This window comes from Gossypium arboreum, chromosome 13 (assembly GCF_025698485.1).
Source record: "Gossypium arboreum isolate Shixiya-1 chromosome 13, ASM2569848v2, whole genome shotgun sequence".
Taxonomy (NCBI): Eukaryota; Viridiplantae; Streptophyta; class Magnoliopsida; order Malvales; family Malvaceae; genus Gossypium; species Gossypium arboreum.
This window is the reverse complement of record NC_069082.1, coordinates 120,593,381-120,665,469: the sequence shown is the minus strand read 5'-3', so window position 1 is coordinate 120,665,469 and position 72,089 is coordinate 120,593,381. Positions and strand designations below refer to the sequence as shown.

General features: G+C 34.8%; 2 protein-coding genes across 2 annotated transcripts; both read left to right on the top strand.

Moving 5' to 3' along the window:
- The first annotated feature begins 31,924 nt into the window (after nt 1-31,924).
- On the top strand, nt 31,925-32,302 carry LOC108462593 (uncharacterized). The gene is made up of 2 exons (XM_017762526.1): nt 31,925-32,120; nt 32,184-32,302. The coding sequence occupies exons 1-2, from the start codon at nt 31,925-31,927 to the stop codon at nt 32,300-32,302; spliced, it is 315 nt and encodes a 104-aa protein (XP_017618015.1).
- A 12,164-nt stretch (nt 32,303-44,466) lies between these two features.
- LOC108463982 (probable UDP-N-acetylglucosamine--peptide N-acetylglucosaminyltransferase SEC) lies at nt 44,467-54,323 on the top strand. The gene is made up of 27 exons (XM_017764025.2): nt 44,467-45,298; nt 45,737-45,882; nt 45,966-46,064; nt 46,178-46,228; nt 46,338-46,454; nt 46,658-46,714; nt 47,216-47,335; nt 47,567-47,629; nt 47,732-47,810; nt 48,043-48,152; nt 48,258-48,311; nt 48,406-48,473; nt 48,570-48,672; nt 48,782-48,984; nt 51,011-51,107; nt 51,417-51,488; nt 51,622-51,698; nt 51,785-51,986; nt 52,067-52,234; nt 52,482-52,592; nt 52,669-52,755; nt 52,877-53,004; nt 53,088-53,170; nt 53,263-53,368; nt 53,455-53,601; nt 53,741-53,861; nt 53,955-54,323. The coding sequence occupies exons 1-27, from the start codon at nt 45,109-45,111 to the stop codon at nt 54,066-54,068; spliced, it is 2,973 nt and encodes a 990-aa protein (XP_017619514.1). The 5' UTR covers nt 44,467-45,108; the 3' UTR covers nt 54,069-54,323.
- The last annotated feature ends 17,766 nt before the right edge of the window (nt 54,324-72,089 follow it).

Sequence of the window (72,089 nt, the reverse complement as noted above, 5' to 3'; positions counted from 1 at the left end):
AATTCATTCAGACCCTGTTTCACAAGAATTCAAATATCACACAATATGGAATTCTTTTTCTTCCCCTGTTTCTTTCATGTGAAAATAGACTCATTAAGATTTAATCCCATATTTTATTCTGCCTCTAACTCATTTTCCACTATTTTTAGTGTATTTTTAAAGTTACACTACTGCAGTAGCTCAAATCAGTCAAGGCTAAATTACTCATTCATGATCATTGTTCACAAAATTAATACAACATCGTTTGTATAATCATCACCGAGACATTCATATCACATTTTCATTTACCATCTTACCATATTGTTGTTATGTCGAGTTTTCAACCCGAGGGTTAAGTACATACCTGTTCAAAGTATCCATTTCACAACATTTACCAATACGTCCCTTTCAACTCGAGTATTCCTCCATTTGAGTAGAATTTTACCCGTTGAACACATCGGAATATAATTCGGATACATGGAAAGTTTGCACATAAGTGCCACATATGTAGCCAAGCTACCATGTAACCCGCCGATAAGTGAACTCGGACTCAACTCAATGAGCTCGGGCGTTCGCATCCATAAGTGAACTTGGACTCAACTCAACGAGCTCGGATGCCTAGTTACATCTCACGAACTCGGACTCAACTCAACGAGTTTGAACATTCGCATCCATAAGTGAACTCGGACTCAACTCAACGAGTTCGGATGCTCAACATCCTAGTGACATGTCACTTGTATCCTAATCTATTCCTAAGTTTCAAACGGGATTTTCCTCGAACACATATCCTTGCCATCTTCCGTAAAATACCGAAACCAATACTCGATAGCACTTTATATTTAACAGATAATACACATAACTTGCATTTTATTCAAAATAACCACAAAGCATATATTTCATGATAAAATCAGCATATCATATATTTAACATCAATAACTTAAAATAACAATTATGCTACATTATTTACACATGAACTTACCTCGATACCACAAAGGTGAAAAAAAAAGACGTAATTATCCCTTAATCGATTTCTTTCCGTTCTAGGTCCAAATCTTGATTTTCATCATCTAAAATATCACATTCAACTTATTAAAACAATGTGCTGATCAAATTAGTCCATTGACACACTTGGGTAATTTTTACAATTTTGCCCCTATATTTTGCCAAAATTACCAAATTACCCCTAGGCTCGTAAAATAATTTTTATCACATTTCTTTACTCCTTGAGTCTAGATGAACCATTTTCATAACTATAGCAACTCATAATTTCAACTATTTCACACATTTACAACTCATTTTACAACTTAGCAATCTAGCCCTTTTTAAGGTGTTTTCATGCAATTTCTTTCACAAAAGTTGTTTATTAGACAACTAGGACTCATAATCTTCCATAAAAACACAGCAAACAACACATTTACTCTCATGGAAAAACCCTAGACTCTTCATCATTTTGCAAAATAGACCTCTCATATGAAAGCTCATGCTTGAGGGGTTCTAAAAATGTAAAAATCATCAAGAAAAAGAATTAAAATCACTTACTATAAAAGGAGTTTCTTTGCTGAAAGTTTCCAGCTTCTAAACCCTTTCTTTGCTGCCATTTTTTTCGGTGGAGAGAAGATGAAGAAAAGATGATATTTTCTTTTCTTTATTTTATTACTTATTTGTCAAATAAGTCACCCAACACTTACCTAACATGTTTGACCATTTCATTCCTTGTCTCATGGCCGGCCATCACTCTTTAAATGGCCTAATTTCACTTTAAAGACCCCCAATTTAAAATACAAGACAATTTAACACCTTTAGGTATTAAAACTCAACTTTTACCTTTTACGCAATTTAGTCCTTTTTCAAAATTGGACTAGAAATCGCTAAAATTAACTTACCAAAATTTACATGCACTTATAAAATTATATTATAACACAAAATAATACTAAAATAATTTTCTCTGGCCTCAGAATAGTGTTCCTAAAACTACTGTTCCGACTAGGCCCAAAATCGGGCTGTTACAAAAAACAAGACCTCTTTGGCTTAGGATTTAAGCCAGATGCGAAGAAAAAGAAGAAAGAGCTGGAGAAAAAGAAAGAGAGAAGAAGAGCATGTCTGCGCGGTGAAGTGGTCAAGTGGGAACCAATGACCTTTCCTTATTTATCTAGAACATTTGTGTCGGGAGGAACTATTTACTCCTAACAGAAGATGACAAGAAATAAAATAGTTGAAGAAATGTTGGGGAGTTGGAGCATTAACGCCATATCTGAAGAAAAAGCAGAAGAAGGGAATTTATCGGGAATTCGCCCTTGTATCCCTGGAAGTCTTTTGAGCAATTGAACCGTGGAGGAGATACCTATAACTTTTAGGATTAACTCAGAGTAATGTTAAAAACAAGCTTATTGCTCTTTGCCTAGGGGCAATAAGAATCCTTTTATGAAATAGGCATATGTCCAAATATCATTATTTCAATAAAAAATGCATTTTTACGTATCATCTTGAGCAAATATTCTTTAATTCTTTCTACTTCATTCATAATCATACCACACAAATAAAATATTCTTAGATTCTTTTGTTCTTTGGATTTCTTTCTTCATCTATAACAGGTCTCCAGACATCAATGATATGAGCAATGTTGCTACTGACTTAGAGACTCCTTTCGAGTAAGATTTGTGTATGGAGGATACTGAGGATTTTGAAGATGACCGGAATCATAACCTATCTCTTGATTTGTTAAGGATGGTAGAACAAGAGGAGAAACAAATCCTACCTCACAAAGAGTCAGTGGAAATTGTTAGCTTAGGAGAAGGAAAAGAGGTGAAAATTGGAGCTAGTATCACTGTAGAAACAAAGCAAGACCTCATCGAGTTACTCCGGGAATTCAATGATGTCTTCACATGGTCATATCAAGACATGCCCGGATTGAATACTGATATCGTGGTACATCAACTCCCCATAAAGGAAGAATGCAGGCCAGTTCAACAGAAACTCCGAAGGATGAGACCCGATATTTTGTTGAAGGTAAAAGAAGAGGTCAAGAAGTAATTCGACGCTGGTTTCTTACAAGTGGTCAAGTACTCAAAATGGGTAGCCAATATAGTCTCGGCTCCTAAGAAAGATGAAAAGGTATGAATGTGCGTGGACTATCAGGATTTGAACAAAGCCAGCCCAAAAGACAATTTCCCATTACCTCACATTGATACACTAGTAGATAACACGGCAGGTTACTCGCTTTTCTCCTTCATGGACGGCTTTTCGGGATACAACCAGATAAAAATGCATCCTGAAGACATGGAAAAAACCACATTCGTAGGTTTAGGAAGTCTTGAGGAAACTATTCTTAAGGTTTAGGAAGTTTCAACTAAAGCTCAATCCCACAAAGTGTACCTTTGGGGCCAGGTCAGGAAAGTTGTTGGGATTCGTAGTCAGTGAAAAAGGGATCGAAATTGACCTAGATAAAGTCAAGGCTATACAAGAATTACCTTCGCCGTGCACTCAAAAAGAAGTTCAAGGTTTCCTAGGAAGACTAAATTATATCGCCCGTTTCATCTCACAATGAACGAAGAAATATGACCCGTTATTCCGTCTCCTTAGGTAGCATAACCCAGGTGTATGGGATGAGGAGGCCAGAAAACTTTTGATAAGGTCAAGCATTATTTGTCCAATGCCCCAGTACTGATGCTACCTTGCCCAGATAAACCACTGATATTGTACTTGGCAGTGTTTGAAAACTCCATGGGATGCGTGCTAGACCAACATGATGAGTCAGGAAAAAAAGAAAAAGTGATATACTATCTCAGCAAGAAATTCACCGAATATGAGATAAGATATTCGTTGATCGAGAAGTTGTGTTGTGCTTTGATTTGGACAACCCGAAGACTGAGACAATACATGTTGTACCACATAACTTGGCTCATCTCAAAACTAGACCCTTTGAAGTACATCATTGAATCAAACGCTTTGAACGGAAGAATGGCTCGTTGGCAAATTTTGCTTTCTGAGTTTGACATAGTCTACATAAACCAAAAGGCTGTAAAAGGAAGTGCAATAGCAGATTTCCTAGCCAGTAGAACTCTAGAAGATTATGAGCCATTGAGCTTTGATTTTCCGAATGAGGATCTAATGTGCGTTGCAACCATGGAAAAAGGCTCTCAAGAGGGCCATCCGTGGAAGCTGAATTTTGACAGAGTTTCAAACGCTGTGGGTAACAAAATCGTGACAGTTTTGGTATCCCCAAACGGAGATCATTATCCTTTCACAAGTAAATTAGTTAACAACATGGCGGAATACAAGGCATGTATTATGGGCATCCGTGCAGCCATAGAACTCAAGATTAAAGTATTAGAGGTATACGGAGATTCTGTATTAGTGATCTATCAGCTTAAAGGTGAATGAGAGACAAGAGACCCCAAGTTGATCAATTATCGAAGGCTGGTTCTTGAGTTGATTGAGGAGTTTGATGATATCACTTTCTGCTACCTCCCACGAGATGAAAATCAGATGGCTGATGCCTTGGCAACCCTATCTTCTATGATCAAAGTGAACAAGCAAGAGGATATGAAGCCCATCCAAATGAGTATTTATGAGGCTCCAGCTCACTGCTACAACATCGACGAAGAAGAAGGAAAAAATGATCATCCTTGGTATCAAGATATATTGCGATATGTAAGGAATTGGGAATACCCACATCAAGCGACTGAAAATGATAAGAGGACATTAAGAAGGTTAGCCAACGACTATATATTGGATGGAGAGATCCTGTATAAAAGAATGAAAGATCAGGTACTCTTAAGATGTGTGGACGCTGTCGAGGCTAAGCAAATCTTGGAAGAGGTCCATGAGGGTGTTTGCGAAACGCACGCTAATGGTTTCACAATGGCCAGACAGATCATGAGATTCGGATATTATTAGTCTACTATGGAAAGAGATTGCATCAACTATGCCAAGAAGTGCCATAAATGCCAAATTTATGGAGATAAGATTCATGTGCCTTCTTCACCTCTTCATGTCATGACCTCACCATGGCCTTTCTCCATGTGGGGCATAGATGTTATAGGACCAATATCGCCGAAAGCATCTAATGGACATCGATTCATCTTTGTGGTTATAGATTACTTCACCAAGTGGGTAAAGGATACATCTTACCCCAACGTCACAAAGTCGGCAGTCAGCAAGTTTTTGAATAAAGAAATCATATGTCGATATGGGATGCCTGAAAGGATCATATTGGACAATGCACTGAACTTGAACAATAGCACGATAGCGGAGGTCTGTAGCCAATTCAAAATTAAACATCATAACTCGTCACCGTATCGCTCAAAGATGAATGGTGCAGTGGAAGTGGCCAATAAGAACATCAAAAAGATCATAGGAAAAATGACTGAGACTTACAAAGATTGGCACGAGAAATTACCATTTGCCCTTTATGCCTACCGGACAGCAGTTAGAACCTCTATCGGGGCAACGCCTTTCTCTTTAGTTTATGGAATAGAGGCGGTTCTGCCTATTGAGGTCGAGATTCCCTCTCTACGTGTACTGTCAGAACTAAAGTTAGATGAGGCAGAATGGGTCCAGTCTCGATATGATCAGTTGAACTTGATTGAAGAAAAGAGACTAAAGGCTATCCGTCATGGTCAAATGTATTAAAAGAGAATGATGCGGGCTTATAATAAGAAGGTTCGCCCCAAAGAATTCCATGAAGGAGATCTCGTATTGAAAAAGACCCTTCCTATACAAATGAACTTCAGAGGGAAATGGATGCCAAATTGGGAGGGACTTTATATGGTAAAGAAGGCTTTCTCTGGAGGAGCTCTGATTTTGACTGAGATGGATGGTAAAAGCATGCCCAATCCCGTGAACTTGGATTCGGTTAAGAGGTACTTTATCTAAAAAAAAAGACGGAGAGGCCAAGGCGAAAACCAGTAAAAGGGCATTTTGAGACCAATGGTGTTTTGAATTGAAAAATGGGATTTTGAATTGAAAACCCAGGAATGGGCAATCCAAATCAAAGTAGGGCATCTAGAAGTATTGTCTTCTCTGAATTAACAATAAGGAAGGATGCTACATTTTTAGGCATCAACAAAGTACACTTGGTCTTCCAAACACATACCGAGTTTAAAGGGTCCTCGAGAAGTTTGTGCAACGAAGCTCATACTGTGATATCTGGGGCACCTATTCTTATCTCATTCATTTTGTATTCTTTGGCAGAATGTGCTATCTTGATTAATTTATTAGTTCTCTTTTTGTATCTTAGCAAATTTGCTATCTAGATTACCCTATTCATTTTGAGTTTTGCTCTCAATAAAACTCTATTTTGTCTAGTGCGATAATCTTTTTCAAGTGTTTTTCATTGAAATAATGATTAATGGACTAACAATATTCAAAAAAAAGTTCTGTATATTACTCTGAAATGTTTCTAAATGATACAAGGACCTGAAATGGGACTAATTAGTTTGAATCACCCCAAATTCAAGGGTTGGAAACATTGGGGAAAGAATAACCCAAATTGTGATTATTTCTTCGGGTTTTCTGCCAAAGATACCACTTGAAGAAAAAATAGAGTAATATGTCAATGATAAGACCTCGGTGAACAACGAGTAATATCAAATTTAGCATTAAGAAAATGACATTTCTGCATTCATGCAAACATCATTCATACACATCTAGCTAGGAGCATCTGATTCATTCTGATCATGACACCCTAATCATTTGGCATAAATAGGCACATGAATCGATTCTACAGATTATGTCCTAAGAGGACGGTGTAGCGACATCGGTGAATTTGCAGATCTTGTCTCCCTGAAGTTGTAGTGGAACAAATCGAAGACGGTAAATCTTGTCTCCTTGAAGTTGCAGTGGAACAGATTGAAGGTGCGAATCTTATCTCCTTGAAGTTACAGAGGAGTAGATTGAAGTTACAGAGGAGTAGATTGAAGTTATAGATCTCATCTCCTTGAAGTTGCAGCGGAATAGATCGAAGAATAGCAAACCTTATCTCCCTGAAGTTGCAGTGGAATAGACTGAAGATAGCAAATCTTATCTCTCTGAAGTTGCAGTAGAGTAGATTAAGGCTATAAATCCTATACCTCTGAAGTTGCAGTAGGTCGGATCAAATCTACCATGGCAAATCTTATTTCTCTGAAGTTGCAGTAGAGAAAATTAAAGCCATTAACATTATCTCCTTGAAGTTACAGTGCAACAGATCGAAGATAGCAAATCTTATCTCTCTGAAGTTGCAGTAGAGCAGATTAAGGCTATAAATCCTATACCTCTGAAGTTACAATAGGTCAGATCAAGTTACCATGGAGAATCTCATCTCCCTAAAGTTGCAGTGGAGCAGATTGAAGTCACAAACCTTATTTCCCTGAAGTTGCAGTGGAATAGGTTAAAGCTACGAGTTACAAGTCCTATACCTTTGAAGTTGCAGTGGGTCGGATGAGGCTATTCGAAGAAAAGAAGAAGTTAAGACTTAGCAAGGCTAGGCAAAATTGGCCATTTTGAGGTCTTTGCTCCATTCTCGTTACACGACAATGAGCAAAGAGGGGAAGTTGTAATAGCCAATTTTGGCCCAGAACACCCAAACCAATAAACCATATTAAACCCAACCAATAAACAGAGTCCATATAAAAGGTCCATTGCAGATTAAAACCAAAACAAATTAAAACCCATTAAAACCAAACCCCAGACCCAATTACAAAGCCCAAAATAAACTAACCCTAGCCCACTCAAAACATTACAACACAAAACCCTAGCCTCCTTCACTTGACCAGCAGCATGCGTCCTCTCTCTTTCGACCAAGACCAAGACGTCACCTCCTCCACACGTGTCTGACACCTGCAAAGTAAGAAGAACACGCAAGCAGCAAACAAACAAACAACAAACAAAAAAACAAATGGTAACAGAAAACAAAACAAGAACAAACAAAAATGGATCTTAGTGTTGGCTATATGAGGCCAAAATATCTTCTTTGAATTTTTTTTACAGAAACCATTAAATCAAAAAGCAGAACAAAAGATCAAAGAGGTTGATTTTTATTTATCGTATTCTTTGCATCCTTTTTTATTTCGTTTTTCATATCATTGATTTTTACTTATAAAATCAATTTTAAACACAAAGAATAAAAGGAAGAGAAAGGGGAAACACCTACCTAAACCGCCCTGGAGACGCGCGTCGGAACCCCTCTTCATTGTCGAAATCGAAGCCAAAGGGAGAGGGGATACTGTCATTTCTCGAGCTTTCGAGTTGAGCTGGGCATGGCCTTCGACCGCCTTAAACTGGGGCTAAAACCCCCACTTGCATGCGGCTCTAACCACTGCACACGGTGGCGCCGCGGTGAAGGTGGCGATGAAGGTTCTAAGAACCCTAGCCGAAAGTAGCAGAGAAATGGGGGGTTCTTTGAATTTTTTTTTAAAAAAGGGGAACAAATGAATAATTAAAAAAAACTAACTTAAATATCAGAAGCAAACAGCACCGTTTTGGAGTGAGGGTCCAGGTGCCAAAATGGCACCGTTTTGGACCACCCACGCGCGACCCGACCCGTACCCAAGGGGAATCCACGTGTTTCCCATTATTGGGGAATTTATACTCGAGGTCCCACCGCTTTTGCGAGGCCTTGCAATGTGGCCCTTGTCTGTTTCTTTTATTTTTTAATTTTGGTCGCATGATTTTGTTTTTGTTTCAGTATGGTCCACCTCAAAACGCAGTGCATGACGTCTGGGAATATTTCCCAAGCAGTCCCTCACTGTTTTAGCGCATTTCATTTAGGTCCTTGACAACCTATTTTCTATTATTTATAATTCATACCCTACATTTTAATTCTATTTCAACTTAATCCTTGGTCGGTTTAATTGATTTATTTATTTCTTTTTATTTTTTTTAAGATCTCATATCATTATTCATTTTAGGTTCCTATCTTATATACTTCAAATTATTATATATATATATTATTTATTATGAAATTATTTATATACTTTAAACTCTTATATATCATTTATTTGGATTATTTGTATACATATGTTGTTCTATTTAAACCATTGTTAGACATTATTTATTTCAAATATCTCTTTTCATATTATTTATTCTAAATATTTTTATACGTTATTCTTGTTAAACTATTTTATATATTATCTGCTTTAAGTTTTTATATGTTATTTTGTTATACCATTTTATATGTGAACGATTTTAAATTCTTTTATCATTTATCACAAACCTTTTATCATTATTTACTTTAAGATTTCATATATATATTACTTATACCAAATTATTCTATATACTTTTTATATATTATATGTATTTTTAATTTGTTTTCCATATAATATTTATTCACATACTATGTTTTCTTTTAAATTGTTATATATACTATTCATTTTAAGTTGTATTTTTAAGTTATTTTATGTATTAATTATTTTAGATTGTATTATCCTATTCCCTTTAAATTGTTTTTTTAAATATCTATTTTTTTATTTTTTGTATTACCTACTCAAATTGTTTCATTATTTATTTTAAATGGCATTATGTTATCTATTTAATTCTTTAATTATTATCGTGGATATTTAAATAATATGCATCGTGTGATTTCTGCCATTGTAGTATAATTCGTTCATTCGTATTTCCATACTATTATCATTTGTTTGTGTAATATTGTATTCGCGTTATATCATTCCATGCTCCATGTTATATCTTTGTTTTACTTAGTTTAAATCATGTCATACATTAATCCAACATACTTATCCAACTCAAATCGCTTGATTTTTTTTATCCCAAACGAAGTAACATATGTCATTTAAATATCGTATTCGCTACTATTTAAAAACAAAATTTCAAAATAAGACAATGTTTCGCGTTCTAGAACATCGAGATATTGTGCCCTAACTTACGGGGTTTCGATTTTCTCGTTGATTCTAAATTGCCAAACATCCTTTTGAGTTTTAAAATACACGGAGTTCCAATTAAAATTAAAGACAAACTTGTGCTCGAAAGTTCATGGTATTGCATCCTAACTTACGGGATGTGATACTCCGATATCTTGAGATAAGGAAGTATTTAACAATCGTTTTGAGCTAATTCAAGAATTTTAAAATCGATATTAATAAAAAAGGATTGTATTTCAAATCTATTCCCGATTTTTAATTTTCGACATTAAGACACTAACTAATCAATTCGGTACCAATTTTTGGGCGTGTCGAGGGTGCTAATCCTTCCTCGCACGTAACCGACTCCCGAACTTGTTCTCTTAAATGTCGTAGACCAAAATGCCATTTTAGTAAACTAAAATTGTTATTAAAACAAAGGTGATCCGATCACACCAAATAAAGATCGGTGGCAACTCCCGTTTTAATTTTTGTTTTCAAACAAAGTCGATGCTCGTTTTCAAAAAAATGGTTTCGACAGACAGTATTTAATCGATTTGGTACCAATTTTGGGCTTAGTGAGGGTGCTAATCCTTCCTCATGCGTAACCGACTCCCGAACCTATTTTCTCATATTTTCGTAAGACCAAAATCATTGTTTTTAGTAAAAAGAAATATTTTATTAAAATAACCAAATTTCTAGATGATCCGATCACAGCTAAACAAAAAAGATTAGTGGCGACTCCACATTTTCATTTTTTCAAAAAGTCGATTCCCCATTTTTCTTTAAATCTGAAAAATGGTTTCGACACAATGATGAAATCTAAATTAATAAACGATTAAAATAAATAACCACAAAGGCGAAATAAAAAGAAACTAAGAAACAATTGTAAAATATGATGAAGGAAATAATACATGGAACAAATTAAGATAGCCAACATGAAAATGACTTAAAAGCGTATATGTGACAACTTAAAACCAATAGAGTGTAAAACAATTTAAATTACAACTATATGAAACCATTTGACATGAAATAATATAAATTTTAAAGGAATAATTTATGAAAGAAAATTTAAAACGAGTAACAAAAAATGGCTCAAGATAAATAACATATGAAGAGATTTTAAATAAATACAAATTTACGAGAAAGTATTGAAATTTTACTAAATAAATAGTAAGAAGACAAACAAGTAAATAAAAATAATTACATGAATAAAAGAATAATAAAACAGCTTGTAAAACAAATAAAAATGAAGATAAGCAAATAAACAAAAAAATAATGAAATATTAAATAAAACAGTTTAAAAGATGACAAAAATAGTAGTAATAATAAAAATAACAATAATAATAGTAAATAATGCTAAATTAATTAATAATAAAATAATAAATGGGTAAACTCAAAAAGAAAATATAATCACAATAAAAAGTAATAGCCATGATAGTAATAATAGTAATAGTAATATACGAGACAATGCATACACATGTATATATAACTAAATAATGTACATAAATTAAAAAGATAGTCTAATATAAATAATATATATAAAAATAATAGGTATTTAAGAATAAACATCATATGAATGTTTAAAGCAGAGAAATATAAAAGAGAATTTTTTAATTAAATGAACTATATAATAAAACAATTAAAATATGTACAAATGCAAGTAAAAATAACATACTAAGACAAATGTAAAATCGATAATAATAACTCAGAATCATATACCCAAAAAAACTAAATAATAAATAAATTAATAGAAATTACATAAATTCAAATAAACAAACTTAATTGAAATAAATGCAAACTAATAGGGAATTAATAAATAAAATGAATCATTGAAACAAAATCAAGGGCTAAAATATAATGCGCGCAAATCAAAGAGGACTAAGAAACAAATAAAATAAATATCAAAATGAAATATTAAACCGCGGACTAATTTGAAATAACGCGCAAATTCCAGGGGAAAATTTAAAAAAACAAAGAGGTATAAATAGGGCTTAATCAAATGATGGCGTAAATACGAAGAACTAAAAGCACAAATTCTCCATTTGGAACGAAAACGCGCAGATCTGAGGGTAATTGGATCAGGTCTCGGGTCATGGCCATGGAACGACGTCGTTTTGGCGTTGTGATGTTGGGTGCAAAACGGCACCGTTTTGATGCCCTTATAAAGACCAAATTTTTTTCTAAAACTCATTCCCACTGCCATTTTTAAAAAAAAAACTGGAACTCTCCCCTCTTTTCTCTACTAGGGTTTTGAACCGTAGCCTTTTGCGCTGCCATTGTCGATCCACCGTTCCTCCACCATGACCGACGACCGACCATGCGCGAAATGGGCCTTTTAGCCCCGTTTCAAGGCGTGTTTGGGAGGCCAGATCTTCACAACCCAAAAACCCGGGGAAAGGAGGCCTCCTCTTCCCTTTTGGCTTCTCTTTCGACGACGGAGAGGGGAGGGGGCTCCGATGACGTCGCAACCGAGGGGAGATCCGGTAAGCCTCTATTTCCTTTTATTTTCGTCTTTTTATTTAAAATAAATTCGTAAAAAACTGAAAAGAAAAACAAAAAAAAATGAAGAGACAAAAGATTTAAACCAAACCTTTTCTTCTATTCCCTTTTTTGATTTTTTTTATCTCTGTATTACAATTTTTTTTTATTTTTAAAAAAAAATCCCCCTCAAATACAATCGATTTCCCCCCTTTTTTACATTTCTGTTCTTTGGCTATATAGCCGAATTACAAGTCGCTATCACTGCTCTCTTTTTGCTGTTTCTCTACTGTTGCGTTTTGTCTTGGTTCTCTGTTCCTTTTCTGTTTTCTTTTTTGTTTGTTTGCAGGTGTTGCAAAGGCGATGGGACGGGGCCATTCTGGTGCAAGACTGAGCCTCGGGCGTTAGAGGTGCTGACAATGCACATGGGGTAGGTAGGTGCGGCGCCTAAGGAATCAGAAACCCTAGGGTTTCTGATTTGGTTTAGGTTCTTGGGCCTTTTGGGCTCCATAGGTTTGGGTTTAGTTGAGTTAGGATTTGTAATTAGGTTTGGATTTTGGGTTGTGAATTTAAACTGGACATTTTAATTTTAGTTTGGTTTTTTTTTTGTCTGATTTGAGCTTATTGGGCCCGGGCAAATTTAGGCCCGTACACTGGGGATTTTGTTCGTGGTTTTTTAGGCTCGATTTAATCTATTTTGAAGTTAAGAATAGGTGAGCTTGTTGCTATTAGGGACTTTCTTGACGTAGAGTTTGAACTATGATAATGTGATTTTTTAATCCGATTGTTTAGAGGTTACTAATGCACTCGTTGCTTATCGAGTCAACTTTTTTGAATTTTGTACTATTCTTCAATATTATTTAGTGTTAAGATAATCTTTTTAACATCTGTTTTTCTAATAGACACGATAAATTATTAATAAGGCGACTCATAAAGTGACTGGGTAGTCTTGTCTTATGCATTTCTAATAAACACGACAAATTATTAATAAGACGACTCATAAAGTGACTAGGTAGCCTCATCTTATGCAGATCGCCAAACTTAGGGAAAATCCTCCCTATTAATAGTGTTAAGGAAAATGAGGATAAGCCTTCATCCTGGGGCTTGTTTTGTTCTGCCAAGTTTTATTAGTTGTGGTAATTGTCAACAATCAATAATACAAAACATGAAATAATATGAATAATAGCCAAAGGTGTTGAAATCTCCCTAAATACTTTATTAAAAATAGATATAAAATTATTATTTTGAAATTGTGACCAAAAGAATTATACTAACACAACAACATGGCGACACAATAAGAAGAATTTTCAATTTAACATAATAATTATAGGACATACAATACAGAGAAATAATAAAAATACAAGAAAATAAATAAATATAACACGAATGCATAAACACATAAATTTACATTAAAATTACTTGTGTACCATAACTTATACAAGCAAATGATAAACAACACAAATTGTTATACCCATTATGTTATTGAAAAATATATGTAATAAATTAAAATATATATAATAATAAATGCTTGAAATAGTAAAGTTGAAAAAAATAATCAAAGATCGTTAATTTTTTTGTTTGAATCTCATTATGCATAAGTAGTTTTCTAGATTTTATATGAAAAGATAAAATTATCCTTATTAAAAATAAGAAGATTTTAATAAATTCATTACTGAATTAGTGACTCGATTGAGAATAACATCAACCTAATAAAATATTTAAATATGATAATAGGTAGATAATAGTTTAAGAATTAATTTTAAGATAATTTGTATTTTTTTTGGGAAAAGGAAATTTCATTAAAAAAAAATCATGGCTTAGTGCTCAAGTTTTCTCTGCTTGTTTTACCCCTCTTATACTTAAATTTTTTTTTCCCAGTTTTGTACTTAATTAATCATTTCATTACTCGGTTCAGTGCATTTTTTATAACAGTGTTAAAAAAATCGATTAATATGTGGCACAAATTCAAATGAGTAGTATGCAAATCCAATCAATCTAATGTGTTAAAAACATCTTTGACTTTGACTTACTATTTGACATTGGTCATCATTTACCTATGTTGACCCGATGTTGACCACTATTGATCGGCATTAACTGACTGTTAATCGAACATTAACTTTGAATTTTAAATATTTTTATAAATATAAATTTCTAAAAATATATACTTTTTCTTTTAAAAAATTATTGAAAATTCTTAAAATCTATGTATTTTAAATTTTAAATTTCTCAACTTTTAATGCTAAACTTCTTCGATTGTACAATTCCTAAACTTTATATTTTTTTAGTTTAACTTTTCTATTTTTAAAATTTAGATATAATGTTTTGAATTTTTAGAATATAAAATTTTGAAATTTAAATTTATAAAAAATTTCAAGAATTTTGAAAATTTAAGTTTTTTTTCAATTTTCTAAAATTTAAATATATATTTTTTATTTTTCCATTTTTATATATTATTTTGACTTTTTAAATTTTATATTTATATTTATGTATTTTAGAATTTTATAAAAAATTGAAATTATTTTTAGTTTTTTGTATTACATTTTATTTTTTATTTTTATTTTTAATTAATATAATATTAATAGGGTTAAATATAAAATTGGTACCCAAACTTGTCCACTTCTTCCATATTGGTACTTATGGTTATTTTTTCATCTACTAGTTCCGTACCTGAGCCTAGCGATGTTAATTTTTTGCTGATGTGGCAGCACTAACCACTCACATGTTGCCACGTGTCACTTTTTGTTACATGAAAAGTTGTTCCCCTTTAATTATTTTCTATTTCATTTTATATTTTTAAAATTCTTTCATTTATTTTTTTCCTTTGAAATTTTCTTTTCCCATATTCTTTTACATGCTGCAACTTTTTTCTTTCTTTTTCTTTCATTTTTTTTCTTTCAGCATCTTTACTCGACCTCTTCATTTTTTTTCTCTTCTGTCAGTTTCAATTTTTTCTTTTTTTCCTTCAACCCGCCCAAAAATTTCCCTCACTTTCTCACTATCCAATCACCACCAAAATCCCCCTTTTTATTTGCTTTTCTAAAAGGGGTCTAAATCAATTTTCTTAGATTTGGTAAAAATCTCGAAAAAAATATGTCAGTATGTTAAGATTCATGTAACACCCATAACTTGTACTCGCCGCTGGAATATTACTATACAATCCAGAACAATCAATAACAGATAGGATCAAGTTGCCAATTTAATTAACAGAATTTCATAACAATTCATCTCGGAGTAATACATACATTTATGGGACTTAAATCGAGCCTATGAGGCCTTAAAATTAGTTTAGGAACAATTAGGGACCAATTCGTAGTAAATTAGAATGTTTAGGGAAAAACTAAAAATTTTCAAAATAGAGGTCACATGGCAACGTGACAAACCGTATATCCTTCAAAATAATTTCACACGGCTGTGTCATAGGCCGTATAGCATTCGAGATACCTTCACACGGCTGTGTCACAGGCCATGTGTTAGATCGTGTTCAATTCGATGTTAGGTCACATGGTTGTGTCGCAGACCATGTGAAAACTACACCTAACACATTCAAGGTACACGCCTGAGTGGGTTGCCTGTGTGTGACACACGGTCGTCTGACAACCCATGTCCCAAGTTGTGTGTTCCCAAAAATGACCCAAAACATACTTAATTCACATCAAAATACTTAGGTGCCTAAACCAATCCTTAACACAATATTATAAGACTTCAAAATGCATTTCAGTGACACCCAAAACATGCCAAAACAATCATCCTAAGGTCTAACAAATGTGCCATCAATGACACCAAATTTCAAATGCTTACACAATTAATTTCCTTAACTAAGTATACAAGCTACAACTACATGCAATTAACTTATGTTCTATCTCAAAATGCTATACCATAAAATCAAGTATACACATATCAATTAGCTACTTATACCACATCATCATATGCACATTAACAACAACACCAATACGTACTTATAAACCTTTACAAACATAATCAAATTCTCCTATTACATGCCATATAAGTCAAGATGTATTCAAAAGCTACCAAATGATCCCCTTATAGTGTGATTCTTCAAGCTGATCCGGTCTCCCGATCCACAAAATCTATCTATAAGAAATAAAACAAATAACACAAGTAAGCTTTCGTAAAGCTTAGTAAGTTTATCGATTGAACGGTAAAGCTTACTGAATCAAACATAATAATAATTCAACTAAATGATTAATGAAAAAATTTCTTGTCAATGAGGTTATTATCAGAATTCTTGTCATTCACAGCTCCCAAGAGGTGAATAATACTCAAAGATTAGTTCAAATTAGTTGTCCACGTTTCAATAACATTCACATTTCTTACTATCACAATACATAATCTCTTTAACATATAAAAATACAACATTTACCACTTTTACACATAAATACTATTATGAAACACTTATCGTTTCACACATCACAACTAGATCCTCATTTGTTTCCATCCAATGAATATTGTAAAGAAGATTGAAACCCCGCTACATGTTTCATATTGTGCCATAGTCCAACTATGGTCTTACATGTGCATTGCCATGGCCCTACCATGGTCTTACGTTTATAGTGTCATAACACAGTTATGGTATCATTAGAAAGCCATAGCCCAACTATGGTCTTACATGTATACACTGCTATGGTCCAACCATGGTTTTATGTCTATTGTGCCATAACCTAATTATGGTCTTATCATTAGAATGCTATAGCCCAGCTATGGTCTTATCATTAATATGTCATAACCTAGCTATGGTCTTACATATATACACTGCCATGGTCCAACCATGGTCTTACGTCTAAATAGTTGTCATACCCTTGCTACGGTCTTAAGTACAAATGCAGTCTGTCTTCATTAATATCAGGAATTATCAGTTTTGTAACTTTTTACAATTCCAATTCTATCAAAAAATCAATTTAATATTAGTAATTTTATATCATTTAAGCTCTAACATTCATCAATAATAAGAAATATAATTAAGTTCATATTAAATGAACTTACAGGACTGATTTGCAGTAATGACTCAAAGTATCTCAATAAGTGATCTATGTAATATCAATTCATTATTTTCATTTTCAATTACACACATCAATATAATCAACATTATGTAATTAGGTTCATATATTACATTTAAAAATGTACTAAAATTAAACCGAATGAACTTATCGAACTAATCTGACAGCAACAATCAAGGTACAGGGACTACTCAACTATTTTCTTATCCTCGATTTTCCATTCGTTTTTTATCTAAAATAATAATTTCATTTAATTCACTAATTCCAAATCAAAATTAACTCATTTTATACAATTTAGTCCTTTCATACATTTTTATGAAATTACCCCAATATTTTACTTTTATGCAATTTCGTCCTTAGGCCATAACATGCAATTTAACCAATATTAATTAAAATGCAGTCTAGCCGAATCATATAGGACCTTATTACAGCCTATAATTGTTGTTATTTCACAACAAATCCTTGTATCTTTACTATTTCACATTTTAGTCCTTAAACATTAAAATTACCAAAAATTATTTTGCAAAATAGTCTTATTTAACAACCAAATTTAATAATTTTTCATAAAACTTCAAGAACGCACTAAACCCATCAATGACATAATCCAAAATATTTGACAGTTTTACAAAGTAGTCCTCAGGTTAGCTAAATTGAGTTAATACGAGCTCAAAAACATAAAAATTACTAGAAAGGGACGAGGTTTACTCATCCAATCGAAGAACTCAAGCTTGGTCGAAGCTTCCATGCCCTAGCTATGGTGTTTCGCTTCCCTCCCCGTGAAGAAGAAATGAAATTGCTAAGTTTTAACTTTTTAATTGCTTTAGTTAACTTATCTTTTTAACTATTTACTAAATTAACCCTTAAATATAACTTATGAAATTATTAAATCATGTCCATATTTGTCCATAAAATGAGATTATGGTATAATTACCATCTAATGAGTGTTTAATTCCATTATTGGCCCTTCAATTATTTTTATTTATTATTTTATTAGACTTTATTTCAATTTAATCCCAAACTAATTAGGACTAAATGAATAAATAGCCCAAAAGGTTGTGGATTAATCATATCTACCGATGCTTGGACTTTTTGACCATGGTTTAATTACCATTTTGGTCCCTTTACTATTTTAAATCTATATCAATTAACTTTTACCTCTTTTACAATTTAATCTTTTTACCGTAATTAAGCAATAAAATACGAATATGTAAATATTTAATAAAAATATTTATGGCCTTAAATTATGAAAACAAGGTCCTAATACCTCGTTTTCAATAACCACTTGACTTTTGAACCGAACCACTTATACTAACTTTCAATTCAGTTAGTTAAAATTCCTCAAATCAAAATTCAGTACAAACATTATTATTGACTCATTTAATTTAAATACTAATTATACGAACTCACTCATCAAATTTTTGGTCCTGAAACCACCATTTTCGACACCACTGAAAAATGAATTGTTACAATTCATTTCAAAACAGTTGTCGTAGACTTCACTGGCGATCTTGATGAAGGCGTGAAGAAGATAGAAGAAACCATTGAAGGATTGGATGTAGGGATTTTGTTTAACAATGTTGGGATTTCAACAAAATAACCTAAAAATCAAAATCTCATCAAGAATTTGAACATACCCATAAGTTCTCAACAGTATCCTTTGTTGGGCAGTGGCACAAATTGAAAGCAGAGACAAGAGACTTGCTTTGGCTTTGGTTCTATTTCTTGGATCTTCTACGATGTTGTTTCGGTATTACGAGACCGAGACAAGTTTTGCAAGACCGAGTTATTCTCCCTGGGGTGCTTCGGTATTATTTGTAAAGAAGAAAGACAGATCTATAAGACTTTGAATCGATTATCGACAGCTTAATAAAATAACTATAAAGAACAAGTATCCCTTACTGAGAATTGATGACTTGTTTGATCAGCTAAAAGGGGCAACAGTGTTATCCAAGATAGATTTGAAATCTGGATACTACCAGTTGCGAGTTAAAGAGTCGGATGTGCCAAAGACTGCTTTTAGGACAAGGTACGGGCACTATGAATTTCTTGTTATGCCTTTCGGACTCAAAAATACTCCTGCAGTTTTTATGGACCTAATGAACCAAATTTTTTGACCATGTTTAGATAAGTTTGTGGTTGTTTTTATTGACGACATACTGATATATTCTCGAGATGAGGTAGACCATGCAGAGCACTTGAGAACTGTTTTGCAGACCTTGAGAGAAAAATAGTTGTTTGCTCAGTTTAGTAAAAGTGAATTTTGGCTTGGAGAATTCAGATTTTTGGGACACATTGTTTCAAGTGATGGTATCCGATTTGATCCGAGCAAGATTTCTGCTATTGTTGAGTGGAAACCACCAAAAAATACATCCGAGGTTAGAAGCTTTTTGGGATTAGCTGGTTATTACAGACAGTTTGTTAAAGGATTTTCTATGATCGCTACCCCTATGATGTAATTGCTGCAAAAGGATGTTAAGTTCGAGTGGTCTAAAAAATTTCAGCAAAGTTTTGAGAAATTGAAGGCATTACTGACTGAGGCACCAGTTTTAGTACAACCTGAATCGGAGAAAGAGTTTGTAATTTATAGTGATGCATCATTGAATGGATTAGGATGTATGCTGATGCAAAAGGGCAAAGTGATGGCTTATGCCTTGAGATAGCTAAAACCGCACAAAAAGAACTACCCGACACATGATTTAGATTTGGCTGCCATTGTGTTTGCCTTGAAGATTTGGAAACATCATTTGTACGGTGAGAAATGTCATGTCTTTACCGATCATAAAATTTTAAAGTATCTGATGACTCAAAAAGATCTGAACTTGCGACAACGAAGATGACTTAAATTATTAAAAGACTATAAGCTTGTGATCGATTACCATCCAGGAAAGGCAAATGTAGTAGCTGATGCTTTAAGTAGGAAATCTTTGTTTGTTTTGAGGGTCATGAATACACAGTTGACTTTATTCGATACTAGTTTGATTCTAGCCGAGCTGAGAGTTAGACCAATGTTTCTTCAGCAAATTTGTGAAGCTCAAAAGTGTGGCAGTGAATTGCAAGTCAAGAGAATCCATTGTGAATCTGGTGATCACTCAAAATTTCAGATTGACTCTGATGATTGTTTGAGATTTTGAGGTAGGATATGTGTTCTTGAAGATATAGAGCTGATTCAGAAGATTCTTAATAAGGCACATAGTGGTTGTTTGTCTATCCATTCGGGCACTACAAAAATGTATTGTAATTTGAAGGAAATATTTTGGTGGTCAGGCATGAAACGAGATATCTCGAAGTTTGTTTTGAAATGCTTGATTTGTCAACAAGTAAAGACCAAACACTAAGTACCTTCGGGTTTATTTCAAACTGTGATGGTTTCCGAATGGAAATGGGATAGAATGACCATGGATTTTGTGATAGGTTTACCTTTGACTCCAAAAAAGAAAGATGAGGTTTGGGTTGTCGTGGACAGATTGATGAAATCAAATCATTTTATACCAGTACGTACTGATTATTCACTTGATAAGCTTGCTAATTTGTACATTGCTAAAATTGTTAGACTTCATGGAGTACCTATTTCTATTATATCGGATAGAGATCCGAGGTTCACTTTGCGGTTTTGGAAAAAGTTGCAAGAAGCTTTAGGTATGAAATTAAATTTTAGTACAGCTTTCCATCCACAAACTGATGGTCAATTTAAGAGAATAATTCAGATTTTAGAAAATATGCTCTGATGTTATGTTCTAGAATTCCAAGATAGTTGGGAAAAATATCTACCGTTGGTTGAATTTGCCTACAATAATAGTTTTCAGTCGAGCATAAAAATGGTGCCTTATGAGGTATTGTATGGCTGAAAATGCTGAACTCCATTATACTGGACAAAGCTCAGAGGGAATCAGATTCACGGGGTTGACTTGGTTAGAGAAACCGAAGAAAAAGTAAGGGTGATTCGTGATTGTTTGAAAGTTGCTTCAGATAGACAAAAGTCATATGCGGATTTAAAAAGAAAAGAGATTGAATTTTAGATCAATGATAAGGTATTTTTAAAAGTATCTCCATGGGAGACAATTCTAAGATTTGGCTGTAAAGGCAAGTTAAGTCCACGATTTATTGGGCCGTATGAGATTATTGAAAGAATAGGACCGGTAGCATATCGGTTAACTTTACCATTTGAGTTGAAAAGGATCTATAATGTGTTTCATGTGTCTATGTTGTGCTGTTATAGATCAGACCCTTCGCATGTGATTTCACCGATAAAAGTTGAGATTCGTTAAGATCTGACTTACAGTGAGGAACCGATCAAGATATTAGCCCGTGAAGTAAAACAGTTGAGGAATAAAAGTATAGCTCTTGTGAAAGTGTTGTGGCAAAGGCATGGAGTTGAAGAGGCTACTTGGGAGCCCAATGAGGCAATGAGAAAACAGTACACAAACCTATTTTTTAGTAAGATTTACGAGGATGAAAATCCCTAAAGGGGGAGAGAGTTGTAACAGCCCGATTTTGGGGCTAGTCGGAATAGTGGTTTTAAGACCACGAATTCGACATATAAAAATTTATTTTTATTATATTTTTATGGTCTATAGTGTCACGGAACTATTCTGTGAAAATCCCATTCGAAAATTTTGACGTTTAGGCATTCAATTTAGTCAAAAGGACTAAATCATAAAAAGTGTAAAAGTTAAGTTCTACTTGTTAAAGGTGTCCAATTGCTATGAAATTTTAAATTAGAGGTCCTTATTTGGTAGTTAGACCATTGGATAAATTAGTGGACAAAAATGGACATCAATAGGTAAAATTTCAAAGTTTAAGGGCATTTTGGTCATTTGGTAAATAAAAGAATAAAAAGGGAAAATAAAGCCAAAATTTGCTCATCTTTCTTCAACCTTGGCCGAAAATTTGAAGAACACCATAGCTAGGGTTTCTTCAACTTTCAAGCTTGATAGTAAGTGTATCCTAGCCCGTTTTTAATGCTCTTTACATTTTTGAAGTTGTTATCATTCGATTTACCTATTTCTACCATTATTTTGAAGTAGGGTTTATGTCTAAAAATTCACCCATGTGTGACATGCATGTATTTTGATGTTTGATGGAAGATATTGTATGTTTAAGGTGTGGTAAACAACTTTTACTAAGTGATTTTAGTGAAAATGCATAAAAAGGACTTATTTATAAAAGTTGTAAAAATGGGTAGTAGAAATGTGATTTGATGAAAAATTTGGGCTGCTATGAGCATGATTTAGGTTCAGTTAGGCTTAGGTAACAAAGAAAATGGATACATTTCATTTTACAAGCCTAAGGACTAATTTGTAAAGATGTGAAAAGTTAGGGGAAAAACTGTATTTTTTCCATAATATGATTTTTGGACAGTATTGAGTAATGTGATACTTAAATAATTTAATTTTGCTATTATAGATCAAGAAAAATGAAATTCGGACCTTGATCGGAGGAATAACAAGGTTATTAATGATTAGATCCATTTCTTACTATTTTGTACCGAGCTAAGTTTGTGTGTAAATAATGCAATGTTGTATTATGTATTTAATGTTTAATATTGCATAAATTGTACGATTGTTTCTATGAAAATATTCAACGAAGTTTCTACGATGAGAAAATCTCGGTTGAACCTTGGGAATAGTTTAGGATACAAGTTACATGTCACTAAGAAACCATGAGTTATGTGATTTATGTGAATCTAGGTGCTGGTCATGTACATCCTACCAGTGGCTGGGTAGTCCAGTATGTGTTGCGGATACCTGACAGCTTGTGTGAGTAGTTTGTGTAGCTACATCTTGACTGACAGCTTGTGTGAGCAGGCCTATGATTAGCTCGTGTGTGAGCCCTATGTGTTATGATATATGAGGTAACATTGGCTACATATGTGGCACTTATGTGCAAGACTTTTTGTGTATCCGATAGTATTCCACGTGTTCAACGGGTAATCCGAAGAGTATGTCATAGATGACAAAGTATATGACTATGTTACGAGTTGGTACAGGTATGTATGTAAAACTCATGAGTATGGACTTTAGTATGAGATAAACTCTTGGTAAGAATGCTAATGAGTAAGTTGTGCCTAAGATACATGATGATATTTATGTTAACTTATGTTGAATAATTATGTGATTAATGTATGATTAACGTTGTTTATTATTTACGTGCAAACTTGCTAAGCTTTAAAGCTTACTCCCTTTTTCTTTCCGTTCCTTATAGTGTCGCCAAGCTAGCTCGGGAATTGAGGAATGTCAGAGCTCAATTCACACTATCAAACGATTGTTTTGGGTATAATTGGTTTCAATATTTTGAGTATAACATGTATAGTGACTTGGTCATTTTGTTATATGTCATATTGGTTTAGCCAAATGTGTTGGCATTGTAATGATTCGTTTTGTATATGGCCATTGGAAGTTGGCTAATATTAATTTTATTGGTCATTGGTATATTTATATGATGAAGCTTATCATGAAGATGAAATTGGCATGAATGGAAAAGAAAGTATGTGATGTTTATGCATGATAGATATTAGTATGTGCAAATGATGTATTGATATATTGTTTGTGGGGTTGTATGTCTATGCTTGGATTGGTGTTGTTTGTTGTTGTGTAGATTGGTGCAAGTAAGGGTGGCAAAATGGCTTGGTAATAGCCTTATTTTTGTCCACACGGGTAGAGACACGGTTCTGTGTCTCAACAATGTGAAGGACACGGCCTAGGGACATTGGCGTGTGTCCAGGGCGTATGAAGTTTGCACCTATTTTATGAAAAATTTCGAAAATTAAATTCGCCACACGACCTAGCACACGGGCGTGTGACTTGATCGTGTGACTTTCTTTGGTGCATGACGTCATAAACAGAAAGTTACACAGGTTAAGGACACGGGCGTGTGTGACCACACGGCCTACCCACGCGGGCGTGTCTCAAGCCACACGGGCGTGTGACCCTGTTTTGATGAAAAAATTTCTAAGTGTTGTAGGATTTTCTAAAGTTTTTAATTTAGTCCTGAACCGCTTCCACAGTATGTTTTGGGCCTCGTAGGCTCGTTTTAGGGATTTTATGCTCGATTTCAAAAAGTTTTAATTTGAACGCAAATTTATGCCTTGGTCTTGTATATTAGTTTGTGTTTAAGTCCGTTGATACCTCGAACCCTGTTCTGGCGTCGGATACAGGGAATGGATGTTACAATTTATCCAACTTTTAGTTCACATACCATTTACCATAACTATTAATTATTCATATTTTAATCAATCAACATATATACAAGATAATAATACAATGAACACTTACAAATTCTCTAAGCTTTTAGAATGAGGCCAAACTTTCTTTTATCCAATTAAGGACTTTTTATTTTCCTTTGCTACTTCCACCTTTCTCAACCACTTTCTCTTCAACAAACACATATAAAAAGCACAATCAAACTTAATTACAAGATAGATAGGACATAATTGTACTTCAAATAAACATGAAATGAGAAATTTAACCAAGTTTCTCACCTACCTTACTTGCTATTTCAACAAGTAAGAACCTAGCTTTCCCTCTACCAAATCTTTCAATTTAGCATTTTCATAGAAGGGTAGTGGTCATTCAGCGATCTAGGTGGTAAAATATCACTTGGTAGTATTTGAGAATTTGGATTTTAAACTTTGGATTTGGATTTCAAAAATAGTATAAATTAAGTATTAAATTATATAGAAATGTAACCATTAATGATAATTTCTCAAATATATGGATTTATTAGATACTTATTAAGTAGAGAAATTGAAAGTCTTAAAATATTTTTGGATTTGACAAATCTATGTTTATACCTTTCAAATATATATAATGTTGAATTAAAATTAATTTGACCATAATATATGCATTTTATTTTGATTATTTACATAATAATGAAATCTAAATCCAAGTTATCAAATCCATGTTCCCAAACAAAGCATTAAAGTTTCAATAAATATTAGGGGTTGATGTGAGAAAGGAGACAAGTTTACTATGCTTTCCTTTGTTTGTAAGCTTAGTTGAATGAAAAATATGAGAGAACTTAGAAGAATGTTCGTCATTATTCTTCATTTCCTCTTAATGCGTTCTCATAATTTCCCACTAACCACAACCAAGGGTCTAAATTAATTCTTACAATTTTAATACCAAACCAATAGCTCATATCAAACCTTCCACAATACCAAATTTGTTAATATAATGGCCCTCATCAATATTCATTCATAAAATAAAAGCTAAAATCAAATAGTGATTCTAAATTTTGATGGTGGAATATCCTATCAAGTTCTTCAACCTTATTCAATTAAAGTCTAGTTTAATGACAATTAAGTCCCTTAATTCTATCTTTAATTATACACTTTCAAGGCACTTAATCTATGACATTATGATAATACTCTAAAATGATGTGTTTTTATATATTAATCATGTGTTTATTTTGAGCTTGAGCCTACTAATTTGAGCTATTTATATCTTTTTATCTTTTAGGGACTAAATTGGAGGCGAAAAGTAAATTCAAGGGAAAAAGCGTCAATTTGGAGATTAAATGGGCCAATATGCAACGTGGGACAAATATGGTGCCAAAAGTGCGAACATGGAAGGCACAAGGACTTAAAAGCAAATAGAAGAGATTTTATTTTGGAAGACTCTATTTTATTAGGATAATTAATATTAAGATAATTATTAGGATTATTTAATTTTAGGATTTTATTTTAATTATCTTTAATTATCTTTAATTAAATGTACTTATCTTTTAGAATTTAAGTTAAATTAAACTATCTTCCTAGCACTATAAATAGGGGGTGAAGTGACTCTGTTTGGTGTTCATCTTTTTCTGTAAACACTCTTCCCTTAAAAGTCTTTTGTTCTTTCCATTTTTTTTTCTTTTAATAAAATTTCTTTTTCCATAATTTTCTTTTCTTTTCCACCATTATCATGAGCCACTAAAACCCTTCTAGCCAAAAGTTCTCAATATTTCCCCAAAAAGGGTTCTTGAGGCCTAGAATCCGTACTTAGCCTTCTCGCCAAGTATTCATCGTTTCTCCGCACTACGGGCTAACGCTTCCGTCCATGGCCCTTAAGACGTAAGCTTTTCAGCATATGCAAAGACGGCCACTTTGTATGTTTTGGAAGGATTGCATAGTCGGTTCGTTAACTTACTACGTCAGAGGTTGGCGAGCCAAAGAGACAAAATAGCGTAGGATTCGCCATTGAGAAGCGTTGATCTAGCATAGATTACTGGCTAGAGTCAGGTTCCCTAAAAATCGTAAGTCTAATCTTTGGAGCTGGTGGTCATAGGTGTCCTCTTCCACTATAACTGGCTTACTTGAGTCGAGAAGGATCATCCAAAAGCCAAGGATTGAGCTCAAGGCAGAATGAGACAACCGGAGGCTGGAACTTTCCCATAAGAATTTCTTTTCTCTTAAAACTCTCATTATTATTTTTATTATTTTCGTAATCATAATTTCAGTAAACTTTAAATTATGTTTTTATTTTATTTTTCGCTTCCAAAATTAATTCTTAAATTCTGTTTTTTTTTTATTTTTTCCAGGAACGCAGGTTTTCTTGGGCACGATTCTGCCTAGGATTTCGAGAAACAAGCATTCGTATAATCCGGTCCCTGAGGATTCGACCCTACTTCCCCTTTACTATTTCTTTTTCGTTATTTTACAGGGAATAGGATATTTTTGGTGCTCTCAATGACGCATCAAATTTTGGCGCCGTTGCCGGGGATCGGTAACGTATTAATCTTGTTTTTTGTTTCTTATGACCAGATCTGCTCCAGGAACTCTTGCGTTTGATTCGGAGATTGAAAAGATTGCGAGAGCTAATCGCAAGGAAACAAAGCTAAGAAAAAAGCAGTCAACGGTGGTTAGAACTCATAGTAATCCACCGCCAGAAATCAGAATCGACAACGAAGCAGAGTCTAGGGTTAACGAAAACCCTACTCAAACTTTTGAAAGCGAAAAGTTGAAGTCGATTCCCCTGAAGAAGTACTTAACACTATGGTTGACGAAAACCCTAATTCAGCACCTCAACCTATGGCTCAAACAATTGACAGAATCGGCGGCGCCCGACGAACAACCCCACTATGCATCGCGTATCCTGCTATGGATACTGATTTTGAATTAAAGTTAGGCTTGATTCAGCTACTGCCAAGTTTCCATGGGTTACAAAATGAAAACCCTACAAGCATTTAAAAGAATTCCATATGGTTTGTTTGAGTATGAAACCTCGGGTGGCGAGGATCAAATTAAATTGCGCGCTTTCCCTTTTTCCCTAGCAGATTCAGCTAGGGAATGGTTATTTTATTTACCTCCTAGATCCATTACAACTTGGGCTGATCTATCTCACTTATTTCTTAATAGGTTTTTCCTTGCATCACGAGCGGCTGAGTTAAGAAGAGAAATCGTGGGCATAAGGCAAAAAGACGCAGAGACTCTGTACGACTATTGGGAGCGATTTAAGAAGTTGTGTGCAAGTTGCCCACAACACGGTATAACGGAACAATCTTTGCTCTAGTACTTTTATGATGGCCTAAAACCCATGGAAATGAATATGGTAGACGCCGCTAGTGGAGGATCATTGGTCAACATGACTCCCCAACAAGCAAGAGACTTAATCTCTACAATGGTGGCGAATTCTCAGCAATTTCGAGCTAATCCTGAACCCCCTAGAAGGGTTCACCAGCTAAGTAATTTAACCTTAGAAGATAAAATTGATAGACTTACTAATATTATAAGCACTCTTGTTGCAGAAAAAGCCAAACCAACCCGAGTATGTGGAATATATGCTACCCTTGAACATACAACTGATGCATGTCCCAGTTTGAGTGATGATACTATGGCTCATTTAGATGCTATGGGAAATTTTCCTGGGCTACCACAAAGGCGATACGACCCTTACGCAAATACCTACAACCCAGGATGGAGGGATCACCCTAACTTAAGTTATGGGGCCAACCCACGATATAACCAACGATACCAGAATCGAGTTCCACAATAGCCACAAGATTCAGGTAATTCTCTAGAAACTTTGGTCAATAAATTAGCAGCTAATATGCTTGATTTTCAATAGAAAACCGAAGCGTCTATAAGAGAATTGACCACGTTAATTGAGAAGATGAACTCTCAAGGGGAGTTGCCGTCACAAACAAAACCAAACCCGAGGCAAAATGCAAATGCAGTAACGTTGCGAAGTGGAAAGGTGCTGGAACTAATTCCTGGAAAGAATCTTGGTCAAGAAATCACCCAGTAAACTCTAGAAAACGACGAAAGGTACCAGCGAAACCCCCACTACCGAAAATCCAACCTCCATTCCCAGGACGATTAAATCAGTGTCGAAAAAGTAAGGAGGACAAGGAGATCCTCGAAACATTCAGGAATGTCGAGATCAATTTACCACTGTTAGACGCCATCATACAGATTCCATGGTATGCCAAGTTCCTTAAAGAGCTTTGCACCAACAAACGAAAACTAACAGGTAATGAAAAGGTAAGTGTTGGTGAGAATGTTTTCACAGTGCTACAGTGGAAAATAGTGGTTAAATGCAAAGATAGGGGTATGTTCGCTATTCCATGCAAAATTGGCCATTTAGGAATTAAAAAGGCTATGTGCGATTTAGGGGCCTCCATAAATATGATGCATTATTCTATTTATGAATTACTTAACGTGGGTTTTTTAACAAAGACAGGTGTTATTATTCAATTGGCAGACAGGTCTATTGTGCATCCCGAAGGAGTCCTCAAGGACGATTTGGTAAAAGTTAATGAACTTATTTTCCCTGCAGATTTCTACGTAATAAAGATGGAAGAGGACAACACTACTGGATCTTCGGACCTCCTATTGGGCCGACCCTTCCTTAGTACTGCTAGCACCAAGATCGATGTCCGAAGCGGCACTCTTACGATGAAATTTGATGGAGAGATCGTGAAATTCAATGTTTACGATGCCATTAGCCATCCAAATGAAATCTTGAGCGTAAACCATGTCGACTTGGTTAACTCATTAGTAGACGAGACTTTTGAGTCAACTTATGAAGACAAATCTGAATATAGATATGATGGTTATGAATTTGTTAAGACATTATTGTCCCCATCAGAAACTAAACTTCTACCTTCTGTTGTACAGGCTCCAGATTTGGAATTGAAACCGCTTCCCGTGCATCTCAAGTATGCATTTTTAGGAAAAGGTAATACATTACCCATTATAATTTCAAATAAACCCTCTAAACCCGAGGAGGAAGGTTTGATCCAGGTATTAAAGAGCCATAAAGAGGCGATTGGCTGGACCATTGCTGACTTGAAGGGGATAAGCCCTTTGACATGCACCCACAAGATTTACTCGGAGGAGAATACGAACCAAGGAGAGAGGCACAAAGACGCTTAAACCCGAATATGATGAAGGTGGTGAAAAAAGAAATAATTAAGTTGCTAGATGCTGACATCATCTTCCCCATTTCTGACAGAAGATGGGTAAGTCCGGTACAAGTCCTGCCCAAGAAAATGGGCGTGACAGTAAAGAAAAATGCTGAGGGTGACTTAGTACAGGTCCGAGTGCAGAACGGGTGGCGTGTCTACATCGATTACAGGAAGTTGAATGCTTATACTAGAAAAGATCATTTCCCTCTTCTTTTTATAGATCAAATGCTTGAACGTTTAACTGGTAAAACTCACTTTTGTTGTCTTGATGGATATTCAGGTTTCTTCCAGATCCCTGTTGCGCTAGAAGACCAGGAAAAAACTACTTTTACATGCCCGTTCGGCACTTTTGCATACAGGAGGATGCCATTTAGACTTTGCAACGCACCAGCTACCTTCTAGAGATGCATGATGAGTATATTTTCCGAATATGTAGAAAAAATTATTGAAGTGTTTATAAATGATTTTACCGTGTATGGAAACTGTTTTACTGAATGCCTTGAAAAGCTTACGATAATTTTGAACAGGTGCATAGAATTTAATCTTGTCTTGAACTATAAAAAGTGTCATTTTATGGTAGACAAAGGTTTTATTCTAGGTCATATAGTCTCATCTAAGGGAATTGAGGTTGATAAGGCCAAAATTGACATTATAAATTCTCTGCCATATCCCTTTACTGTTAGAGAGATATGTTCTTTTCTTGGCCATACAGGATTTTACATGCATTTTATAAAAAACTTCTCAAAAATAGCTGAACCATTGTGTGAGCTGTTGCAGAAAGACAAGAAATTTAAGTTTGACCCAAAATACAAGGAGGCTTTTGATACACTTAAGTAAAAGTTGGTAACCGCCCCTATAGTGCAAGCACCAAACTGGAGCTATCCCTTTGAAATTATGTGCGATGCAAGCGAAAGCAGCGTGGGAGCCGTATTGGGACAAAAGATAGCGAAAGAGCCTCATGTCATCTGTTACGCCTCAAAGACCCTAGATGCTGCACAAAGCAACTACACAACCACAGAAAAAGAACTTTTAGCTATTGTGTTTGCTCTAGATAAATTTCGATCATATTTACTAGGATCTAAGGTGATCATTTTTTCTGACCATGTGGCTCTTAGGTACTTGATCGCAAAGAAAGAAGCAAAGTCAAGGCTCATTAGGTGGATTTTACTGCTCCAAGAATTTGACATCGAGGTTCGTGACAAAAAGGGGTGTGAAAACTTGATGGCCGACCACTTGAGTAGGATAAAAACTCCGTTTGATGATGATCCCATAGAGGATGAGTTCCCCGACGAAAGCTTATTCTCAACCGAGGCTTACTATTCGTGGTATGCAGACATAGTTAACTCTTAACCACGGGATCGTTGCCCACTGAGTTAGCTCAATCCGTAAAAAATAAGCTTAGACGCAAAGCTCAGAATTACATATGGGACGATCCATACTTGTGGAAACATTGCTCAGATCAGATAATACGACGATGTGTTCCAGAAACCGAGGTAACCTCTATCCTCACTTTTTGTCACACAGAAGCTTGTGGAGGTCACTTTGGCCCTAAGCGGACAGCTCACAAGGTATTAGAGTGTAAGCTATATTGGCCTACAATCTTTCACGACGCGTTTAACTTTTGTAAGTCTTGCGATAAATGTCAGCATACAGGTAATATCACTAGACAAAATCAAATGCCCCTATCCCCGATTCATGTATGTGAGATTTTTAATGTATGGGGCATTGATTTCATGGGCCCCTTTATTTCTTCGTTTGGAAACGTATATATACTTCTTGCAGTAGACTATGTTTCTAAGTGGATAGAAGCAAAGCCTACTCACAATAATAATGCTAAAACTGTTGTGGAGTTTCTAAAACGAACTATTTTTTTCTAGGTTTGGAACACCTCGAGCTTTGATCAGTGATCGTGGTACCCACTTTTGCAACAAGGTCATGGAGGCACTATTATCAAAATATGGGTTCATCATCGTATAGCAACAGCCTACCATCCCCAAACGATCGGCCTAGCAGAGGTTTCAAACACGGAGATCAAGTCAATTTTGGAAAAAAACAGTTCGACCCAACCGTAAGGATTGGAGTCTTCGGCTCAATGACGCGCTTTGGGCCTACCGGACGGCGTATAAGGGACCAATTGGTATGACCCCGTATCGACTTGTTTTTGGCAAAGCGTGTCATCTACCAGTAGATTTGGAGCATAAAGCTTATTGGGCTATTCGACAATGTAACATGGAGTTAGAGCCTGCGGGGAAGGCAAGGAAATTGGATATTCAAGAATTGGAGGAAATTCGCAATGATTCCTACGAGAATGCTCGAATTTATAAGGACAAAACAAAGATGTTTCATGACAAAAATATAGTTCAGAAGCATTTCTCAGTAGGACAAAGAGTTTTGCTTTATAACTCCGTATTAAAGCTATTCCCAAGTAAGCTTCGATCTTAGTGGCAAGGACCTTTTATTGTGACTGAAGTATTTACGCATGGCGCAGTTGAAATAGAAAGTGAAGAATTAGGAAAGCGGTTCACAGTCAATGGTCAATGGCTGAAGCTATTTTATGAGAATTTCCAGGCCCACACGGTCGAGAAAATTCAGTTAGAACCACCATAAAACTGTTCAAGGCGTCGAGCTAGTGACGTTAAACAAGCGCTTGTTGGGAGGCAACCCAATCTTTCTTTTTATTTTTATTTTTATTTATTATTTTCTTTCCTTTTTATTTATTATTTATTATTTTATTTTATTTTAGTTAAATATTAATAAATTTATCTTCTTCCATCTAGGTGAAATGGAGCGAAAATATGAAGAAAAAAAAAGACAGAAAGTGTGCACCAAAACAACCCTATCTATGGTACCAAACAGTTCTATTCCAACCCAGAATGCCATATCTCTGTAGCCAAAACAGTCCTATTCCAGCCTTAAAATCCCCAAAACCTACAGCCAAACACCCCTTTTCAGCAAATAAAACCCCCAAACCTTACATTTTTTCCCCCAAATTTCTCCATAACCGCCGAATCCTTTCTCCTTCACCACCCACCGTCGATTTCTCAGCCACCATGGTGAGAACTCGAAGCTGAACCGTCGTTGCACACGTCACCCACCCCGTCTCCACCTCTTGCCGCTTCGCCATCTTCTTCTCCACCGTGTGCGCCAACCGACGGTAACTACATGGGGAGTTTTTCTAAACTTTTTTTTTCTCCACCTATTTGTTTTCCTTTTACTTTCACATCGAGGACTATGTGTTTTAAGTGGGGGAGGCATTCTTCGTTGTTATTGTTATTATATGCTATTTTTGTTGTCATATTGTTGTTGCTACTGTTTTGTGCTCGTTTCTGCTCATTTATTTATTTTAAGAATATCCTGCCGCTTTTCGTGCCCAAGATTTTACCAGGAATTGCCTACCATTTGACCTACAAGCATGATTCTTACCTTCTAAGGAAGTTATGATTTTTCCCATAATTGATGCCATCTCCACTATTTTATTTTTATTAGGCTAAAAATAATTGTGATTAATAGGGTTAATTCTATCTTGCTTTTCGTAAAATTGATCAAGTTTAATATAAAGTGAACACTTAAAATGATTGCATGCTTAATTAATGTTCATGGCTATTAGGTGATTATTGAAACTTATTTTTGACACTTAAATTTTTTCTTTCTGAGTTCTCAAGAATTTTAAATATCGTTTAATTTTTAATAAATGTTTTCCATGGTTACGAGTCTGACTTAAATCGTGGTCGATCGAAAAACCGGGGTAGGGTGCTTGGGTTGTCATTCTACTTGGCGTCAAAAGGTTGTGTGACGTGACAAGTAAAACTCCGCTAGCCGAGGTTATGAGTATGGCTCAAATCGTGATCGATCGAGTAACCGGGTAGGGTGCTTGGGTTGTCATTCTACTTGGCGTCAAAAGGTTGTGTGACGTGTTGGGTAAAACTCCGCTAACCTAAAATAAATAATTTTAGGAGTATGTTAATGAGTAACCGAGGTGGGGTGCTTGGGTTGTCATCTCTCTTCGCGTCAAAAGGTTTAATATATTCCTAAGTAAATAAATAATAATAAAATTTAAAAAAAATCAAAAAAGGAAAAAAAGGAAAAAAAAGAAAAAAAATACTAATAAAGTTGCACTTCGGGGACTAAAGGAGGAAATAATTAAAGTGTCTTAGTAGGTTTGGTAATTTACCTAAATAGCATAACTCAAGTCGATCTTAATTTTTGTGTGAATTAATTGGAATACTTTTTTTGTTTTACTTAAAGCAAGCTTAGAGGTCTCTTTATTTTTCATATGCATTTTAACTAATTTTTATGAAACTTTGGAGTGGTATTTCTTTTATGGCAGAATCTAGCTTTCATAGTCGATAGGAAACATACTTGAGGGCAAGCATGGGCTAAGTAGGGGGGAATTTGATAATACTCTAAAATGACGTGTTTTTATATATTAATTATGTGTTTATTTTGAGTTTGAGCCTACTAATTTGAGCTATTTATGTCTTTTTATCTTTTAGGGACTAAATTGGAGGCAAAAAGTAAATTCAAGGGAAAAAGCGTCAATTTGGAGATTAAATGGGCCAATATGCAACGTGGGACAAATATGTGCCAAAAGTGTGAACATGGAAGGCACAAGGACTTAAAAGCAAATAGAAGAGATTTTATTTTGGAAGACTCTATTTTATTAGGATAATTAATATTAAGATAATTATTAGGATTATTTAATTTTAGGATTTTATTTTAATTATCTTTAATTATCTTTAATTAAATGTACTTATCTTTTAGAATTTAAGTTAAATTAAACTATCTTCCTAGCACTATAAATAGGGGGTGAAGTGACTCTATTTGGTGTTCATCTTTTTCTGTAAACACTCTCCCCTTAAAAGTCTTTTGTTCTTTCCATTTTTTTTTCTTTTAATAAAATTTCTTTTTCCATAATTTTCTTTTCTTTTCCACCATTATCATGAGCCACTAAAACCCTTCTAGCCAAAAGTTCTCAATATTTCCCCAAAAGGGTTCTTGAGGCCTAGAATCCATACTTAGCCTTCTCGCCAAGTATTCATCGTTTCTCACTTTACTGGTGACGCTTCAGTCCATGGCCCTTAAGTAAGCTTTTCAAAGCATATGCAAAGGTGGCCGCTTTGTATGTTTTGGAAGGATTGCATAGTCGGTTCGTTAACTTACTACGTCAGAGGTTGGCGAGCCAAAGAGACAAAATGGCATGGGATTCGCCATTGAGAAGCGTTGATCTAGCATAGATTACTGGCTAGAGTCAGGTTCCCTAAAAATCGTAAGTCTAATCTTTGGAGCTGGTGGTTATAGGTGTCCTCTTCCACTATAACTGGCTTACTTGAGTCGAGAAGGATCATCCAAAAGCCAAGGATTGAGCCCAAGGCGGAATGAGACAACCGGAGGCTGGAACTTTCCCATAAGAATTTCTTTTCTCTTAAAACTCTCTTTATTATTTTTATTATTTTCGTAATCATAATTTCAGTAAACTTTAAATTCTGTTTTTATTTTATTTTTCGCTTCCAAAATCAATTCTTAAATTCTATTTTTATTTTTTCCAAGAATGCAGGTTTTTTTGGGTACGATTCTGCCCAGGATTTCAAGAAACAAGCATTCGTATAATCTGATCCTTGAGAATTCGACCCTACTTCCCCTTTACTATTTCTTTTTCGTTATTTTACAGGGAATAGGATATTTTTGGTGCTCTCAACGACGCATCACATTAATATTTTAAAGTGTACTATTCATCTTAGACTTTACTATCAGTCCTCATAATCATATTATTACCAACACCAAAATGTTAAGCATGTCACTGATGGTGCTTGTCCTGTGTGTCAAAATGAAGCTAAAATCATGGAGCATCTTTTTTGTCCAATTTGATTTTGCTAAAGCTATCTGGTTTGGATCCCCCTCTCTCTCTCGAGATTGACTTGTTTAAGCTCATTTCTATTTCATCATGGATTTTTAGTGGCTCCAAGTCTATGATATAACTTCTCAAGAAGTAATGAATCTCTACGCAATCTTCATCTGCTTGCTTTGGGCAATATGAAAGTTAAGAAACAAACTCATCTTCAACAAAATCTCTTCTAATCCACCAGGTGCCATAGTTAGGCTTAATGACTGATCTCTTTATTTGATAAGTGCTAAAAGTAACATATTTTAACTTCATTCTTAATGCATTTTTGGGTAATTATTCAATGTTAATTGTGAATTGTATGCTCCTACTCTTTTAAATTCATGTTTTTATGCTTAATAGAGCATTTGGGAGCAAAACGAGTGAAAAATGAGTGAAAACTGAAAAATCAGAGCAAGCTACAAGAGCCACATAGGCTGACTCATTCCACACGGCCGTGTGACCCACACGAGCTACTACACGACCATGTGGTAGGCCATGTTGATTGCGCAAATTTGCACTCTGAACAGTAGAAAATCAAGATTTTTAATTTTTTTATGCATTCTAAGACATATATATGACAAAAATGAAAAGATAGGGGTGAGCCTTTATAGAATATTTGTCGAAACGATTTTTTTATTTTGGAAAAACGGGGATCGACCTTAAAACGAGGTATGGAGTCGCCACCAATCCTTTTTCCAAGGTGTGATTGGGTCACCTTAAGATTGATCATTTTAATAAAGCACTTTGATTTATTAAAACAATGACTTTGGTCTACGAAATTTAAGAAAACGGGTTCGAGAGTCGGTTACGTACTAGGAAGGATTAGTACCCTCGTAACGCCCAAAATTGGTACCTAATTGATTAATTAATATCCTTATGTCTAAAATTTAAAAAGATTTTGAAATACGGTTTCTTTTAAAACATTTGAACAACTCGAATTAGATGTTAAAATTCTCTTGTTACGAAGGAAAAAAATATCACATCCAGCACGCTAGGACATGACATTTTAAACCCTCAAAACCACGATTGATTCTTGATTTCCAAAAGCTCATACATTTGAAAATTACAAAAGGATATTCAATTATTTGGTCCAACGAAAAACTGAAACCCAACATGTAATGACCAATTTTGGCCCGGGCCAGTGCAAACACCAAACCAAAAACAAAAAATAAAAACCCAATAAATATTATAATAGTTCAGTTTTATAACAGTCCATTAAAATGTCCCTGTTACATGACCCTAAAACCAAATTAACCCAAATGGCCCAAATAAACCCAGACCCGATACCCATTACAAGCCCAAATCAAAACAAGCCCAATAGGCCCATCTCCTTAACAGTTTCAGAAACCCTAGGTCACCCCCTTCATTTTGCGCCACAGCCAAGAATCGGACAATGCCTCAGCTCCAGCTCAGCAGCCACGCCACGCCCACGCCTCCGTACTCTAGCACAGCTCCCGTACCCGAGCGCCAGCACACCCTGTACCTGTAAAAAGGACAAATAGAGTAGCAGCAAATAGGAAATAACGAAAGAATTGTATTTTTATTTTTTTGATTTTCTTGCATCTCAGCTATAAAGCCAAGATTTTTAATCTTTGTAAGGGTTACAAAAAAAAAACACGCATATCACAGACACAAAAATAAATATTGAAGAAAAAAGTTCAAAAAGCAATTGAAAAAGGTGATCCCGAGTGCTTCGTCTGCTTTTCTCTTGAATCTGTTTCGTTTATTCTCTTTTCTACATTTTCGCACAGTTTATTTGCATAAGAAAAAGGAGAGGGAAGGGCTTACCTTCGCGTACAAGCCATCAGAGACCATCTTTTCTTTGTTGAAATCGAAGTTTGAGATAGGTTCTCGGGGCTAAAAAATCTGAGCTTTTGAGGCGAGGTTTGGAGTAAGAAAATGGAACGCTTCCATGACAAGCTACCTCCCATTGAATTCAATGGTGGGACGGTGGCAGTTGAAAGGACGAAAGGGGCTGAAAAAACCTCAAAGCTGCGGCGCCAAAACCCTAGCAGATGGTTGTTCGGTTTGTGGCTTGTAAAATGGCTTATTTCCATTCTGTTTCTTTTAATTTTGAATCAAAATTGAAACGGCGCCATTCAATGGTAAGGATCCGCGCATTGAAATACACGCCCATTTGCTTAAAAAGGAGAATTTGCGCGCTAGGTCCTCCATATTCGCGCGAGCCTTCGATTTCGCCTTATGCGCCTTGCTTCTTTTTTTTTATTTGGACTTGTAATTTGTGCTTTGTTGCAATTTAATCCGCGCTTAAACGTAGCGTTTTGAGGCCTGGATTATTTCCAGTTTGAGCCCCTGCGCATTTGCATGCTTTACCTATTGGGCCTTTTATTTTTAAGTGACTTGTTTCTTTTATAAATTTCCCTTTTATTTTAGTTTGATTTTAATTAAGTTTGTATTTGTATGGCTTATTCTTTTAAGACTCACTTAACACTTTTATTTATATATATATATATATTTTCGATCATATCAAAGTTTTTTTATGTCGTAAAATTTTACGTTTGACATGGTAATTGGTTCAATTTCTTATATATTCATACTTATATTATTTTAAATTGCATCTTTTATTTATCATGAATTTTGAAAATCCATTTAATTTTATTTATGTGTGTCAAATTATTTTAATACCTTATTTTATAAGAATCATTATCTTGAGATTTGTATTTATATCATATTATTTTAATTATCAAATAATGTCTCATTTAAACATTTTTACATATATTATCTTAATGGGTAAATCATTATTTCAAAAATTCATTTTGTTATAAAATCATTGTTTTGAATTTCTTTATATTGTATTCTTTTGACATATTAGATAGTTATTTTTTATTTAAATGTTTCAATGTATATATATTTATACGCATATGGTAAAAATAATTTGATCTTGTGTACATTTATATGATATTTCTACAAACAATTATTTCTAAATTTATGTATACATATATATGATTTGTAAATCCATTATGTTTTAAAAATTATATTTTATTATACATTCTTATTATTTCTATTTTTATATCTTATACATAATCTAAAATTTTCTTTATTACATGTAAATTGTCAATTTTAGACCAATATTCTTTAATACTTTGCATATCATTCGATTTAAAAATATTCATCCTATAACATATATTTTAGTGATTATGGTATACATTTTAGTTTGTTCTCACAAATAGTTTTAAATTCATCAATTTATATATTGTGTAATTTATGTATTCATTTATTCGTCACTATTTTAAAATTGTCCTATACCACATTGGCTTCCAAATTCCATTTTGTTTTGTATATGATTTGTTGATTGATTTATATTGTGTCATATTTATCATTGTGGTATATCATCCATTCATTGTTTTATTAATTGTTTGTCATCCATGCTTGCGAGTTTGATTATCTTTTCTAGATCAGCTATGCTTAGTTATTAGGTTGTTAATTGGTATTGTATTTGATGTGTATATTATCCCATATCATTGTTTTCCACTTGGTTTATGAAATTTGGTTTTATAAGGTCCAAATCTTTAAGATTAATTCCGTTTTATTTCAAGTCGAATTAATGCGTTTTAAGCTAGTTTTATAATTATTCATTCAAAAATTCTTTAAAACGAAGGCGATGTTCGATATTTGGCAATTCACGGAATCGTGCCCTAACGTGCTGGGTTGCAATTTCTCGTTTGCTCAAAATAATCGAATGTCCCTTTAGAATTTCATTCATGTTTTCTAAAAACTCTTTAAAACGAAAGAAATGTTCGATGTTTGGCAATTCGGGGAGTCGTGCCCTATCGTGCTGGGTTGCAATTTCCCGTTTGTTCAAAACAATCGAATATTCCTTTGGAATTTCACCCATGTCTTTAAAAATTCTCTAAAACGAAAGTAATGTTCGATGTTGGCAATTCGGGGAATCGTGCCCTATCGTGCTGGGTTGCGATTTCCTGTTGGTTCAAAATAATCGAATATTCCTTTAGAATTTCACTCATGTTTTCTAAATTCTAAAATAAGGCAATATCCGATGTCTAGAAATTCGAGGAATCGTGCCCTACTGTGCTGGGTTTCGATTTTTTCGTTGGACTAAATAATTGGGCATCTTTTTGCAGTTTTCAACATATAAACTTTTGGAAGTCAAAATTTATCATGTTTTCGAGGGTATAAAGGATCATATCCTATCGTGCTGGATGTGATGCTATATTCCTCTGAAACAAGAAAATTTTGATGACCAACTCAGGTTATTCAAATATTATTAAAAGGAACCACGTTTCAAAAACTTTTTAAAATTTTAGACATAAGGATAGTATCTAATCGATTTGGTACCAATTTTGGGCGTAATGAGGGTGCTAACCCTTCCTCATACGTAACCGACTTTCGAACCCGTTTTCTCATATTTACGTAGGCCAAAATTGTTGTTTTAGTAAAAAAGAAATATTTTATTAAAATAACCAAATTCTTAGGTGATCCGATTACACCTAAATAAAAAAAGGATTGGTGGCGACTCCATTTCCGTTTTTCAAAAAGTCGATTAAAAAATGGTTTCGACACAACACGTTAGGGCACGATTTCTCGGATTTCCAAACATAGAATATTGCCTTGTTTTGAAGTTAAAAAAAAAACGGACGAAACTTTAAAGGGATATTTGATTATTTGGACAAACGAAAAATCGAAACCCAGTACGTTAGGACACTATTTCTCGAATTTCAAAACATCAAACATTGCCTTTGTTTAGGGAAATTTATCAAATAAACAATTATAAAATCGGCTCAAAACACCTTTACTTGGTTTACTTGAAATAAAAATGAGACGACCAATATTAATCAAAACATTGAAATTTGAATCACGAAGCAATAATGTAGAAAAATTAAAGTTACAAACATGGAACAATATACATAGATGAAATATTATACAAATGAACAGAAAAGAACAAATTAACATACACACAATAGCAATGAGCTCACATCCAAGAAACAAATTAGAATAAAATATAACAAATTTTGAACATAGATGAACAAAAATTGAAATAATAATACAAAAGACTAATAAACGATACGAAACAATAATACGTGAAATAATATGACAACTAAAACAACACATAATATACAAAACAATATGAAAACCAGAGTCAATGTGATATAACACGATTTATAAACTATCAAATATACAAAAATTTACTATTGAACAACATATGCTAGGGTTTGAAATAGTTTACATGTATAAAAATAATGAAACTAATAATTTATGAATGATTATTAAAATAGATATTATCTAAGAAGAAATTTGAAATAGCTAATATACAAAATAATTTAAAATAAAACATATTGGTTTAAAATGATGATATATATGAAATGAAAACTTAATATAAATAATGTATATACAAAAGGATAATAATATAGGAAAATATTTGAAACAAACAAAATATAATGCGAAAATTGGATTCTTAAAAGAAACAAATAATATACATAAATAAATTTAAAAGAAGAAGTATATGAACATGTTCAAAAGGAATTTAAATAAGTAATTCTATGTAAATTATATATATGTATATATAAATATGAATGTATGAGGATAAATATTATATAAAAATTTTAAACATAGAATTGCATGGAGAAAATTTTAAAATAATAAATTATATAATAAAACAATTCAAGAATATACAAAAGAAAAAAACAAAATGAAATTAATAAAATAGTTCAAAATAGTATGTTAAAATAATAGGTTAAAAAATGAATAGTAAATAAATTTTAAGAATATAAAACATAAACTTAAACTTAATTGAAATAGGAAAAAAAATTGAAAGGATAATTTATAAATAAAGCAAATCATTAAAACAGAGCCGAGGATCGAAATAAAACGCGCACAAATGAGAAGGGACTTGGAATACAAATATCCCGAATCTCAAAACGCAGTGTTCAAATAAGGATTAAATTGTAACAATGCGCAAATCTTAGGGAAAATGCAAAAAACAAATAAAACATGATTGAGGCTTAAATAAGGATCGGTGCAGGATGGGAGGGACTTATAGCACAAATATCCCTTTATCGCGAAATCGTGTGGGTCCTGAGGGTAAACGGGTCAGGTGGTTGGGTTACGTCGTGAAACGACGCCGTTTCAACACCAAAGCTCACGGCTTAAAGCAACGTCTTTTTTGAACACATATATGAGCCAAAAAATTGCCTTAATAACCTCACTTGGCCAATTATTCTCTCAAAACAAATTTCAAAACCTTTTCTCTCAAAACTTTTCAATCTCTTCTCCCTCTTAGTCGACCCGTGGGCTTCATCGGTGCCTAATACACCTCCACCACTGTCGCGGTTTCGACCAAATCCACAAGGATCCGTCAACCTTAGGACCAAAGAAGTAAACACTAGCTAGACCGACGCCAAACAACATATAAGAAAAACCCCTATTCCTTTGTATCTTTTTTTTTTTGCAGCAAATGAAGATCAAAGAAATAAGAACTAAATTCCAGAGAAAAGCGAGATCTGAAATCACCTTTTTGAAAAACTGATTTTGATTGATTTCTTTTTTCAATATTCGTAATCCCCCTTACAATAAACAATCGGCTCCCTTTTATATCCGAATCGAAGTAAAAATAATAATAAATAAATAAATACAAATTTCCTTTATTTTTTCTACTATTGCTTTCCTGTTATTTGCTGTGGTTGTTACTGTTGTTATTCGATATCTTCTCGAGGTTCGATGGCCGTACGGAGGAGAAAACCGTGACATGGAGACTAGTTTCGTGCGAGGTCGTGGCGCAGACCTTAGGGTTTCTGCCGAAAAGGTGTTTTGGGCCTGGGGTATTTTGGGTTGTTTGGGTTAACTGGGTTAGTCTTAGTTTGGGTTTGGACCTTATTGTAAAGTGGGTTTATAAATTGGGCTACAAGTGTAAATGTAAATGGGCTAGACTGTTTTATAATTTTTATTTATTTTTTGTTTTGATTTTTACATTTGGTTTATAAGTCTAAAGGCCCGGGCAAAATGGGCCTTCTACAATATTCAAGAAAACAACTTGAAAAATACCATTGAAATCGATTTTGAAGTAGATTTCTGTCAAGATTGAAGATTCACATTTGATTTCTTAGGAAATCATCATGAGAATATTTGTTTCTTATGGCTATAGTGTATTTTAGTTGTTTTTATTTGCAAGTATAAACTAAATTTGTAAATATGTAAGGAGATGAACCCTATAATGAATTCTATCTTTTGATTTTTATTTTATGGAATAAATACTTAATTTCTTATTCTCAATTATGTGTGCTTAATTCTTGGTTAGATATTTCTATATTATTGATCCATTTTTGATGTGCTTAAATTAGAGGAGGAGTAGACACTGTTTAAGAGGAGATCTTACGTAATTGAGTGAAGTTGCATGCAATCCTAGAAATAGGACGACATAAATCTACTAGATCAGAGCCAAACCTAATAGGAGAATTCATAGCACGAGTTAATACGATAATAAGGGTTTTAATTAGAAGAAAATTTCAATTAATCAACCTAGAGTCAGTTGCTCTTACTCTCGAAAGAAATATTAGCATAATCTAGAGATTTCTACGGATCAAGTTACTAACTAAAGAAATTACGTAATTTAGATTAACTGTGACAGATGAGATCTAGGTAAATTCTTTCTTAGGTATTATTTGCTTCTTGGTTGTTAATAATTTATTTCCTGATTTATTATTTGCTGTGTTGGCTAGTTAATTAATTTAATTAATTTTAGTTTTTAATCAATTACTCGATTTATTCGACTAAATAATAGAAATACAATAATTACTAATACTTTTAGTCTTCGTGGGAACGATATCTATACTAACCATAGTTATAGTATTAATTGATAGGTGCATTTGTCTTAGTCAAATTGTTAGTCAATTTCGGATGCATCAAGTTTTTGGCTCTCTTCCTTTGAGGACACATCTCGTAGAAGAAATATGATCTCCCCTCCAATGAGAACTTAGGAAACAAGAAATAATGTCACTAAGTGGACTCTATGCCTCAACATATGTAAAAGGCCAAACAATAATTTCATAGGAGGCACGATTATTATCTAGAATGACAATGACATGTCTTTTGTCTTTGTCAAAAGTAGGGGTGAGCAAAACTCGACTCAATTCTAAAAAATTGAATTTTTTTTTTAAATTTTGAGGTAATCGAATCGATTTATTTGAGTTATTCGAATCAACTCGAATAAGTAATTCGAGTTTCTAGTTCAAATCGAGTTGAATTTTACAATTTGAATAACTCGAATAATTCAAATAACATATTGGTGTAAATACCCCTGTCAAGTTTGAAAATGAGTAAATCGGTCTCTCTCAACAAAATTACAAAAAATTTAAAATAATTTTAAAAATTCAAAATAATTTTAAAATTCAAAATATTTATAAAAATTCCAAAATTTATATTTTTTAAAAATTCTAAAATTTCAAAAAAATCCTAAAATATATATAAATAAAGTTGAAAAATTAAAAAATTCTAGAACAATAATTTTTAGGTTTATCAAAGTATTTTTTAAATTATTTTTCTTTGAAAAAGTTTTTAAATATATATGGTTTCAAATTTATGTGCTCCAATATGAAATTAATTATATTGTAACAGATTTTAATTTAACGTGTTTAATTTATTTAATTTAACTTGAACATTTCACATTATTCGACTTTACTCGAATTTCATTTCACTCTACTTAATTCAAAATTAAATTAGAATAATAAAATAAAATTCGTCAACTCGATTAATTCAAAATTTTTTTTATTCAATTTGATTGAATGCCCCAATTAAAAGTGATAGAGTAACTTCAAAACTTGATTATCCTCGACAATATCTTTTCTTACAAGCTTGCTATTAAAGATTGTATGTGGATCAACATTATCCTCGACAAATCAAAGGCAGGGCGTAGTCTTGTCCTAACTTTTTCAGGTTGTCCAAAAAAATCTTCAAAGTTCATCAAAATTGTTCAAGATAGAAACCACAATCTAACAACTTAGAAAGGAAAACAAGAAATTGGGCAAATAATATTTCTTTCTAATTGCCATGATTTTCCTTTGTTTTCATATTATTTGCGATTCAACGTACTTTTTTGGGGTTAAGAAAATTTCAAGAATTAATATTTATTGTTAGGGGTAAAAATTTATTGGTCAAATAACGTGAAACTTTACCAGTTTAATCACCCAAACAGATCATCAAACATTCACACTAGATACGTGTCAGTAATGAACAGAATCTTCTTTTTTGTTTTCAACATACTCACCAAACGGCTTCATCTCCTCCGTGCACGTTCAGATCAACGGCTCACATTTCTCTTCTGTTTAGTATATAATGTATCCGACGACAGGTCTCAAGAAAATAGCGGAAATTAGCTGAGAAAAAAAAAAAAAAAAGGAAACAGAAAAAAGAAGAAGAAAGCTCGATTAGGGAACGGTGGCGTTTGATCGAGTGCACTTCTTCTCCGTCGCGTTTCATTTCTAGGCCTTTGATCTGATAGATTTCAGAACTTTTTTTCCCGATTTTTTTGATGATTCTTCTTTATTGAGGGAGATCGAAGATGTTGTCGTTGCAAAACGGAGTTGGGATCTCTAGGGCCGCTCCGTACGGCGTTGGAGTTTTCGATCGAGCTGATGAAACCTCCGATGCTGCGGCGGTAGCTGCTGGAAAATCTGCCGTTTATGCGGTGAAGCAGGAGCCGGCTTCTTCGTTCAGTATTGTGCCTCATAATGGACATGATTCACATGAAGGTTCACATCTTCATTTTTTTATATCAATCGTTTAAATTATTGTTGTTTCTTAATTTTCGAGCTTAAATATTTATTTCTTTCATAAAAATTACAATAGACACGCAAAATATTAGACTATAGCAGTTCCTTTTTATTTTTTAAAACATGAAGTTTGATTATAATATTTCTTATTTGATTTCTTTAAAGCTATAATTTTGAGTTAGATCTGTCTTTTTGTTTTGGAAAAAATCTTGTTGATGCATAAATTTTAGACTTTTAGGGTTTTTTTTTTTGGATCACCATTATTCGTTTTTAGCTTTCAAAATTGAAATAATTTAATTACTTTATGCCTGTCTGAAGAATTTATTATATATGCTTTAGTGTAAAATTCTAAATCCATAGAATATTTTATCTGTGTAACATCTTATTTTAATCGCTGATCTCACCAATGAGATGCAGTTGATGAAGATATGCACTTGGCTCTAGCTCATCAGATGTACAAATCTGGAAACTACAAACAAGCATTGGATCATAGCAGTGCTGTTTACAATCAAAACCCACTTCGTACTGATAATCTGCTTCTTTTGGGTGCTATTTATTATCAGGTAAAAGATTTCTTTTTTTTTTCTTCCTTTAACAAGGAAATTGTTTTGTAATTTTATATTAATACTTTTGAATATGTTTGCAGTTACATAATTATGATATGTGCATCGCCAAAAATGAAGAAGCCCTTCGAATTGAGCCTCGTTTTGCAGAGTGCTATGGAAACATGGCAAATGCTTGGAAGGTACATGTTAATCTTTATATCAATTTTTTGAAGTTAAATAAAATAAAAAGAAAAGAAAAGAAGAGAAAGTTGTTGAAGAACTGATGGAGGGGTTTTTTTTCCCTAACATGTAGGAAAAAGGCGATATTGATGTTGCCATCCGGTACTATATGATTGCAATTGAGGTTTGTATATGGTTATAGAACCTCGTTTTGTTAGTTTTTTGTCTTTCTGTTTTGCTTGCCAAATCTGTTGTTAGATTGTTAATCTTTGCTTGATTTTGCATTGCTGCAGCTTCGACCTAACTTTGCTGATGCATGGTCGAATCTAGCAAGTGCTTACATGCGAAAAGGAAGATTTAATGAGGCTGCACAATGTTGCCGTCAAGCACTTCAACTGAATCCTCTTCTGGTATATTTTAATCTGGTTATGTCTTATTATAATCCAGTTAAATGTTCTAAACTTATAATTCAGTACGATGTTCAACATTAAAATTTCTACTTTTTTTGTTTCTTTGTTTGCTTAGCAACTGTGACTCCGAATTTAAGATTTCAATAAGAGTTTCTGACCTCTGTGCAAGACATCTGACCTACATTGTTTTAATTGCCTTGCAGGTTGACGCTCATAGTAATCTTGGAAATCTAATGAAGGCACAGGGGCTGGTGCAAGAAGTAAGTGTCCACAAATGAAATGTTTATACTGTTTGATAGCCTAGCCTCATAACTGGCTGCCAGGGACGTGAAATCCTTGGGTTGAATTATGTTAAATTGTTAACTGATATAATTCACGCCTTTGGCATTACCATGTTGAAGTCTTCAACTAGGATTTGGTTGGACCTCATTCCGTTCCATTGTTTGGTGGAAGTGGTCTAATCTTTTGCTTGCTTTGAGTGTGTATGCTCATTGCTGAATTAACCTGGCCTTGACTCTTATCATCCTGCCCAATCAGAAAGTGAGGGGAAACATCCTTCCCTTATCTATAGATCTTTGTTGTGTATGTCTTTATCTGGTAAGTTACTGATGGAGGTAATTCATGTGTGGAACTGTGTCTCGATATCACAGTTCAATACAGATATCAACTTGTTATCTACAGGCCAGGGCTCAGATGATGGTTGGTCTTGTTATAACTTCATCTGCAGAGATCGAAATTGTCAGAACTAACGTTTTGTGCAGGCATACAGTTGCTATCTTGAGGCTTTACGCATACAGCCAACTTTTGCTATTGCATGGTCAAATCTTGCGGGTCTTTTCATGGATTCGGGTGACTTAAATCGAGCCCTTCAGTATTACAAGGTATGCAGAATCTTGTTTTTTTTATCTTGTTTTTATCTTGTCCAAATTCTGTAATTTACATCTTACTGATTGCTATAGATCACATGACCAACTTTTCAGTGCTGCTTCTTTTTTAATAATTTTCTATGAGATATAATCTACCATGCTTTCCCACCCCCCACTCAATTTTAGTGCTAAGAATTATTTTATGAGCAGCAATACTGATTTAATTTGCAAAATTTGAAATTGCAGGAAGCAGTTAAACTCAAACCCACATTCCCTGATGCCTACTTAAATCTTGGGAATATTTATAAGGTAAGCGATCTTGCCTTGTGCTCTTAATGTTTTGTTCTACAAGTGCCTGGGCTGTTCTTCTTGTGCTGGAGGAAAACAAGATATATCTTTTGTCTTTTCCAGGCTTTGGGAATGCCTCAGGAAGCTATTGTCTGTTATCAGCGTGCTGTTCAGACTCGGCCAAACAATGCAATAGCTTTGGGTAAGTGCCTACTATATCACATGGATTTACTATATTTTCACTTTGATCAAGGATGAAAATTTTCTTTGACACTATTATTTGTTTTGTGCTGTAGTTTTTCTTCTTTTTAATTTATTGTACCTGTTATTGTGTTGCTTATTTTTTGAAAGCTATTTGGATTTTTATTATACGTTAAAGATAGTCGAGTTTAATAATGTTATTGAAGTACAAGTTATTTGACTCAATGATTTAGGGAACCTGGCTAGTACATACTATGAGCGAGGTCAACTGGATCTGGCAATCCTCCATTATAAGCAAGCCATTGCTTGTGATCAAAGATTTTTGGAGGCTTACAATAATTTGGTTGGTTTCCTCAATTTCTGTTAGATTGTAAACATCATAGTTTGCTTGTATGCTTTTTCTTTATAAATTTGCTAACTTCAATTTGCTTCAATCATTTTCTTGAAGGGAAATGCTTTGAAAGATGTTGGTCGTGTTGATGAGGCAATTCAATGTTATAATGTAGGCTTTTTTTTTTCCTGCTCATTTAGGTTTTATTTTCTCTAATTACTGTTGTTGATCTTTTCAAGTTACAAATTTTCATTGCTGGGTGCAGCAATGTCTCACTTTGCAACCTAATCATCCGCAAGCACTTACCAACCTCGGGAACATATATATGGAATGGTACACTGTCCTCAAATTCTTGATATGCAGATTATTGTATTGCAGATTGTGTTGAATTTTTTAGTGTATGGAATTTTTACAAGTTTAACCTTGCAGGAACATGGTTGCTGCTGCTGCTTCTTATTATAAGGCTACGTTGTCTGTGACAACAGGCTTGTCTGCTCCATTCAACAACCTTGCCGTAATCTATAAGCAACAGGTGGTTCATTGGAATTTGATTCTGTTATTACCTTCGATACTAAATTATGTTAGCTAGTGCCTTTTTTCCTTGCCTCTTTTATCTAATGAGTATTAAATTTAATTTGTAGGGAAATTACGTGGAAGCTATATCATGTTACAATGAGGTATTGCGGATTGATCCCTTGGCAGCTGATGGGCTCGTAAATAGGGGTAACACTTACAAGGAGATTGGTAGAGTGACTGAAGCAATTCAAGATTATATTCGTGCTATTAATATCCGCCCAAATATGGCTGAAGCTCATGCAAATCTGGCTTCTGCTTATAAGGATAGGTAATTTTCTTAGTTTTTGATCGTCTCCGGACGAACTAATGCCTAGAGTGTGAATATTGCAACTAAAGATATGAAATTTGAGGTAGTGTTCGCAACCATACGAGTTAGGTTGTAATATAGTTTGTTTACAACGAAAAATTTGGTAAGTATTGTGAGGATCATACCCAAGGGATTGTAGTTTGGGGAAAATTGTTATTAATCCAATTACCAAAAATAACTACTAATATACTTGAGTCATGAATTAGTAATGTTAATCTAAAAGCAGGATAATAATAATAACTAAATAAGTTGAATAACTTGGACTAAACCTAAATCTACTTCTAAGTTCATGTATTAGCTTCTCCTATTCTTTGTTTCTACTATGTGAGTTCCTTTCGTTTAGATTCAATTGTTTTACCTAATTAATTATTGATATGGGGTTTTAATTAGTTGGTTATTAATTAACCTAGTAGGTTTTCTCAGCCTTCTACTAACCTAACGGCAAGAACTACTCACCTCTCGATGACGTAGTTCAGACCGGGGTACGATAAGGTTTTCACGAATAGGTAATGCCAAATTTGGGTTATTTTTCACCTATATGACTCCCTAGGGTCTTCAATGCTAGGGTTTAAGTTCTTCCTTCCCTAACCACTAATCTACTAAGTGATGTTTGGTAGGCAATATCGATTTCGGGTTAATTCCTACTTAGATGACTTCCTAAGATCGTCAGTCCTAGGGTTTAATGACATTCAACCAGATCTAACCAATCCAATTGAACTCAATCAATCAATCAATTAATAAGATTAGTACAATTGAAACATGCGAAATATATATAAAGTATAAATGATTCTAATCTTTACACAAACATTCAATTAACAATGTTAAAGAAAGAAATATAAAGAATAGAATAAATTTTGATTACAATAACATAAAATAAACTAAGAAAAAACTAAGAACATAATAAAAGCCTAAGAATCAAACGCTAAAAATTTTGTGTTTAAACTGATTACAATGGCCTTTATATAGGCTAAAATCGGAATATTAGAGTGCCTAAACTATCCTTGAAGTCTTTAGAGTTTGGCTAGGACATATACTCCTAATTTCCCTAAAAAAAAACAACTATCACGTGTAGGGATTTTTTGGGCCGTGCAGAGGCGGTGTTGCAACATAGGGGGTGTGTCATGACACAGTAGGGGGCGTGTCACGACATAGCAAGAAGTTTTGTTCCAGGGCTTGTTTTTGCTTTTGTTTTCAATGTTGGGACATCGGGGTTTTGGTATCGCGATATATGCATCAGTTTTGGCCTGAATATGCATCTTTAACTCCAAACATTTCCTACAAGATCATGTAACTTTATTTAGATATATAAAATGTAAAAAAAATATTAAAAAACATAAACTACATGCTTAAGATGCTTTGATTTAACTATTAAACAAGCTAAAGTTATATGTAAAAAAGATGTAAATAATAGTGTAATTCACGGCAGATCAGTTTTTCATTATTTTTAATGTTCAAATTCCTTGATAAGAGGTTCAATTTTTGTTAAGATGGTAGGTTAGGGTCACTAGCATATCTTTATGGAGAACTTAGAGAAGAGGGACTTAATTTTTCCTAAATTAATTGACATTCCTCTTTGAGCTTAGACTTTTTATTGGTTAAGATCTTATTCTTTGCTTTGTAAATTGTCATTTTAGCTTTTGCATTCCCTGAACTAAGGGTTAAATTTGCAGTGTGATTTGCTTCATATAAGTCATCGCTCTTTTATAGTTGATCTATTTGAATATTTGTAAATTCTAAGATCAGCTGCTTTGTTTAGTCTTTTTCTGACAAACTTTTATTGCTCATAGAAGAAAAAAAAAAAAAAAAAGAAGAAAAAAGTTTTTTTGGGGGGGGGGGGGGTTGATATTTTATCCATAATGAGGAAAAACAAATTTGATGCATCTGGCCCTTTTCAGTGTATTTTTTTTTATTAAGATTTGTTCTATTGGGATGGGGAAAAAGCCTTTTTATGCTATCTGATTTTCAGTTGGGTTTACATGTAATACAGTGGACATGTCGAGGCTGCTATCAAAAGCTACAAGCAGGCATTGCATCTTCGACCAGATTTTCCTGAAGCTACTTGTAATCTCCTACATACGTTACAGGTATCACTATGGAATTAAATCTAGGCAAAAGCTACATTTCCATGCATTAGATATATATCTTTTATGTTGTAGGAGGAATCATTTGTTGAACATGCCTGTATCTTTCGAGGCATTATCTTTTCTATGTGATTATTACTTCTATCAATTCTAAAAGTAATGATCGAACCATGAATAAGATTTTAATTGCTTTCTTCATTGGTTTTTTTGTGAGAGTACTTCCTTGGAACTTGATATTACTTCAAAGTAACTCAATGGTTAAGATGACATTCAATTTAAATCAACTAATTGTTTTTAATTTTATATATCCAGTGTGTGTGCTGCTGGGAGGATCGTGATAAAATGTTCACTGAAGTTGAAGGCATTATCCGAAGGCAGATTAATGTGAGTATTGATATGCTTGTAACTTTTACCTTGTACTTTATGTTATTTTATATCGATCTTCTTTTAGACTGGTTCATAATCCATAGTGTTTCCTTTTTCATTGTGCTTAACTGCAATAATTCCTTTGTCTCAGATGTCAGTTCTTCCTAGTGTGCAACCTTTCCATGCTATAGCATATCCCATTGATCCAATGCTTGCCCTAGATATAAGGTATAAAATTATTTCCATACTAATATATTTTAGTTTACTATGGGGAGCTACAGCTTTTTCATTAACATTTCCTCTCTTTCTTGCAGCCGTAAATATGCTGCTCATTGCTCCATGATTGCATCTCGTTTTGCTCTTCCTCCATTCAATCATCCTGCACCGAATCGAATCAAGAGTAATGGTGGAAATGAGAGACTAAAGGTTGGTTATGTCAGCAGTGACTTTGGCAATCACCCCTTGTCACACCTCATGGGATCAGTATTTGGAATGCACAATAGAGAGAATGTTGAGGTTTTCTTCATCCATTTTTTATTTATCATACTATGTATAACTCTTGGGACGTGATTGAACATAAAACATGGTATTTGCAGGTATTTTGCTATGCCTTGAGCCAAAATGATGGCACTGAATGGAGACAGCGTATCCAGTCTGAAGCTGAGCATTTTATCGATGTCTCTGCCATGTCATCAGATGTGATTGCCAAAATGATTAATGAGGATGGAATACAGATACTTATCAACCTGAATGGTTATACCAAGGTATATGATATTCAAATTTCTCATCCTTTGAGTAACCTAATTTTATTTTCGGAGTCTTGCTACTTTTAACATTTATAATATGGTAATGAAAAATCAATCTGAGTTTCTTCCTTTGAATTTTGTTTTCTCTGGTACCTAATTTGTGTAGTGTATGATGCTGAAATGTCTTCTAGTTTTACATTTCTGAATTTCTAAGTTTACAATTTAAAATTCTAATAGGAAATCATTGTCCTGCTCAATGATACAGGGTGCAAGGAATGAAATTTTTGCCATGCAGCCTGCACCTATACAGGTTTCATATATGGGGTTTCCTGGGACTACTGGGGCAGATTATATTGATTACTTGGTCACTGATGAGGTAGGAATGGATGCTTTACAAAAACCTTCATTGATTCTATTGTGCTTTGTCTAACTTCATGTTTGTTTGCTTTCAGTTTGTTTCCCCTTTGTGCTATTCACATATTTATTCAGAGAAGCTTGTTCATCTCCCACATTGCTACTTTGTGAATGATTATAAGCAGGTCGGTTTTTTAAACTGTGGTATAAAATAGAAATCTGTACAATGTCAGTGAACTCCTTTGATGTGCTTGAATTGTCATTTAGATGCTAAAGACCTGATTCTATAACTCTAAATGTTTGCAGAAAAATCGTGATGTGTTGGATCCAACATGTCAGCACAAGCGATCTGATTATGGTCTTCCAGAAGATAAATTTATTTTCGCATGCTTCAACCAATTGTATAAAATGGATCCTGAAATCTTTAACACTTGGTAATACGAGGATGATCTTCAAAATGGACATAAATTCCAATATTTTGTCATCACACTTCACCCTTCATACTTCTAAATTTCAGGTGTAATATTCTTAAGCGTGTACCAAATAGTGCACTTTGGCTCCTCAAATTTCCAGCTGCTGGAGAAATGAGGCTGAGAGCATGTACATTCCTAATTGTTTCATTTTTTTTTATAAGAACGCATTCTTCTTTGTATATCATGGTTTTTATTGGTGATGATGGTATTAATTTTCAGATGCTGCCGCACAAGGGGTACAGCCAGAGCAAATTATTTTCACAGATGTGGCCATGAAACATGAGCACATCAGACGCAGTGCTTTAGCTGATCTCTGCCTTGACACGTAACTATTCTTCCTGCTTTCTTTCTTTAACAGCATTGTCTTGATCAATAGTTTAGTAATAATGGTTGCCTCATTCCTCTATATAGGCCTTTATGCAATGCACATACTACTGGCACGGATGTGTTATGGGCTGGTTTACCAATGGTGACTCTACCCCTTGAGAAAATGGCGACAAGGGTTGCTGGATCACTTTGTTTAGCCACTGGATTGGGGGAGGAGATGATTGTAAACAGGTAGGATTTTAACATTTTCTTGGAGAAGCATCATATTGGTATGCAGACCTATCATGATCGATCATTTTATTTTCTTGGTTGAGTTGGGTTCTTATGCCTTTATGTAAGTTCACATTTATAATTTATTCATGCTTCACAGTATGAAGGAATATGAAGAACAGGCGGTCACATTGGCATTAAACAGACCAAAACTCCAGGCTCTGACCAAAAAACTCAAGGAAGCTCGTTTAAGTTGCCCGCTTTTTGACACAGCACGCTGGGTAAATATTTAACAGACATCTGCTGCTATTTATTTTTGCAATAACTCCCAGAAGAAATGGCTAAAGAAAATGTACGCATATAAAAACTGGCAGGTACGAAATCTGGAGAGAGCATACCTGAAAATGTGGAATCTGTATTGCTCAGGGCAGCAGCCACAGCACTTCAAAGTCACTGAAAATGACTTTGATTTCCCTTATGATAGATAGATAGGAAGAAAGAGGGATTGTAGATAACAACAATCAAGAGAATATAGAAGAAAAGATATTCCGACCTTAGGGAGGAAGGAATCGTTTTAGAGTCCTATTATTATTCGTTGAGATATATATATATTCCCGATATTTTTATGCTTAGATGCAACAAAATCTTTGCAGTGCCTTAAAAATATGTTTAAAACAAGTGGCCAAGACTAGAGTTTGGGTTAAGATGAAATGAAGTTTCCTGCTTTTATTTGCCTGATTGAATTTTGTTGATGGCGGCCAACAATGACTGTAGCAGAAAATTGCCATCCCGGCATATTCCGGCATGTTGGTTCAATTCATTGAATGAATGAGGGTCAATGCCTACAGGTTAATCTCATGAAGATATTGAAGATATCTGGATGGGATACTCTTGCCTAGAAACATGAAGATTTTTATTAGATATGGTTCGGATTCGGGTTAGGTTTAGATTAAGATATCTGTGAGTTCTGTGATTGCTTAGTATTACTAGTCCAGCTTTAGTTAATTTTCATAAGAAAACTGTCATTAATACATAAAAAGAAGATTGATATAAATTTAAAAAATATATATATATAATTAGTAAAGTACATTTGGATCGAATGTTAAAACCACCTTCGACTTCCCGTTTTTCAAAAGGAAAAGAGAAAAAACGTTCTTTATAGTTTGTTAAAAATTGCATGCCGGATTAATGTTCAAACTCTGACTAATACCTTGATGTATTAAGACTTCACAGCATCCATTTTTTCAAGTTTAATTTATAAAGTTCTTAGTTTATAAGTTAATGGGTATTAACTCGGGGAAATTAGTAAAAGAAGCTCCAAGTAAAAAATCAGAAAATTAATTAAGTTCGATCTTTCAAGAATGAAAAATTTATCAATCAAGTTGATTGTCAATCTTAATCAAGTTTGACCATTAAGTTTTGATAATATGATAAGATGTCCTCTCAGTAATTTTTTTTAAAAATAAAAAATTAAATCAATAGTATTTTTTAAATAATTATTTTAAAAATTACATTTTGATGAATTTGGATAAATAATTGTACAGAATTTTTAAACTTGGATAATAATTTTCTAGGTTCATTTTAGATGTGATTTTTACATAATTATTAAAAAATATAGAAAAATTATTTTGGTACAAAGATTATTGATAATTATAAAATTTTATAAAATTAATTTTAAAAATGAAAAATATTTCAAAATTATTAAAATTCACTATGGAACTAAACTTGAACAACCATTTGTCCGAGTTCAAATACATCTAGATAATCTCTTATCCAAGTTCATTCCAAGTGTGGTTTTAATAATTGTTAAACATTTTATTAACTTTAATAATTTTTATAAATTTTATAATTATTTAAATTCAAATAAATTTCCTATAATTTATATATATTACAATTTTATAGTAATTGTTGTAGGCCAATTTTAGTCCATTTACATCAAAACCCAATTTAGCCTTACCTAACCCACCAAAATTAAACTCAAAACCCAAAATCTAAACTACCCAAAGCTCAATTTACATCAAAACCCCAATGGCTCAAACCCTAAGCCCAAATCAAAATAAAAAACCTAGCCCACAACTTAAACTTTTCTCAACTAGCCACACCTTCTCCACCACCAACTCCACTAGCCACACCTTCTCCACCACCAAATCCACTAGCCACACTTGCTCCATTACCTACTCCACTAACCACACTTGCTCCACCACCACTTGTACCTACAAATGAAGACATAAACAATAAAAAAAATATTTTGTAAATGGCTATATAAGCCTTCTCATATTTTGTATATGGGGGGGGTGGGGATTTTTTTTTTGGAGAGTTTTTGGGAGAGAAAGTTATTGTAAAGGATTTTTGGAGAGGTTTCTTTTTAAAGTAATTAAGGAGAAGAGTTATTGTGAAGGCTAGTTTTGGAGAAGCTAGTTTTTTGAAGATTAATCAAAGATCAAAGCAAAAAGGTTTCTTTGTCTATTCTCATTTTAAGTTCTTTGTTTACTTATTGTTTTCCTTTCAATCTTATTTTGTTTCTTTTATACTGAAAGTAAAAAAAAATAAAAGGAAGAAGCTTACCTATTTTTACCGAAAAAGTTTTTTGAGGTCCAATTGCAGTATGTCTGGTGGTACCGTGCATGTCCGTGACGGACGATGGCCGACCTTGTGGTAAAAATCATCCACCCTCTCCTCTCTCTCTTTTTTGTTATTATTATATTTCTTAATATTATATTATATATATTCTTTTAATATATTAGGTATATTTTAAATTCTATATTACGTATATATATATATTTTATACTATTTTATGTATATATCTTTAATATTATATTATTTATATATATATATATTTTTACATGTTATCTTATGTATATATCTTAACTATATTATGTATGTATTTTAACACTATATTATGTACATATTTTTAATATTATCACGTATTTATTTTTTTATATATGGACATATTGATGTAGTATTATTAATAGTATTGATTTTTAAACGTCATTATTATTTCTAATATATATATATATTATGTACATTTTTTTATTTCTATTTTATTTTTATTTGTCAATATTAATTATTATTATTCTAATATTTTGATATTTTAATATTTTATATTTTATATATTTTATTATTCACATCATTGTTCGCATTTTTGACAATAATATTCTTGGATTTTTTTACATTTTAATTTTAAGAATAAGGCAATGTACCAATTTTAACATTAAGTCATCGATTTCATCGCTATGTTGGGTGAAATTAATCGGCTCGTGTTAAAAGCAGACGTCCTTCTAAAAAACAAAAAACTTGCAACTTCTCATTTCCTTCAATCGGACCACACTTAAATGTCAAATTGAATTCGTATTTTGAAAATCAAGACAACATGTGTTTAATAAGATACCAATTTTGGGCGTTATGAGGGTGCTAATACCTTCCTCGCAGGCAGAATCAACTCCGAACCCTAAATTTTCTCTGGATTTTAACGTGACCTAAACTCAACCTTTTATTTGTTTTAATAAGAGATCTAATAGGTGTCCGATCACACCTAGGAAAAAGGATCGTGGCGACTCCTGCTTATTTCAAAAATCAAACGTCAAATTTCAAACTTTTTTCAATAAATCGCCACAATTAGCGACCAAGCGAAACTAAATTTTTTTTACGTCACTACATTGGCGACTCCATCGGGGACCATTTTGAGAGTCGAGTTGAATTAAACGCGTTGTCAAATTTTTCAAAGTGCCTTGTTCAAATTAACATTTAGTCGTGATCCTCAAATTTTTGTTTTCAAAAATCATGCATTTGCATCGTGTTGTATATATTCTAACTTGTTTTATTCGGTTGTTTTTCACTTTAAATTTTTGTGATTTTAGTTTTGGTTTAGTTTTTAAATAAAACGTAAAGGTTTATGAGTTTCTCCTACACACCGTGCACATACATCTTTGCATAACATGAGCTCTATACCCGGCTCTGTCTGCTTAAGTGAAAGTAAACGCTATGCCTTCGTGAGTTAACTCGTCCCTCCGACAAAGCTAGTGAATACTTTGGTTACATATGACTTATGCTTTCGTGAGTTAACTTGTCCCTCCGCATAGGCATAAGTAAATGTAATCCCTCGAATTGAACTCGTGAGCCTGTGATGGGTTATGACCGAGGCTTCGTGCTAATCTTAGTAGATGATAGTACGAGCAATTCGAGTACCTGTCTAGAACCAAAACCGCATATAGTGAACCATACGAGCCACCCAACTAGAGCCATGCCGAACCTCCGCTCGTTTAGTAGTCACCAAAATAAGTACACGGGAAAAGCACATCTTACCTTCTATTTCTTTTACATTTGTGCTTTCTAAGCAAGGGAATCGAGTCCACTAGACCAAGTAGCTTAATTTGTTAGATTTTCCACAGTTTTTCTCTGTTTATATGTGTTGCGCTAACCAAGGTCGTTTGTCTGTATTTTTATTTTTCATCATGCATCAAGGCATCTTGTTAGGAAGGTGTTGATTAGAGATTGGTTGCCAAAAACGGGTTTCTAATAGAGGAGTCAATTATACGAGTGACCGAAACGTTGTGTTATACTCCTTTGATTAAGGAAATGCCTAAATAGGGGCTATCTTGAAATTAACACCAAATTTTTGCATATTCATTCATGACTGACATTCATTTGACATTCATGCATTCATTCATGCATTCATTCATGCATTCATTCATACATTGCATATCCCATACTCGGTCGCTGAAGATAAAATATATAATTCGCAGTTGTAATACCACAAGACTGGAACCACGTCATCCGTATAAAACGCGCTGACAAGCTAGAGTAATGGAGGCTGAATTCAATAAGAGAATTGAAAGGATGGAAAGGGCTCAAAGGAATTACAAGAGCAACTGGCCAAATCGCAACAAGAAACGAGAGATCTAATGGTGAGATCTCAAGAGGAATCACTCGAGCAAAGAGATCAGATGGCCAAAATGATGGAGATGATGACAACTTTGGTCAAAGGAAAAGGACCCGTGCAGAACCCCGATGTTATGGAACCTCAGTCAAGAATTCACCACGATCAGGATCCACTCTATCCCCCGGGATTCACTCCACCACCCGCATATATAACACAAAGAGGGTATACTCAAGGGGAACCCACAGTCTTGGAACAACAACCTATGCCACCTACTCCACCCACTAATCTGGGGCAAGGAATATTCGTGTCGAACCCAGGGGCAAGCCCTGCTGATCCACTAGTTCCAGATCTAGATGACCCAGCAGAGGTAGCCAAGTTGAAATTGGATAACCATGACGCAAAATATAGGAGTCTAAAGGAAAGACTCAAAGCAATAGAAGGCACTGAAGTCTTCTCCGCACTAGGTGCCAAGGAACTTAGTTTGGTACCTGATCTAATTTTGCCTCCGAAGTTCAAAGTGCCTGATTTTGAGAAGTATGATGGGACAAGGTGCCAAAAGCACATCTCATTATGTTCTGTCAAAAAATGACCGGTTATGTAAACGAGGATAAACTACTCATACATTGCTTTCAAGATAGTCTAACAGGGTCAGCTCTTCGGTGGTACAACCAACTTAGTAGAGAAAAGATTCGATCTGGAAGGACTTGGCGTCTGATTCTGCGAAAGCAAGACAAGTATGTATCGACATGGTGCGCATCGGATGACCTTGCAAATGATGGAGAAAAAGCCATCAGAGACCGTCAGACAGTATGCGCAGAGATGGAGAGACATCTCGGCCCAAGTGGAGCCCCCACTAACAAAAACAGAGATAACCGTTCTCTTTATCAACACCTTAAATGCGCCATTTTATGAAAAACTAGTGGGAAGTGCCACGAAGGAGTTTGCGGATATTGTAATATCTGGTGAGCTCATAGAGAATGCCGTCAAGAGCGGTAAAATGGAAAGTTCAGAAGGTTCAAAAAGGGCAGCACCTATGAAGAAGAAAGAACCAGAAGCCCACATGGTGGGAATGGGAAGCCGTTATGCCTCTAATCCATATCCGAACCAACCCCGACCTCGAAATTATCCACCTCCAAATTTCTATTATCCCCCTCAAAACCCTTACTACCAAGCACCACCTCTTTCTTATCCCGTTTACGCCACGAACAACCAAAGACCCATCACCTCATTCCAGCAAAACACGATACCCGCTCAAAGCCAACCCAGAAATGAACCAAGACCAACAAGGCCCAACCCCGAGAGGCCACAATTTACTCCTATCCCTGTGTCGTATGGGGAATTGTACCAAAAAATCTTGGAGAAACAATTGATATCTCCCCATTACATGGCCCACCTTAAACCTCCATACCCGAAATGGTACGATCCAAACGCTAGTTGTGCATACCATGCGGGGAACCGAGGCATTCTCTCGAGAAGCTGTCTTGCTTTTAAAAGGAGAGTTCAAGGGCTCATCGATGCGGGCATTTTGCGATTTGATGGTCTTGGCAAGATGACCGAATCCATTCCCAAACCACACCGAAGGGAATGTGAGCGCATGAGAGAGGAAAATGAACGGCAAAGTAGAAGATGGGTTTGAAATAAGAACACCTCTGCAGAAAATGGGAGGTACTAGTTGAAAAGAGTTGCTCTATCGTCTTGACGGAGTATTCGAAGGAAAAGATGCAAAAGGTCACAGTTTTTGTGAGTTCCATGGCGTTGAAGGGCACGGCATTCAGTCTTGCGACGAGTTCAGAGGATTACTGCAAAGTATGATGGATAACAAGGAGATTGGGATCTTTTATAAAAGCGATGAGGCCAATAGAGAAGAAATATGCGCTTCTGAAAATCAATCATCGGGTTTCCTATATAGCGCTGACCGACTGTTAATAATTTATTATAACGCGAAGAAAGAGCCGGTGAAGCCAAAAATGATAATCGAAGTACCATCTCCTTTCCCTTATAAGGACAATAAAGCGATCTGAGTGGAAGTACAATGTCAATATCATCGCACTGAAGGGAAAAGCCCGGCCACAATCAAGACATTGGGGAAGTAGGTCATTTTACCCGAAGTGGGCGTTGTTATTCGAAAGAAGTCGAACCAGTAAAAAAGAATAGTGATTGGAAGCAAAAAGGAAAAGTAGTGATGCACGAAGTCGAAGTCGAGCAAGAAATTCCTGTGAATGAGGAAGAAGCTCAGGAATTCTTGAAATTTATCAAGCACAGCGAGTATAGTGTGGTGGAACAATTGAGTAAGCGACCAAAGACGAATCTCGCTTTTATCTCTCTTGTTAAATTGAGCCACACCTAATACTTTATTGAAGGTGTTAAATCAAGCTTATGTGGCCAACAACATATCCGTTGAGAAGCTTGATAGGTGGGTAAATAATCTAAATGCGGACAATTTCATCTCTTTTAGTGATGATGAGATACCGCCAAATGGTAGAGGCTCGATGAAAGCGCTACATATCACGACTACATTGCAAGGGCTACATAATCTTGAACGTACTCATCGATAATGGGTCAGCGTTAAATGTTATGCCATTGGCCACGCTTTCCAGAATACCGATGGATTTGTCCTACTTAAGGCCCTATCATTCCACGGTAAGGACATTCGACGGGACGAGGTGCGAAGTCATGGGAAAGATCGAAATCCCTTTGGAAGTGGGCCTTTACATTTATGATGTCGAGTTTCAAGTCATGGACATTACATCCTCTTATAACTGCCTTTTGGGAAGACCCTGGATCCATTCTGCTGGAGCAGTCCCATCATCTCTCCATCAAAAGGTGAAATTTATCACGGATGGTTGTTTGGTCACTATCGAGGAAGAAGAAGACATAGTCGCATCTGTCTCTGCCGATGCACCGTACTTGAAAGTGAACAAAGACGCATTGGAATGTTCATTCCGATCCCTTGAATTCGTCAATGCCACTTTTGTTGTTGAGGGAAACAGAATTCCGGTGCCAAAACTGTCGAGAAATACTAGAATGGGTGTCAAATTGACCGTAGGAAGGGGAGCTCGAGCGAGAAGAGGTTTAGGGAGATATCTGCAAGGAATAGTCAGGGCTTTAAAGCCAGTGCACCACAGGGCCCGATACGGTTTGGGGTTCTAGCCTAACATGTGTCAAAGAAGAAGACAGTGGAAGAAGGATCAAGAGAGAAGAATTGTAAGAACTTTGGGCCGAGAACCAGAATGGGAACCAATAGAGTACCCTCCTTTGTCAAAAACATTTACATCTGCGGGAATGATGTACCCTGGACAAGATGATCCACGAAACATCTTTGGGGTTAATTGAAAGGGTTTTCGAATGTCGATTATAAATGTCATTGACAAAGAGGCTGGTGCAAGTAAAGATGTCTTGAGGATACGCCCTTGCCCTCCTGGTTTCATGTTGAACAATTGGACTGCCGAGGATCTTCTTGTAGTTTATAAGTCTTCAGAGTAATGCTAAACATTAACCTTCTATTGTGTCTTTAGATATAATAGAGTTCTTTTGTAAGAGCTTGCATTCGCTCTTTATCATTTAAATGAATATCAATGAAGATGCATTTTGTCACGATTTTTCGCATTATCACTAATTTCATAATCATTTTCTCATTTCATAGCCTATCCTTACATTTGCCTCATTGCCACGACATAATATTTTGTTTGTTGTTTCCAATACTTGGATGTCCCTCTATAGCTTCCTTTTCCATTCAACTTTCAGGTGCTCAGATATTGACGACATGAATAAGCCTGTTACGAATCTTGAAATTGATTTTGAGAAGGCTATTTGTTTAGGAGAATTCGAAGCCGAAGAAAATGCTGAAGACTATGTCTCATCTCCTGATTTGCTAAGGATGTTGGAATAAGAGGGTAAACAGATTTTGCCTCATCAAGAATCTGTTGAAACAATAAATCTTGGAACTAAAGAAAGGAAGCAAGAAGTGAAGATTGGGACTTCTATTTCAGGGGGCACCAGGCATAATTTTATTGCTTTGCTCTGCGAGTACAAATATGTATTCGCATGGTCATATCAGGACATGCCAGGATTGGATGAAAATGTAGCGGTCCATAAGCTCCCATTAAAGCCAGAATGTAAGCTTATTCAACAAAAGCTAAGACAGATGAGGCCTGAGATGTTGTTGAAGATAAAAGAGGAAGTCAAGAAGCAATTTAATGCTGGCTTCCTACAAGCCTCCGAATATCCAGAATGGGTGGCTAACATAGTCCCGGTACCAAAGAAAGATGACAAAGTACGAATGTGCGTGGATTATCGTGACCTAAATCGAGCAAGTCCTAAAGATAATTTTCCCTTACCGCACATTGATACGTTGGTGGATAACACAGCAAAACATTCATTGTTTTCCTTCATGGATGGATTCTCGGGGTACAATCAGATCAAAATGGCCCCGGAAGATATGGAGAAAACTACCTTCATAACTATGTGGGGAACATTCTGCTACAAGGTGATGCCTTTTGGGTTAAAGAATGCTGGGGCAACATATCAGAGGGCTATGGTGACGTTATTCCATGACATGATGCATAAAGAAATAGAGGTCTACGTTGACGATATGATTGCTAAATCCCGAGGGGAAGAAGAGCATGTAGTGAATCTCAAGAAGTTGTTTGACAGTGAGAAAGTTCCGTTAAAGCTCAATCCACCAAATGTACGTTTGGGGCTACCTCGGGGAAGTTGCTAGGCTTCATTGTCAGTGAAAGAGGTATCAAGGTTGATCTAGATAAAATAAAAGCCATTCAAGAGTTACCATCTCCGCGCACGCAAAAGGAAGTTAGAGGATTTTTAGGGAGATTAAATTACATCGCCCGATTTATCGCTCAGCTTACCAACCAATACGACCCAATCTTTCGACTTCTTCGAAAACATAACCCTGGAGAATGGAATGAGGAATGCCAGGTGGCCTTTGATAAAATAAAGCAATATTTGTCTAGTCCTCCAGTGCTAGTACCACCAACTCCGGGAAGACCATTGATATTGTATTTAACTGTTCAATGGGTTGCGTACTGGGGCAACACGATGAGTTAGGAAAGAAAGAAAAGGCGATCTACTACCTCAGTAAAAAGTTCACTGAATATGAGGCAAAGTATTCGTCCATTGAAAAATACTGTTGCGCTCTGGTTTGGGTAGCTCGGAGACTCAGGCAATACATGTTGTATCTACGACATGGTTAATTTCAAAGCTGGATCCAATAAAGTACATGATAGAATCACCTGCACTCTCAGGAAGAATGGCATGGTGGTAGATCTTACTATCGGAATATGACATTGTCTATGTGAGTCAAAAGTCAATAAAAGGAAGCACAATAGCTGACTTCTTGGCAACCCGAACAATGGATGAATATGAGCCATTGGGATTTGATTTCCCGGATGAAGACTTGATGTGTATTATAGAAAAAGAATGTGAGTTATCAAAAGAAAAGTCATAGAAGATGAGCTTTGATAGTGCATCGAATGCATTAGGGCATGGGATTGGAGCAGTCTTAGTATCACCAGAAGGGAACCATTATCCATTCACTGCCAGGCTGAATTTCTTCGATACCAATAACATAGCGGAATATGAAGACTGTATCATGGGACTTCGTGCAGCAATTGAACGAAACATCCAAACTTTAGAGGTATACGGAGACTCAGCATTGGTGATTTATCAAATCTGTGGAGATTGGGAAGTGAGGGATTCAAAATTAGTCAAATACAGTGATCTCGTGGCAGGGTTGATTAAAGAATTCAAAGAGATAACTTTTAATTACTTCCCACGAGAAGAAAACCAGTTAGCTGATGCCTTGGCCACTTTGGCTTCAATGTTCAAAGCAAACAGAGAAACAGAAATAATGCCTCTTCAAATGAGCATATATGAAGTCCCTGCACATTGTTTCAGCATTGAAAAAGAGCCAGATGGACGGTCATGGTTCCATGATGTCTTAGAATATATCAAGAATCAAAAGTATTCCGAACAAGCAAATGACAACGACAAAAGAACAATCAGAAGAGTGGCAGCAGGATTTGTTCTTGATGGGGACATCCTATATAAAAGAGGAAAAGATCAGGTGCTCTTGAGATGCGTAGATCTTTGTTGAAGCGGAAAAATACTTGAAGATATCCATGAGGGAATTTGCGGGACACATGCCAATGGTTTCACTATGGCCGAGAAGATTATCAGACTCGATTATTACTGGCTGACGATGGAAAGCGACTGCATTAATTTCGCACGAAAATGCCACAAATGTCAAATTTATGGTGATAAAATTCATGTAGTCCCTTTGCCCCTTCACGTCATAACTTCTCCGTGGCTTTTTTCTATGTGGGGCATGGATGTTATAAGGCCAATTTCCCCAAAAGCTTCTAATGGACACCGATTCATTTTTGTGGTTGTTGATTACTTCACAAAATGGATAGAAGTCGCATCGTTTGCCAATGTGACGAAGATTGCAGTTTGCAGGTTTTTGAAAAAGGAAATCATTTGTCGATATGGTTGCCTGAAAGAATCATTTCAAATAACGCCTCGAGTTTGAACAACAAGATGATGAAAGAAGTGTGTGAGCGATTCCAAATAAAGCATCATAACTCCTCGCCCTATCGCCCGAAAATGAATGGAGCTGTTGAAGTGGCTAACAAGAATATTAAGAAGATTATTGGGAAAATGACCAAGACATATAAAGATTGGCACGAGAAGCTACCATTTGCTTTGTATGCATATCGTACATCTGTGCGGACATCTACGGGAGCAACTCCTTTCTCTCTGGTATATGGAATGGAAGCTGTGCTACCTATCGAGGTTGAGATCCCCTCTCTACGAGTCTTAATGGAATCAAAACTAGAAGAAGCAGAATGGGTTCGAGCTCGATATGATCAATTAAACCTCATCGAAGAAAAACGTCTAGAGGCAATTTGTCACGGACAGATGTACCAGAAGAGAATGATCGAGGCTCATGACAAGAAAGTATGGCCAAGAGAATTCCACGAAGGAGAACTTGTGCTGAGAAAGATTCTCCCAATACAAAAGGACTTCCGAGGAAAATGGGCCCCAAATTGGGAAGGACCATACACCTTAAAGAAAGCATTCTCGGGTGGAGCTTTGATTCTCACTGAGATGGATAGGAAGGAGTTACCGAATCCAGTTAAATTCAGATGCTGTGAAGAAATATTATGCTTAAAAAAAAAGAAAATCAAGATGAAAACCCGAAAAGGGCATCTTAAAAAAAAAAAGGGGATCAAGGTGAAAACCCGAAAAGGGCGTCTTGATTAACACAAAAGATTAGGATGAAAACCCAAAAGGGCGTTCTAATGAAGCAAGCACTGGCTTAAAAAGCAAGGCGTTTTGAACGGTGGGTCAAACAGAGAGACTACAGTATTTGAAGCATTTCTGAAAACTCGAAATCTCTTACGCAAGAAAGCCATGCTCGAAAAGATTCTTGATTGAGGAACGCAGAAGAGTTCATGCGTTGAATATCTAGAGCATTTGTATTTGTTGAAATGTGATCCCCTTTCTTTTTATGACACTTTTTTTACTATCATTGATTAAATTTCTTTGTTTGCTACATTTGAAATGAATAAATGTGAGGTATCCTTTTGTCCCTACCTGACCATTTTCATGCATCTTATTATGTGGTTCATTTACATGATAAATAGTGAAATGACATACTCTAAACAAAAGAAGTGCTAAGCATTACCCGGATAAGAATTTGATAAGTACAAGAGCCTCAAAGCAAGGACAAAGTTCAACCAGGGGCAAAAGAGCGATATCTGAGAAACGCAGATTAGTCGTGAAGCTAGAGGATGGGTACAGGGCCTGAAGAGAAAGTCAAGAGTCAAAGCAATGAATGCAGATCATCAAAAATCATGACGGAAAGGGACATATGACAAGCAAGCCCAAGGCGCATAGCATGATCATGTAGGCATAAAGGCATTTAAGGCAAACATGTGCATATCATGATAACATCATGCATGACATATACATGTATTTCAGCAGAACAAGAGGTTTCGATGATAGTATCTTGAATCAAAGGAAAAGACACCTGAGTTCCACGAGATGACATCTTTTGGTATTTTGATGTTTTTATTTCTGATTTTCAAAAAAATCAACTCATATTGCGAGAGGTGAGTTGAGCCTCAGGACACGCTGAGGTGGTTTTAATTTATGTTCATAAAAAATTAGCTCATATTGCAAGAGGTGAGTTGAGCCTTGGCTCACACGCTAAGGTATTTTCAATTTCTGGTTTTAAAATCAACTCATATTGCGAGAGGTGAGTTGAGCCTCGGCTCACATGCTGAGGTCATTTCAATTTCTGTTTGTCAAAAATCAACTCATATTGCGAGAGGTGAGTTGAGCCTCAAGACACGCTGAGGTAATTTCAATTTCTGTTTGTCAAAAATCAACTCATATTGCGAGAGGTGAGTTGAGCCTTGGCTCACATGCTGAGGTCTTTTCAATTTCGGTTTTCAATTTCATTCATAAAAAAAAATCAACTCATATTGCGAGAGGTGAGTTGAGCCTCGGGACACGTTGAGGTATTTTAAATTCTGTTTTCAAAAATCAACTCATATTATGAGAGGTGAGTTGAGCCTCGGGACACGTTGAGGTAATTCCAATTTCGCTTGTCAAAATTAACTCATATTGCGAGAGGTGAGTTGAGCCTCGGCTCACATGCTGAGGAGGTCTTTTCAATTTTTGTTCGTAAAAAAAAAATCAACTCATATTGCGAGAGGTGAGTTGAGCCTCAGGACACGCTGAGGTATTTTAAATTCTGTTTTCAAAAATCAACTCATATTGCGAGAGGTGAGTTGAGCCTCGGGACACGCTGAGGTAATTTCAATTTCTGTTTGTCAAAAATCAACTCATATTGCGAGAGGTGAGTTGAGCCTCGGCTCACATGTTGAGGTCTTTTCAATATCTGTTCTTCAATTTCTGTTCGTAAAAAAAAAAAATCAACTCATATTGCGAGAGGTGAGTTGAGCCTCGGGACACGGTGAGGTAATTTCAATTTCAGTTTGTCAAAAATCAACTCATATTGCGAGAGGTGAGTTGAGCCTCGGCTCACATCTTGAGGTCTTTCCAATTTTGTTTTTCAATTTCATTAGTAAAAAAAAATCAACTCATATTGCGAGAGGTGAGTTGAGCCTCGTGACACTGTTGAGGTATTTTTAAATTCTTTTTCAAAAATCAACTCATATTGCGAGAGGTGAGTTGAGCCTCGGGACATGTTGAGGTAATTGCAATTTCTATTGTCAAAAAAATCAATTCATATTGCAAGAAATGAGTTGAGCCTCGGCTCACGTCTTTGAGGTATTTTCAATTTCATTTACATTTGTCAAAATCAACTCATATTATGAGAGGTGAGTTGAGCCTCGTGACATCTTGAGGTAATTTCAATTCTGTTTTCAAAAATCAACTCATATTGCAAGAGGTGAGTTGAGCCTCGGGGCACGCTGAGGAATTGTTGATTTTTGTGTTTTAATTTCAAAAAAATAAATCAACTCATATTGTGAGAGGTGAATTGAGCCTCATGACACGCTGAGGTATTTTCAATTTCTGTTTTTTTCTAATTTCTGCTTTTCAAAATATCAACTTATATTGCGAGAGATGAGTTGAGCCTCGAGTCACATGCCAAGGTATTTTCAAATTCTGTCTTTCAAACTCTATTTTTAATTTTTACTTTTCAAAAATCAACTCATATTGAGAGAGGTGAGTTGAGCCTTTTAATTTCTGTTTTTCAAAAATCAACTCATATTGCGAGAAGTGAGTTGAACCTTTGCTCACGTGCTGAGCTATTTTCAATTTCTGCTTTTCAAAAGAATCAACTCATATTGTGAGAGGTGAGTTGAGCCTTTGCTCACGTGTTGAGCTATTTTCAATTTCTGCTTTTCAAAAGAATCAACTCATATTGCGAGAGATGAGTTGAGCCTCGAGTCACACTGAGGCGTTTTCAATTCTGCTTTTCAAAATCAACTCATATTGCGAGAGGTGAGTTGAGTCTCGACACACCTGAGGTCTTTTCAAATTCATTTTAATTTACGCTTTTCAATTTCTGTTTTTTCAATTTATATTTTTCAAAAATCAACTCATATTGCGAGATGTGAGTTGAGCCTTGGGTTCACATGTCGAGGTATTTTCAAAATCTACTTTTGCGAGAGGTGAGTTGAGCCTTGGCTCACGTGCTGAGCTATTTTCAATTTCTGTTTTTAATGTCTAGTTTTACAGAGTCAATTCATATTGCGAGAAATGAGTTGAGCTCAGGATCACATACCGAGTAAAGAATCAATATTAGAGCTGATTGAAGACACCAGATTTTGTCTCCCTGAAGTTGCAGTGGAGTTGATCGAGGATATTAGATCTTTCCTTTCTAAAGTGGCAGAAGAGAAGACCCAAAACCTTATCTCACTGAAGCGATAGAAGAGCATATTGAATTACATTGGAACAGATTGAAGCTACAAGGCATATCTTCGAATTTGTAGTGGATTGAACCAAAGCTACAAGATGCGATGGACTGGAAAGAGACTACCTGGATGAGAAGAGCACCAAAGAAGTCCATACTTAGCAAGACCGGGCAAAATTGGTCTTTCTTTATATCTTTGCTCTATTCTCGTTACACGATAATAAGCAAAGAGGGGCAGCTGTTGTAGGCCAATTTTAGCCCATTTACATCAAAACCCAATTTAGCCTTACCTAACCCACCAAAATTAAACCCAAAACCCAAAATCTTAACTACCCAAAGCCCAATTTACATCAAAACCCCAATGGCTCAAACCCTAAGCCCAAATCAAAATAAAAAACCTAGCCCACAACTTAAACTTTTCTCAACTAGCCACACCTTTTCCACCACCAACTCCACTAGCCACACCTTTTCCGCCACCAACTCCACTAGCCACTCCTTTTCCACCACCAAATCCACTAGCCACACCTTCTCCACCACCAAATCCACTAGCCACACTTGCTCCATTACCTACTCCACTAACCACACTTGCTCCACCACCACTTGTACCTACAAATGAAGACATAAACAATAAAAAAGATATTTTGTAAATGGCTATATAAGCCTTCTCATATTTTGTATATGGGGGGGGGATTTTTTTTTTGGAGAGTTTTTGGGAGAGAAAGTTATTGTAAAGGATTTTTGGAGAGGTTTCTTTTTAAAGTAATTAAGGAGAAGAGTTATTGTGAAGGCTAGTTTTTGGAGAAGCTAGTTTTTTTTGAAGATTAATCAAAGATCAAAGCAAAAAGGTTTCTTTGTCTATTCTCATTTTAAGTTCTTTGTTTACTTATTGTTTTCCTTTCAATCTTATTTTGTTTCTTTTATACTGAAAGTAAAAAAAATAAAAGGAGGAAGCTTACCCATTTTTACCGAAAAAGTTTTTTGAGGTCCAATTTCTTAGATGTACTGGTGTACCGTGCATGATCCGACGAATAGGCGATGGCCGACCTTGTGGCGAAAATCATCCACCCTCTCCTCTCTCTCTTTTTTGTTATTATTATATTTCTTAATATTATATTATATATATTCTTTTAATATATTAGGTATATTTTAAATTCAATATTACGTATATATATATATATTATACTATTTTATGTATATATCTTTAATATTATATTATTTATATATATATATATATATATATATTTTACATGTTATCTTATGTATATATCTTAACTATATTATGTATGTATTTTAACACTATATTATGTACATATTTTAATATTATCACGTATTTATTTTTTTATATATGGACATATTGATGTAGTATTATTAATAGTATTGATTTTTAAACGTCATTATTATTTCTAATATATATATATTATGTACATTTTTTTATTTCTATTTTATTTTTTATTTGTCAATATTAATTATTATTATTCTAATATTTTGATATTTTAATATTTTATATATTTTATTATTCACATCATTGTTCGCATTTTTTGACAATAATATTCTTGGATTTTTTGTAACACCCCAAACCCGGCTCAGAAGTTACGACCGAATCTGGCGTGTCACATTGAAGTGTTTTTCGAAAACCATGTTTTCATTGAAAACCCTTCTTGATGTTTAGAAACTTTTATCGTTTAAACTTGTATAAAACTTTAGCCTTATTTTTTTCCAAAACGTGATTCATTGTAATAATCAAAAAATTGTTAACAACCTTGTAAAATCTTATGGGAAACTTTGAAAACTTATAAACCTTTGTAGTGGCAGAAACATGTTATTTTAAAAATAGTTAAGTATCGAGAAATCAAACCTTCTTTGTTATGGCTTAAAGTGAATGGAAGCTGTGCACCAGGTAGGAAGCCAGAAAAGAGGTGGTGAGTCTATTGGACTGCTTAAGTACCAAGCTCTTCATGGATCCAATCCTAGACATGCACACATCCATTGCCACACTTAAAGCATATTGCTTGTCCACGAACAACAAATTAAGTTTAAGTCTATTTAAAATATTTATTTCCTTTGAAAACATTTACGTTATGGAAGCTTTGCTCGAAAATCGTGATATTTTGAAAATAAGTAATTTTATAAAAGCGCTTTAGAGCTAATCAATTTAATAACCCAAAATATTAAAAATAATAAAAAGAGCGGCCTTATTACAACTTAAACCGAATAAAATGATCAAAATAATAAATGCGAAACTTATTTTAAAGAAAACAAAACTTAATCTTCGTGGCCACTCTGAATCCCTTGACTCCAAGTCCATCGATCTAAGGCTCACCTGCAAAGATGGGGAAAAGGAGGGGGTGAGTTTGGAAAACTCAGTGTGTAAAGTATCCCAACCAGAGCCCAAATCAGTTCAAGCTTCACTGGGCCTAAGCCCTATTTAGAATTTAGTGTTAACTGGGCCTTAGCCCATATCAATATTAATCTGGGTCATAGCCCTATTACAATATCAGAGCATACTGGGCCTAGCCCATATCAGTATCAGTCTGGGCCGTAACCCTATTACAAGTCGAGATATATTGGGTCTTGCCCATATTAACACAGTTGGGCCCATTTCAATACAGTTGGCCTATAACAAAACAGTCTCATATGATTAATGCATGATAACCCCATCCAACCCTGCACTTCCCTCCGTCCATCCCTACACTTCCTGTGGGGAATAAATCACCCACGCCATCCCTACACTTACGGTTGTTAGCACCGTTCTTGGCACTAACTATAATCCGCAGCAAAGCTGCTTATATCAGAATATGTGGCATAGCCACCAGAATGGGTTCTTCCTCCATAACAAAACCCAACCCCATGCAATGATATACATGTCATGGCATATAACAAATGTAATCGAATATCATGTATTTCAGGTCAAAATTAACCTAGGGTATAACGGTCATTTAGCACCTAGGGGTAAAACGATAATTTTCATACTTAGAGGTATTTCAGTAAAATTTACTATTCTAGAGTTTACATATATATTATAACCATTAACACATTAATGAAAGCACTTACCGAAGCGTTTTTCGAATTGGGCCGTTGGCCCACTAACTCATTTTCGACCCATTAAGCCCAAATATACGAAGTGCACGAATTATGCACTCTGCAATCATACTGCTTGCGATTACCATAATTAACAACCAAACCACCTCACGGCGCTTCTTGCATCCATCAAGTTCTAAATCT

What these genes read in the sequence shown, in the direction of transcription:
- LOC108462593 (XM_017762526.1), top strand. Translation starts at nt 31,925, where the DNA reads ATGGAGTTAGAGCCTGCGGGGAAGGCAAGGAAATTGGATATTCAAGAA. An exon ending in CGTATTAAAGCTATTCCCAA is followed by an intron (nt 32,121 to 32,183) that starts GTAAGCTTCGAT and finishes CGCATGGCGCAG; the next exon opens with TTGAAATAGAAAGTGAAGAA.
- LOC108463982 (XM_017764025.2), top strand. Translation starts at nt 45,109, where the DNA reads ATGTTGTCGTTGCAAAACGGAGTTGGGATCTCTAGGGCCGCTCCGTAC. An exon ending in TTATCCGAAGGCAGATTAAT is followed by an intron (nt 51,489 to 51,621) that starts GTGAGTATTGAT and finishes CCTTTGTCTCAG; the next exon opens with ATGTCAGTTCTTCCTAGTGT. An exon ending in ACCTGAATGGTTATACCAAG is followed by an intron (nt 52,235 to 52,481) that starts GTATATGATATT and finishes TCAATGATACAG; the next exon opens with GGTGCAAGGAATGAAATTTT.